The sequence below is a fragment of the Heterocephalus glaber genome, unplaced genomic scaffold (genome assembly GCF_053883595.1).
Source record: "Heterocephalus glaber isolate CG9 unplaced genomic scaffold, H.glaber_assembly_v1.0 deba00001509, whole genome shotgun sequence".
NCBI lineage: Eukaryota > Metazoa > Chordata > Mammalia > Rodentia > Bathyergidae > Heterocephalus > Heterocephalus glaber.
In genome coordinates this window covers 12,252,767-12,313,714 of record NW_028258325.1, presented here as the reverse complement: position 1 = coordinate 12,313,714, position 60,948 = coordinate 12,252,767, and the positions used below count along the sequence as shown (strand labels likewise).

Here is a 60,948-nt window from a genome sequence, read left to right as displayed (position 1 = left end):
TCCCCATAGGAGTCCATCTCCTTCATTCGTTCCTCGGTAAAGGAAGTGATTGCCTCAACCAATGGCAACCTGACCATGAGCCTCCTCAAACTGCTCGACTGTTTCTTCAAGCCCTTTCTGCCTATAGAGGTATTGGCCTGAATGGTGGGGCTGCAGCCCTCTTGCCCCTGATTTCCTTCCTGGGCCACCTGAGGACCCTGAATCCCAGGTCTAGCTTCCTGGAACAGGACTCAGATTGGCTCAGTGTAGGCCATGTGTTTCTCCATTGTGCTGTAGAGAAACAAAGCCATGACATGTCCCACCCTACTTCCTTAGGCCATCCAGTGCTGTCCCCAGGTTAGCCTAACGCTGTTCCCTCTGTCCCTAGGGCCTCAGGAAGATGTTTCCTGAAAAGCTGAGTCGAATCCCAGAGCTGATAGAGCCCTGGTTCATTTTCTCCCTGGTCTGGAGTGTGGGTGCCACAGGAGACAGCAACAGTCGCCTCAACTTCAGCCACTGGCTCAGGACCGAGATGATGAAGGAAAATGTGAGAGGCAGCACCCCCAGGCCAGGTCACCCCGGTCCAAGAGAAGGCAAATCTGCTGGGCCTCATGAGCTGTGTTCCCTCCTGGCCCCTACAGATGACTCTGCACTTCCCAGGAGAGGGACTGGTGTTTGATTACAGGCTGGAGGACACTGGGATCAGCAGCACTGAGGATGATGACGAAGAAGAGGAGGAGGGCAAGCAGGTGGCCATAGGCCTGCCCAGGGACCAGGGTGGGAAGGGCCGCACTAGGCAGTGTTATTCTCCTCAAGGAATAAGCACCATAGAGAGAGAGCCACATTAGCAGGTCTTAGGCAAGGAGTTATTCGTATCACCTCAGGGGCCCTCACAGCCCTGCTGTATGGTTTTAGTGGTGCCTGTTTTCCAGACAGGAAATTAAGGTTCAGAATAGTCTCACCCAGCTAGTCAGTGGCAAAGCTGGACTTGAACTGGGGCTGGGAGAAGCAAAGTGCCTTCTTTCCCAACATTCCAGACCTCCTCTGTGTCCATGCAGAGCCCCAGGATGGCTGCCTCAGTTCTACTTAAAAGCCCTCATTTTCCCAGGGACTGAGCTCCCTACGGACCCAGGGGGAAGCTCTGTGGTCTACCTCAGTGTCTCCATTCCTACTATCAGCCAGCAAGGGCTCCAAGTGCCCCTCTGTCTTCCAAGGACCCCAGCCCAGGAAGAGGGGAACAGAGGGCCTATAGAGACCTGCAAGCCTTTGTGCAGAGTCCTGCCAGGGGCTTACAGGGCACATTGAGGTCTACTGGTCAGAGCAGGCCCCCTTGGGACATGTTGGTCCCATCAAGAGTTCAGCCAGCTGGGTCAGGATTGTGGGTGAAGGGATTCATGCAGGCAAGAGGGTGGGGAGACCCAGCCAGATAGACGCTCAGCATCCAGCTGATACAAATGCCCTGGGCTCCGGCCCCCAAACTCCTTTAGTTTGAAACTAAACAGCAAGCACTTTGGGAATCTGGGTGGTCTGGTTCCCGGAGCATCTCCTCCTTGCAGAGGCCCCGGCTCTGACAGTCTCTAGGGTGCCCCTCCCACCCGCGCAGCTGTGTTCAGAGCCCCCATTCCTGGTGGTTTGTGCTGGGAGTCTCCCACCCTGTGCAGAGAGCAGAAACAAGTATTCCTGTTTCTTTCAGAAGTAGCACCTCACTGGGGTCTCGTGCCAAGGCCCAGCAGTGCAGTTCCTTGGCCTCCCACTGCCCAGTGCAGGGAACAGGGTAGGAAGGGGTTCCAGGCCCATCCTGAGCCATGTCTGGTTCCAGGTTGCCTGGGTGAAGTGGATGGACTCCTCAGCTTCGTTCACCCTGGTTCCAGATACCAACTACTGCAACATCATCGTGCCCACCATGGACACGGTGCAGATGTCCTACCTGCTAGGCATGCTGCTCACCAACCACAAGCCCGTGAGCATCCCCACCACTCCCTGCCTCAGCCCACCCCAAGGCCCAGGTTGGGGGATGGCTAGTCTCCCGTGGCAAGGCAGCAGCCCCTCTGTGCACCAGCTGTGTGTGCTGTGCACTCGGCCTGCCCCAGCCCTGCTCTCCCAGGTGCTGTGTATTGGGCCAGCAGGCACAGGGAAGACACTTACCATCTCTGACAAGCTCCTCAAGAACCTGCCGCTGGAGTACATCAGCCACTTCCTCACCTTCTCAGCCCGCACTTCAGCCAGCCAGACCCAGGACCTCATCGATAGCAAGCTGGAAAAGAGGCAGGGCACCAACCATTCCTTCCTCAGCCCAGGGTCCTCCAGCCTGGCTGAACCGCTGCTGTCTCAGGTCCCCATTAGATTATACTCCTGGGTTTACCAGAAGCCTCTCAGGAAGAGGCCAGGGCCTCCCAAGGGGCCCTAAGTTCCCTTAAAGACTGCTCCACAGCCTTCCCCCCATCAAGCGTCCTCTGGAGCCCTCAGTGGGTGCTTATCCTGGTCTGGGCACCTAAGCAGATGCCTGTCCCAAGGATGCTTATTGTCTACCTGCCTGGAAGGCAAGACTCCATTAAGAGAGGTCAGATGCAGGTCAGCCAGTCCATAACGTCCCAGGATACCCAGAACAAGACAGAGGGCTGCTTATGAGATCCAACAGTGTGGAGGAGGCTGGAATTTTGTGGCAGCCACCTTGCTGTCTCTGGATTCTTAGAGGAGTTGATGCCCATGGGTGCTGGGCTCATACACACTCCCCACCGACAGGTGGAAAGGCATGTTTAGACCACTGCTTGGTCGCAACTTCATCTTCTTCATCGATGACCTGAACATGCCAGCCCTGGAAACATATGGTGCACAGCCACCCATTGAGCTGCTGCGCCAGTGGATGGACCACGGTGACTAGTATGACCGCAAGATCATTGGTATGTGCCAGGCTGGGCCAGCAGGGAAGGGATGAGCCAGGGGTGTGGTAGGCGTGGACTGAAGGTCCCACACTACTTTTAGGGACCAGTAAAAATGCTTCAGTTTCTCTGTCCTTTGCTGGGATGGACTCGGGCAGCAAGAAACACATCTTCTCCACCATCCTGGGCTCTTGGATAGGTGAGTACAGTGCAGGCAAGGGAGGCCATGGGCAAAGGCAGAAGCCCAGGCCACACCGGGGACAGCTGGGTGGCTGCTTTGAGGGTGGATTTCCTGTTCTGAGGCAGGGCAAGTCCTCCTCTGGGCCTTCTGGACAATGGGATCCACCCTATCCAACACCAGTACTCCCCACTCCACTGGTCCATGTCATCACCATATGAACACGTCCTGGTTTCTCCCATCTGGGTAATAAACTTTTTTCCCATCAGTCTTGTATACAACCATTGTGATAAATTCTCGACTGTTTGCAAAGTCATCCTTGTCTGTTATGTGTCTACTAAGCAAAACCCAAACTGCAGCGCCCCCTTGTGGACACTGCACCTCCAGTTTGTACTGGGGGTTGTTGGCCAGGCTATAGGCATCTTTCACAGGTCCTTGCTTAGCATCCCAAGTACTGTGAATACATGTCGATTCTTTAAAAAGACCTGGATTCCAGCTCAAATAAATCACATCATAATACTGGCAGAGATCATCCCAGGAAATCCAAAATATTCCATTATCTATTTTCTGAGCTGTCCAGGGATCAAAGTTTAAATATTTTTGCAACTCTGGTGTCCAGTTTTTTATATCATTTTCATTGTATCTCCCCTTCCAACATAAATGGCTCCAAGGATTTTTCAACTGGATAAATCACAGCCCCTTGAACTCTCTAATATCCAACACAGCGTAGGTGTGTGTGGGGACCAGGCCCCACTTCTCTCCTTCAGCTTTGGTCATCATTCCGGTTGACGCAGTGATGAGGACATCCCCTTTGTGAAACTGAAAGTTTGGCTATCCGAATGCATAGCAATCCTTTCTGGTATCCACCCAGTCAATGCATACAGATCAATATTCGAGTTGGATCCTGTGAAATCATAGCCTCCCATCACTTTCATGTATGCCTTTTCTGTAAGAGACACCCATAATTCACTTTTACTGTTGGAATAAGAACACAGCAGTTCTCCCTTATGATCAACAGGCAACTGGTCATCAATTATCACCTTTCTTGGGACACCATTGAGGTGAAGTTTTACCATATACTTTCCACACAGATTGTACTCTGGTTCACCATCCTTATTCTGAGGATAAATTATGCTGGTAATCAACTTTTTATTAAACCGTCTCTCATAAGCTGCACTGATAGCCAATGATGCCACAAAGGAACAATCTGATACGATTGTCTGCTTTATGCTAAAACTGGACACAGTATATATCATTGTAGGATTGTTGGTGAGGTCTTCTGGTCGTACCCACTTGGAAAACGTAGCTTTTTGTTTAGGTGATAATGGTAGCTTGCCCCATCTATCACAGAAAGGCATTGGATAAGCAAAACGTTCCCTCAGATCAACACTCATGAAAGGAACATATTCTATACCATTTATTTTTGAAGTTGTCCTGAGCACCTCTATCTCTTCTGCTGTGTACCTCTGTCCTTGTGCATCACATGACTGTGGACTTATAAATGGCTGAGGCTTTTCAGGGAAAGAATTAGCTCCTAGTGGAAAATGTGTTTTCACTGGAGGTGGCTTTGGTTTAATATTTGTTGACTTGACTTTGTAGAATGGTTTCGTCAAAGGTTCACTCAATGCTTCTGCTCTATCTAGTGCCTGCCGAGCCACCTGTTTCAGTTTATTTTGCAGGGTTTTATCAGCAGTTTCAGAAGTTTTCAGAGATCCACAGCTTCTGTATACAATTCTATAGCTTCATCAGCATTGTTTTTCATCCTCATCAAAAGCTTGTGTAACAAGAAAATGAGCACGCTCTAAGTCTAATTGATGTTTTGATTTCAAAGGACCAGCATTTTTTGACTGAACTGCAGAATGTAGAGCTTGAACTCTTTCAAGGTACTCATTTATTTTTTCTTGAATATGTTCTAGGCTTGATCCTGCCATCTCAGCATAAATTAAGGCCTGTGCTGCTTCCTGTAATCACAGTACTTGGGAGGCTGAGGCAGGAGGATCCTTCTAAGTTCAAAGCCAGCCTGGGCTACATAATGAGTTCAAGGCCAGCTTGGAACTACATAGCAAGTCCCTATCTTGTAGTAAAACACCGCCTCGGAGTAGCGGCCTTCGTGGTCGCGCTGCACCGCGAGCCGGGAGAAACGCAGGGCGTCCCGCTCCAGCGCCGTGGCGTCCACGGCCGCGAGGCCCCACGCTGGGGCCGGAAGACGGGTTTTGACGCACGAGCGCCCAGCGTGGCCGGGGAGCGCCGAGCGCGGAGCAGGAAAGTTCACTGTCGTCGCTGGAGGGGACACGGCCGGCCTCCCTGGCTCCGAACCGCCGCGACGCCGCGCATCTTCCGCCCGGCCCGGCCCGCCTCACAGCCCGCGGGGCCGCCCACTACGCCCCCCCCCCCCGCCACCTGGCCGCACTGCGCAGGCGTAGCCGGCTCCCCGGAACTCCCCCTCCCCGGCGCCCGAGCGCCCCCGGCCCGGCTCGCGGGAGTGCGCGGGCGGTGGACGGGGTCGGGCCCACGGTGCGCGAGCAGCTTATCGCCGAGCACGTGACGGCACCCTCGCGCGGGATTGAGCGGGCGTGGGCGGCTCCGCCGCGGGACTGGAGAGGTGGCAGTGCCGGGCGGCTGCCAGAAATTTAATTTTTAATAAGAATAATAAGAATACCTTTTCTTTCTCTCTCTCTCTCTCCTTCTTCCTTCCTTTATCTTGTGGTGCTATGGATGGAAGCCAAGGCCTTCACACTGAGCTACATTTATTTCATATCTGTATTACTTTACTCTAGCAGTAAGGATCCTTTCAAATCTAGAATTTGGGGTAGAAATAATAGGTATGAATCACCTTAGTTACTTGGTAAGGGGGAGTGGACTGCTGCTCCTACACTCCATTGGGCAGGATGTTGTGTTGAAACCTAGGTGTTTTTCCTAGACTGCTGGGATTCGGTGGGGTTGCTGCAGCAGAGCCTGGGGTGGGACCAATGGTCAGGTGAGCTGGGGATGACCTGGTGGTCACTTGGCGGTCTGTAGCCAGTGATATACAAGATGACGATAATTCTTCTAGGTGGTGACTGTCTTGGGAGAACATTTCAGAAATAACTCCAGCTCAGAATGCTCCAGAAAGCAGGCAGAACAAGGAGCAGTCGGGGATGGGAGATCAAGGATGGAGTTTATACCTCCCAGAACCAGCAGGAGGTCAGGAAAACTTTTCGGGAGTGGGAACTTCCTTGTCCTGTAAGCTTAGAATCATCTTCAAGAGAAAAGCAGGGACGGGGAGGTTCTCTGAGGAAGCAGCCGCTTTATCCCAGAAAAGCTGAACACTATTTGGACAGATGGCACCGATGATCAGGTTGAGTTGAGTTTAAGCTGGGTCGAGCATTTATTTATTTACTCATAAAGTAACCAAATTATATGAAAAATCAAAAAGCTACATTTTCTCTGTGCATCTGAGCAATTAATGCAAGTAAAATTTGTAACCCATATATTTAATCTCTCCACTCTCACTTTGCTAAAATGCATTTAGGAATCTCTTGAGAGATGGTCTTATGAATGTTCTCTCCAGGAACATTTGGAAGTTTTGAGGTGTTATAGAAGCTGGTGAAATTCTTTCAAAAGCTATGGATTCTGTTACTAGAAGCTTGCACAAATGCAAAAGCCTGGATGGATTCCACTTCTTGGAACACATCTTCCCTGATGAAGATCAACCCCAGTTCTAGTTTTAAGAACAAAACTAGTTCACGCTGCTTTATTTCTATATGACCATCTGCGCATGTCTTAAGGCAGTGACCAAAGACTACATACAGCCATGCTGACTTTTTTCAGTAGCTTCATCACAAATTGTCTCTATGAATCACCCCCAGCTCCTCAGACAATAAAATCTTAGGATCTGCTCTTCTCCAAAGACCTAGATCAATTTCAATATTTGTTGAATAAATAAACATACTAAGATCCTCAGATACTTATCTTAGAAACTGTTGTCAGATTCTTCTGTACTTATGTTGATGTTTGTTTGTTTGTTTTGTGGTACCAGGGATCGAACTCAGGACCTTGAGCTTGTGGGGCAGGCAGTGGCACCACTTAGCTAAATCCCTGGCTGTATTTAGGTTGATGTTTTAAAAATCCCATCAGCAGGACTTTGTGTTCAACTTGACATGATATTGACATTTTCTTGCTTTCTAATTGACATGGCAGTCTGTTACTATCTTTTGGATCCCTCTCCTGGCCATGTGCCACCTGTATCAGACCATAAATAATACTGAAACTGTGCCTGGCTTGGGGATAGAGGGCTGGAAGGGACAGATGGGCCCAGCAGGGAATCACAAGCATTTAGAACACAGAGATGGCATGAAAACTTCCTGAAGTCACCCAGAATTGAGTACCTGTATTAGCCAGGCCTATCCAGAGAAACAGAGCTAATAGAGCATGTGTGTATATGTGTGTGTGTGTGTGTGTGTGTGTGCAGTCAGCTCTCTAAATCCTTGGATTCTGCATTCATGGATTCAATCAACTAAGAATCAAAAAGGTAGTTAGGTCCTACAATAGTTGTGTGTGTGTGTGTGTGTGTGTGTGTGTGCAGTCAGCTCTCTAAATCCTTGGATTCTGCATTCATGGATTCAATCAACTAAGAATCAAAAAGGTAGTTAGGTCCTACAATAGTTTGTGTGTGTGCGTGTGTGTGTGTGTGTGTGTGTGTGTGTGGGCAGTCAGCTCTCTAAATCCTTGGATTCTACATTCATGGATTCAACTAAGAATCAAAAAGGTAGTTAGGTCCTACAATTGTGTGTGTGTGTGTGTGTGTTTGTACCAAATACGGACAGATTATTTTCTTTGTCATGAGTCCATAAACAATACAGCATAGCAATTGTTTACACAGCATTTACATTGTTTTAGGTATTATAAGTCATCTTGAGATGATTTAAACTATATGGGAAGATGATGTACATAGTGTTACACGCAAACACTATGCTATTTTATATAGGAGATTTGATCATCCATGGCTTTGGTATTGGGGAAGGTCCTAGGAACAATTCACTGAAGACACCAAGGAGAGAAAGAAATAGAGGGAAAGGGATGGAAGGAGGATGAGAGAGAGAGGGAAACAGAGAGAGAGGCTAATTTTTAGGGACTGGCTCACATAATTGTGGAGTCTGGCAAGTCTAAAATTTGCAGGGTGGGCCAGCAGGCTGGAGACCTAGGAAAGGGTTACAGTTCAAGTCCAAAGACAGTGTGCCAGCAGAATTCACTCTCCTTCCAGGGAGGGCAATCTTTTTTCCATTAAGGATTTCAACTGATTGGATGTGGCCCACTCAGATTATGGAAGGTAAGACTAAAATGTTAATCTCATCAAAAAACATCTTCAGAAGAACATCCAGATTAATGTCTAACCAAATGTCTGGGTGCTCTGGCCTTACCCAGCTGATATATAAAATTAGCCATCACAGCACTTATTAGTAAACTCAACATGAAACATCTGGGTTTCTCCAACAGTCAGAGCAACATTTTCATCCCACTAAGCATTCACGTGCCAGTATGCATCCTTAGTATTTCGTGCCTTGTGCCTACCCCCCTTACTGTCTCTGCCTGGAATGCCCTCTCCTTGCCACTGGAAAAAGTCTACTCATCTTTCACAGTTCAGATCAAATGTTAGCTCCATGATACTTTAATACCATGGATCCCATCCGGAAGATTTCATTCCTTCTTTTATGCCTATACTATTTTAGCCTTTATCACATGGCATTGCAATTACTTGCACACTGAAGAATAGATTAGCAGCATGGTTTTAAGTATAGCTTCTGCTTCTAGACTTCCTAGATTTAGTTCCTTTTCTCAGCAAGCTTCCCAGCTTTGCTGTACCTTAGTGTTGTCAGCTGTCAAGTGAAGGTAAAATAGTACCAGCCACCTGAGTCTGCAGTGAAGAGCTAAGAAGGTAACATGTGTAAAACTCTTAGAACAGTGTCCAGTACATAGCTACTTAAAAAGGTAGTTATTTTCATTTTTAGTGTTATTGTTGCTACCTGATTCTTGTGTCATATGGAAAGATGAAGATATCATCACATTCCTCTTTTCATCTCCCTACTGTATAGAATAGGCCAAAAGTCCATTGATATGTATTTACGGAGTATACAAGATATGATTGAAAAATACAGTGAACATTAATTTTTTAAAAAATTACAGTAAAAGACATTGTGATTAATCTCTCTCAAAATACTCTTTCACTTCTAATACTCTTATCCCATCATTCTTGTCACTTTCTGAAGCAGTTCTGGAAGTCTTCTTTCAAGAGTGTCTTTAGTTGCACAAACGTGGCTGCCTCAGTGTCCTGAATCAATCTTTCATGGTTATGTTGACTTTGGGATAGAGGCGGAGTCCTGTGGTGCCAAATCTGAAGCATAAGATAGATGAGGACACACTGTAATGTTGTGTCTCTCCCTTTTATTGGGTGGCACTCAGCAGCAATATTCCCCATATTTTCTTTTATCACATCTCATAAAGACACTCATGAAAGAGGACTTCCAGAACTGCCTCAGAAAGTTCCAAGAATGATGGGTAAGTGTGTTGGAAACAAGGGGAGTATTTTGTAGGGGAACTAATGACAATGTGTCTTTCACTAAAGTAATTTGTAAAGAATTTAACCATTCACCATACATTTCAATCACACCTTGTATATAGTCCCTTGTATTTGTAGAGTGTTTTGCTCTGAACGTCATCACCCATTTAAACCACACAACAAACTTGCAAAGTTGTAGCTATCCCCATTTTACGGAGGAAACCGAGAAGTAGTCATGAAGTGAACTGTCCACTGTCACACACAGCAGGCAAGCGAATCTCCAACTCCAACGTCATGAGAGCGAAGTGCAGGTGTGCTGGGGATTGGGGGGAGGTTTTTCCTCTCTGGCCCAGCCACCCCTTGGGTCCTCCCACATTGTTCTCCTTACCGCAAGAACATAAAGTAGGAAGGCTGCAAAGAAGTGAGGACCCCATTCACCGTATAGAACTGATTCAGGAACGGGTGTGGGAGGTGATTAATACAAGATGTCCTCGGCCGTAACTGTGGCCTCCTCTATTTTGGTCTTGATCTCTGGGAGGGGAATCTGACTGATGGCCACCACAACCAAGTTTGCAGCGTGGGCCGAAGCGCTTGCCACGCAGATCCAAAATGACTCTTCGTAGTGCTCTTCTACCACAACAAACTGGAAGAATCTCTCCTGGAAGTTGGCAATTCGTTCTGTCAGGTCATGAAATTTCACTGCGGCCATGAAGCTGGCGATGGCTAATGCCACGACTCCACCTGAAACCCAAAAGATCCCCTTGATTCACCGCTCCTTTCTGCAGCTGTAAGGACTCTGTGAGGTGACATTTCTGTGTCACGTGTACTCACTTTGGGTTTAAAGAATTATTAGGGCAGCACAAATTTTAATTTGTTTTTTAAAGTAGCAGGTAGCCCACAGCGTGGGGGCAAGAGTTGGGGTTGTGTGGGGAAAAAAGAATAAGCTTTGTATCAGATTGACTGATCCTTCTAGACTTTTTCCCCTTAGTGCCATCTGTTATGATTTATATCTAGATGTCCCCCCAAAACCTCATGTGCTCATAGGTGGGGCTTTTGGGAGATGGTTGGATCATGGGTGTGTGATACTCATCACTGGATTAGTCCACTGGTGGACTTTAGCTGGGTGTGATGTTGGGAGGTGAAATCTGGTGAGAAGAGGTAAGTCACTGCGGGCATGGCCAAGAAGGGTGTATATGTATATATGTCCCTCCTCCTCCCTTGATCCCTCACTCCTTCTTCTGCCCTGCCATGAGCTGTTTCTCTCCTGCCATGCCCTTTGCCATGCCGCCCTGCCTTGAAAGCCAGCTGACTATGGACTGAAACCTCTACAAACTGTTGAGTCCAGATAAACCTTTCCTCCTTTAAGTTGTGGGTATTGAGTATTGTGTCTTAGCGACAAAGTAAGTAACTAAGACACCATCTTTTCTAGGAGATCCACATTTAGGAAAGTGCAGTCTCTAAGTATCCTAGGATTTCTATGTGGGCTGGCTGGGGGGAGGTAAGAAAATCATGCTTTGCAGACTGAGATTACACCCTGGGCCAAACCATTGCTTTCCTCTTTTATTTTGTTCTTTCCATAATTAAGAATATCAGGAGGAGGGCCAGTGATTTAGATTATGGGACCACGTCTACCTCACAAGCCCAAGGTCCTGAGTTCAGTTCCTGGTACCAAAACCCCCCAAAAAACAAAAACCCAAGAATATCAGGAGGACTTAAGAGGAGGAAAACCACAGGAGGAAAGTCTGGAATTCCAAACTTCACTTATTTCCCTATCATTTATTTGAAACTTTGACCTTCTTAGGAATGGGTTTCTCTCTTTGTCTCCTGATGTATCCTTCTCTTCCCTATTTTGATTAAACTAATATTAAAAACACATTTATTAGGCTTTTTTGCTTCTGTTTTATTTCAAGTAGCATTATGTCCTAAATATTATGCTTGTTTTTAGACTATTACATCCTCACTGAAGAATATTTGGACACTAGAGAGCATGGAAAATACAAATTTACCTTCATCCTAAAAGCCAGGTATAAACAGTTTGAACACATTAGTACAGTATATTTTTTACATTTTTTCTCTTTAATAAAATTAGTATTATGTTGCTCTTACTTTGATTTTTCCCTTCACTCGAACATTTTTGCATGTTAAATATTCTGAAGCCATTGGCAACTCAGTGGCACTTTATTTCTCCCTTCTCTATGGGGAGCTTCAATGAAGCAGCCTTTTACAGGTAGCTTTCTTCTGTCCTTTGAGGAGCCCTCGCCCCAATTCCAGCTGTAGCAGAAGCTCTACCTCCTCACTTCTCTCCCATCCCCAGATCTCTGTCTCCTGTTTTCCCTGTCACCCTGACGTCCCTTCACTGTCTTTAGCCATTCATATTCTCTAACAATATGGTCGTTCAGCTTTTAGTAAAGAGGACACTGGGGCTCGCCAAGGAGATCTTAGATCCTGGGAAGTGAAGGTCAAGGGAGACATTTTAGTACCTTTGTATTTTTTCCTCAACTAGTTTGAGTTTAGCCTGGTGTTGGTGTGGACAAGAATTTCTCTCCTTAGGAGATTTCTTACCTGCCAGGATGTTCCATAAACAGATGCCCCCAGGGCCATTGACTGCCCGATAAGGAACCTGGACCATGTTGAGAATGGCAAAGCCCATGCTGACCAGAGCCAGGGCCAAGGCCAGGAGTAGGAGAAGCAGAATTGTCACATGAAGGCCGGTGTTGAGCTCCTTCACCAGGTGTGGGAAGACTGGGGAGAGAGGACATAACCCATAGTTCAGTGTCAGAGTTCAGTTCATTTTCATAGAAAACCCAAGCTCACTTCCCAGGAAGGCTTTGGTAGAGGAGGGTGAGGGCAAGGGAAACACTGGGTTTTCCCAAATCAAGACACTTTCTGAGATGAACTCATGGCCTCTAGAGTTGCCACTTGTCAGGTGACCAGCAACCTCCTTCTCCTTGGAGTGGACACAAGACCAAAATGTGCCCCAGCTTGCAACTTAAAGTGCATTGATCTTACAGCTCTGGGGTCTAATGTGAACTGATGCACACATACCCCAGACACTGGCTTGGCAGGATTGACATTATTGTCCCCAAGTATGAAGGACACTTAATTCTCATGCTGCATAATACTTTATGAACAAATTAGTTTTCCATAGGATGTGGCAGAATAATTTTGTGAAATATTCATTGGTATTTCTTTTATCTATATTTGCTATTAGCACCAGCTAAGAAGACAAAATAATATACTAGAGTACTCCTTGTATTTCCTGAGAGAGTCAGTTCTCAAAAATGGCAGTGTGGGTGGACATTGCTATTACTTTTACTCTCTGACTTGGGAAAGTCACATGGATTCTCAAAGCTTCAGTTTCTTCAACAATACAGTGGAGTAGTCATGGCTGCATATGAGTGGAAGGTAGTCAGCTTTTGCTGAGCACAGTCATGGGCCATGCTCTGTCATCCATCATCTCATTCAATCCTCAGGATAAAGACATGAGGGAGATCTTATAAGTTCCTTTTGTTCAATGGCTTGGAGATATTAAGTCCCTTATCTTTGGGGAAGGCAACTCCAAACTCTAGATAGGATTATAATCTTATGTATTATCTTGCATAAAGAATTTCAGGCCAGGGCCGGGGATTTAGCTCAGTGCAAGGACCTGAGTTTGATCCCTGGTACCAAAAAAAAAAAAAAAAAAAAATTTCAGTAATTATAAATGGAGAATTTAAAGTAACAGAAGTCAAAGAACTCCCAAGCATACACACTCCTCTGCAGCTACTCCAGGGTTTCTGCTGAGTGTCTGCTGGTGAAGTCTGGGGCCATCTGGTGGGTCCTGACCTCATCCCTGCACTGGACACCAGGGACCAGCCCCTCATGGGTTCCTATCCCTCCCTTGGCCCAAGACTCAGAGTATCCCTGGTTCTACTCTCACCCTATCCCTCCCTATCTCCTAGCCTCACCCACCTATCTTTTCTTGTTCAGTGAGGGGTGGTATCTTCCAAGCCTCAGAAGTAAAGCTTTTGTCCTTCTCCCGAAAGGTGTCCTTTCCAGGCACTCTGCATTTACGTCCTTAGTTCTGATTAAACTTCTTTCCACTTCTGTATTTCCATTTATTGTTATCTCTAAATGGTTATCTCACCAGCCTTGGAAACTGTACCTGGGAAGATGAGCTCCTTCCCCGGAGTTTGTCTTTCTGAGGCATCTCTATTCCCATCTCTGCTGGATTTCTCCCCCTTCTTTTCAAACCCTCAGCCTATTATTATTCCAAACACAGTAGCATACACCTAATTACCTAATTTTTTGTTATCCCCCCCTTTTTTGTACGGAGAATCGAACTCAGGGCCTCACGTTTTCCGGGCAGGTGTTGCAACACTGAGCTACATCCCCAGCCCTGTTATTCCCTTCCTTGGTCGTGCAATTCTTTGAACACACGACTAGCACAATAACCTCACCAAATTCCCTAAATAGAAAATAATCACCTATGGGATTAGCAAAGTCCAAAATGTTTAATATATGTTGATGATGGTCTAGGGAAAGAGCATTCTCAAATCTTATGGGTATATTAATTCCCACAACCTTGTCAGAGTGCAATTTGGCAACATCTTATCAAAGCAATTTCACTTCTAGGAATGCATTTTCCAAATACATTCTTACATGTATTCAAGGGTGTATATATTGGATGTTTATTACAATAGCAAAAGATTGGAGAAAAACCAACATGTAACTCAACAGAGGTAGAGTTAATAAACAAAGGTACAACCACGTTACATGATGAATCTTTTAAAAAGAACTTATCATGTACCCATGATGATGAGAACCCATACCCAGATTTGATTTAATAAAATATTGAGAAATACATTAGAATGCTGGGGGACAGGGAAAGAAAGAGTAATTTGGGCTTATAGAATGATGTGGAGAGGGAAATACAGTACCTAACTCAGGCTCCAAGAGTAGGAAGGATATGAAGTGTGTTTTAAAAACTCTTCATTGGCAAAGGGTAAATTTCATCTACCTTCCCCCAGCCCCATTCATGTGCCATGAGCTGGGCTCAGGATCTCCTGATGAACTGAGATCTCATTTTTTTATACACATCACTATTAAGAAATTCAAGTCTTTCCTCGGGAGTTTCAATGCACTGATTCTTTCCATTTGTTTTTGAGGGTGACTCTCCATTTGTCACACAGAACTGCCCCGAGAATGCTGTTGCCCACCGGCCTTTCATGTTTGTACCCTTACCAAGAGTTTTAGGCGCCTCTGACTTAACAATGAAAGTTAAGTTTCTAGATGGAAATGACCACCATAAACACAGACGATCCACAGCCACAAATGATCACAGCTGCCTATATTGGGTGCAGACTGTATGCCAGGCATTTAATACATGTTCTTTCTTTCAATGCTCATGGCTACCCTTGCTCACTTTTTTGTTGGTACCAGGGATCGAACTCAGGACCTTGTGCTTGCCAGGCAGTCATGGTGCCACTGAGCTACATCCCCAGCCCTACCCTCTCTCACTTTTACAGATGAGGAAACTGAAGCTCAGAGAAGTTACACTGCCTACCCAAGGTCACACAGCCAGTAAGTGCTGTCTGCCCTGCTATAAGGCTTATAATAGAAAACTCAGAAAACTTAGATAAATAAAGGCTTAAAATTTTAATCGTAGTGTAGCTTGAATTCTGGAGGTGTTATTTTGAATTTGAATAAATAATCTTATTTCATATGCATTAGAGCCACTTCCCTTGAATCCCAGAATTGGTGAACTATTCTACCAGCATCTAAAACTTAGATGATCTATTTGTTCTTGATTCCAGAGAAGATTGGCAATCCTCTTGCCCCAGGATGGCATTGGAAGTCAAACCCAGGACCTGGCCACTGGAGGGATATTTGTGGGATAGAAGTAGGGAAGGAATTAGAACTAAAAACTGCAACACACCTTCATGTCAGGTGCTTTTACAGAACTTATTTTACAGAATTGATTTCTTTGATTTTCAATTTCTTTGTCAGTGAAAGGGGCATAATAAAGATTTTTCATCTAGCATAGTCAAAGCCACAGGTGACAGCTTGAGAGATGAACATTCCTTATGCCTAGTCTGCATCCAGTTCTCCTTCCGGCGGGCAGGCACTTGTCTGCTTTGTTCATCCCTATTTTCCTAATGGCACCTGGCCTGTAAATTCTCAACAATAGATGAATGTGTAGACACTGCTAATTTAATGTTTGTCTACTCCTATTTCCAGCCACCCAAACAGACAGGTTAATTTGCTTTTATTTTGAAAGGTCTAGGCAGGAAGAGGGACCTTAACTCTTTGTGATGAATAGCACTTTGGTTTTCCCTGTGATTGATGTGGGAACTGATTCCTTTGGGCAGATCTTTGGGAGGCCTCTGTGAAGAAGAGAAAAGACACTGTTTGTAAATGAGGCCCAATAAAAATTCCCCACTCCACAGTTTACAAAGCACTTCTACATCCTTATCTCTGCTGAGATCACACCGCCCTGAAAACAGGAATGTTTTTCTACAGATCAACTGTATGTGGCAGATCTTGGTGAATCCTGACTCCAAGTTAGAGGTGGGGGACTCTGAATACCTCATAGCTGCTGTGCTGGGATTAAAGGCTGTAAATCTAATGGAAACTAGATTGCCACTGGGGAACATAATAATACACACAGTGACCCCTAATTGCTGTGGTGTAATGCCATCTAAGCACAGGAGGAACATGGGCCCTAGGGACCCTGTGAGAACTTCCAAAGAAGATCCCTTCCAAGGTCCTGTGCACGAGGTGGGACCACCCCAAGGCTGCAGGAAACAAAACGTTCTCAGAAAACTGTCCTACTCAGGGCTAGAAATAAGACATCCTTGATGTGTGTCCCACAGTTCTGATGCTTCAAGGACTGGAGCATGGTAGAGGAGCCCAGGGGAGTGGGTGGCCTGAGACAGGGAGGGAAGGGAGATTCATGGAGTTCCTCCAAAGCGGGAGCAGAAGGTGCTCATTTACCATGAAGTTTCTGTGAGCTGAGGATGCCAGGGGTCTTACCTTTAGGGTACCACCGGCACATGACTGCCCCAATACCCCCACGCCCAGCCAAGCTTCCCCAAGTGTCTCAGTGACATCCTTTGCAGCCAGGGAATTCAGTTTAGAATCAAGCACTGCATATGTGGTCATGGTCTCCTTTTGACATTTTCTTAAATTTTTTTTTGCTTATATGTGGTGTTTTCATACTTTAGGTCATGTTTTGAGTGGAGCTATTTTTCTAATATTCAGGATCCAATTTAATTGGTGGGTAAATATAAATATGCTCGGGGGTTTTCTTTCTTTCTTTTTTTTTTTTTTGGTACCAGGGATCAAACTCCAGTCCTTGCGCTTGTGCAGCAGGCAGCAAAACCACTGAGCTAAATCCCCGGGCCCTGGGGTTTTTCTTGAATAAACATAATAAACATGTATTTTCTTCCTGTATGTAAATGATGGCAATTTGTCTTACTTTTGTCAACGGTTCCAGCTTTCTGTCTTTATACATTTAATAGGATAGGTGCCCTGGCCAGATTTCTAAACACTGAGATACAGAAATCAGGTAACAGATAAAATTCCTGATCCTCTTGCATCAGCATCGTGTCGATGAATTCTAGTTTTGAGGGACACTGTTCTCACTAGTGATCGAAGATTCTAAAAGCTTGGAGAAAAAAAAAATAAAGGCTTGGAGAATATAGGGTTGTTTTTTTCCCCTTCCAGGAAGACCCTTCCTAAGGGCAGCTCGGATTCCTGCCTCTGCCTTTGCTGACTGCTCTGTTTACATCCCAATGCTCTGAACCAGACTGAACGCAGGCCAAGGCCGACGCCACTCACGTTCCGGAGAAGAGTCCACCAGGTACCGTGCCCAGGTCTGCGCTAGGAAGCACCCGCAGGAACTGCAACCCCCGTAGGCTGAGCCCAGCGCCTAGGGGCAGGGCTCCTTTGCTTTTCTCAGACCATGAAACTTTTGGTGACACAGACGTGGAAGCAGTTACGGGCCCTTCTGAAGATTCATTTCTGCAAGCGGTCTACACCTGAGTGTTCTTGTGGTTGCGAATACCACAGTCACACGGCATGATCCTGGCGTCTGGCATTTGGTTCTGTAGTTTCCTGGCTGAGGGACCTTAGGCAAATTACATAACCTCTCAAGCCTCAGTGTACTGCTCTGCAAATGGGAAAATTAATCCTTCCTTCTTTGTAAGTTTGTTGTAAGGCTTAAGAGACAAGCTGTGTGCGGCCATTAGTGGAATGCCTAACACATGTAAGCCCTTAATACTTTAATAGGCATTATTAGTAGCGGTAAACTGCAAAACTATACAGATCCCTATTTCTGATGTTTCCAGATGCCTCTATTTAAAAAAAGAAGGAAGTCTTTGTTTTTAAAAAAAGTTTTAGTGCTAGCTATGGACTTTGACATTATGCCTTAGATTGTGGCAGCTGTGAATCCCATATTTAGACATAAGCACTCTTACAATACAAAAGCAATCAGTGTCGAAGTCAGCTCCCACGCCCCCAGTGTACTCACTTGTGAATTGGGACCGGCGGCTCCCGAGCCCGCACTGCCGCACCTTGCACCCTCGGAAGAGCCCGTAGTAAATGTCCCCGATGAACTTGACTAGCTCTGGGTCCGTGGCATTGACCAGGTCCACTCCAGTCTGACAGAGGATTTTCCCACTCAGCCAGTGGGGCACAGCCAGGGCAATGATGAGGAGGAGGAAGGAGGAGAGACTGAGGAGAGAGGCCAGCCCAAACCACGCCTTTTTGAACCATCCAGGCATGCTAGTGGGCACAGGTCATCCTCAGGGCCTCCGGGAAATAGCGGGGGTGGTTGGCATCTCCCGGACACTCAGCAATGCCCTGCTCCACGGCACCTCTTCTAAACACGACATTTCAGGACTTGGAGACCATCTTTTCGTCCTCCCTCAGCGCCTGCCTCCACAGCCCATGTTTACTACACCCACATCCGGAAGCCTTTGCAGGGACGATCTTTGCCAAGCTCGGTGTAGCAGAGTGAGGGAGTAACCCTATCCCTCCCACTAGACTAGAGTTTCAGCATCGGGTTTAATTGTCCCTCTGCTCAAGTATTTAAACAACCCCATGTAGGCCTCATAATGCAGGGAGTTATGAACAATAGAAACCAGGTAGACCCGAGGATAAAGCAGTGTTAACCAGTTTCAAGAAATGCACATGATGGAAGGTAAAGGAAAATGCAATGATGCACTTGCTCATTGCCAACAACAGACAGCACTGAGTGCCGGACTCTTTGATGCGTGCCTTGGCATTTCTTTCTCTAAATGTCACAGCTTTTAGAGTCCCTAGAACTGTTAAGGCTGTGAAATAACCCCAATTCTTAAGACTTCAATTGAAATTCATAATAGGGGCTTTATGGATTTGTCACTGAGTGGATCTGCTGAGGGTAAAATTACAGCATGAATCTCATGGATACTTAACATTCTCCTACCTCATCCTGACCTTCCATGTCATCTGAAATGAAACACAGCCTGTCAATAAACAGTAGTCATCATACTGGGGTATTTATCTTTTCTAAAAGGGAAGATTTATCTTTTCCTTTTAGTTGGTGGACACTAGGAGTGAATTATTTCCTACTTTCTAACTTATTTATGCTGTGGCTTTTAAAATTTTGACTTTTGTTGTATTGCCAAATATCAATCTAATGTCACATAAAAGTGGTGACAGCCACTCTGCTGGTACCTTTGGGGGGCAAAGTTTTGCAAAAATGTCACAATAAAATTTTTTATTTGATCACTGGAGTCTGGAGGGAGGTCTGGAAGTTGGCATTGTTCACTAGTAGGACCCCAGGAATCTCCCCTGGAGAGAGCTGAGGGGCCAAGGACATGTTATTGAAATGGCAGTTTCCTTCCTTATGGTGGGGACTCACTTCAGTGGCCTGAAAACAAAGACAATAAAGATCAATGTCTCTGAAGCTTGTGTGGAGCTTTACCTGGTGCAGAGGGCTTTTACCACACGCCCCATCTTGCGTGATGTTACAGCAACCCTTTGTGGTCGACAGGAGGCGCTGTTCCAGTCATTTTTCTCAGGGGCGAAATGGAAGTCAGCGCTGGGGCTGGAATTCAGGCTTTGAAATAGTACAACAGCTGCTTTTCATCACAATGACCTTGAAATAGTAAATGTTATTTGGATAATAAGTCATGTGATACATATAAAAGGCTTAGAAGACTGAGTAGGCACATTAATAAACCATTAACAACGTGAGCTAACGTTCTTATTTTAACATTAAACATGCTGTTACAAGGCAGGATGTGTGTAATAGTTTAGAGTCACATTTCTGCCCTAAATGAGAGACCTGTGTCAACTTTTGGTGTTTTAGGGGTTAAGGAATTATTTTCAGAAACAGTCCGTGGGACAAGCCCTTGTCAGGCTGATTGGAGGTGTATTTAGGTGGAACACAAAGTATTGAGGACCTGGGTTGAAATACCTGCTCTTTGGGACAAGTGCCTGAGATTCTCATGCCTCGGATTTCTTTTTTCTTTTCTCTCTTTAGTCCAAGGACTTCACACTGGCTACGTCTCTAGTCTTTTTATTCTTTTGTTTTGAGACAGGGTCTTGCTAAGTAGTTAAATTGCCCAGGCTGGGCTAAACTCCTGCTCAGCTTTCCAGAGTGCTGGGATTACAGGCATGTGCCACCACATCCAGCTTCATGCCTTAGTTTTCTAATCTATCATGGGATGTTTGTCTGGAGTAAAGTGAATCAGCATACAGAGTTCCCTTAGCACAGGGCCAGCCATGTGGAAGGCACTAAATAAATGGGGCTGTCTTCCCTATCCAGTCTGCTAGCAATTCTATTTCTGATAATGGAGCTTCTGACACCTTCCATGTCATCTGAAATGAGCCAGAAAAGTATATTAGAAAGTAGGAGTCACACTGCTGAGGTATTTGTTTCTTCCAAAAGTGAAGATCTGAGAATAAAGTTACTATAATCCAGCACAGCCAATGTATCTAAAAGTATAGCTGGGTTTAGCATAATTGTTTTATGTGCGTTATATATTTGTTGGCCTGTTAGTATGGCTGTTAATCTGTTTGTGATAATTAACTTAATGAAGACATAAATAAATAAATAAATCTGATGCTGGTAAAAATGATAAAAACAAAAACGGGGGTGGAGGAGAAGGGGAAAAGAATTGAGATATTTTATTACATGTGCCAATTCCCCAAAATGAATGTAATCAGTATGTACTGCAAACAGTATATTATGCAGCAATAAAATTTTTTAAAAATTAAAGTTATAAAAATTATAAAACATTAAAGAAAATATACTAATGATTTGAAAATCTAAGAAAAAAAATAAAAGTGAGCTCTATCTTTTCCAGCAGGTCTAATAAAACGTGCTGCTGGCTGCATTCTGTTCTCTAAGGACATATGTCTGTGTGTCTTATCTGGCATAAGTATCTATGGCTGGGTAGGAGGCTCCGTGTGTGGGTGGGAGGTGCAGAGAGGTTTAAACAGGGTCCCGTTAGCAAGAAGATTATAAAGTATCAGGGCGCTGGTTCTCAACCAAAGGTGATTTTGCCCATCAGGGGAAATCTGGCGATATTTATAGATATTTTTGCTTGTTCCAACTGGGGGCGGGGCGAGGCCGGGTACTGGCATCTAGTGTGTAGAGGCCCAGAATGCTGCGAATATCCTACCCTGCATAGCACAGCACCGCCACCATCACCTGGGCCCAAGTGTCATAGTACTGCAGTTGAGAAACCTCCTGCTGCATCTGTGGCTGGGGATGAATGTCATCATTTGGTTTGGCCTCGGAAGTGGATTTTGGATCTTCTTGGCAAGTGAGGGCTTACTTACCCTGTGGTCACAAAAGTCCAATGACAACAGGACTAAACTTGTGTCCTCACCAGGCCAAAGCCCGTGGTGTCATACATACTGATATTTTTTAGAAGTCATAATAATTCTCCGTGGCACATTTTGTTTTAAGGGCATTAGTTTATCACGTGTAAACATTTAAAATATAGTACGCTATAAATTTTATATCAGTGTCTGGCAATACTTTAAAATATATCCCCAAACAGATGTTTAATTCTGCCCCACCTGGTAAAATGGAAGAGGCCTGGAACTCTAAACCTCTAAGAAGCGCAGTGAATTCTGAGTTAGAAAAGTGATAAAATCCGTAACATTAATGATGATCAATTGGGGTTGAGCTCGCATGACTTAGGCAAACACTGCTGTCAGTACCCTAGTGTCACCTTTTACCATCTTTCCCAAAACCGTAGGGGTTCACTATTAGTCCTGTTTTATCAGCAAGGAAACTGAGGCACGGAGCAGTTAAGGAAGTTGCCTAGGACACACAGGGAATAAACACTGGGTTCAGGGAGCATCAGCAGTCTTATTTACAGGAAAAAGACCTATATTGGATGGTTCGCCCAGCGCACGGACCACCCGCACTTGCGCACGCGCGCTCTGCTCACTTAGGGCACCGCCCCCACGCCCAGGGCGATCGGCCCCATTGGCCGTGGGGCGGGAGGGGCGGGGCGCCGCAGAACCACGCCCCCCGGGCCGCATTACCTGCTCAGCGCGGCGCGGGGTGCGAAGGCCGCAGTGGCCTCTGACCTTGGAGCGGCGGGAGACCGGCGGGACTTGCAGCATGGCGGCGGCGGCGGCGGCGGCGGCGGCTGGCGAGGCGCGCCGGGTGCTGGTGTACGGCGGCAGGGGCGCGCTGGGCTCGCGATGCGTGCAGGCCTTCCGGGCCCGCAACTGGGTAATGTGGCGGGGCTGCGGGATCTCCGGCTGGAAGTCGGGCGTGGAGATCGGGGCCCGGGGCTCCCGGTGCAGCCGCGGGGGCGACCTGAAGGGGGCAGGGTGGACTTGTGCACGCCGGGGCGTGGGTGCTCTGCGGGGAGACTGGCCGCCGAGGGGCTCCCTAGCTTCCTCCAGGCCCCCAAGTTCGGCTGGACTCCAGGGGAAGGAAGAGCAGCCCGGGCGACCGAACTGGTGGCGAGGACTAGAAGGAAACCTCGAGAATGAGGCTGCCTGTTTCAGCTTAGTAGTCTCATAACTAAATTGATTACCCAAAGCCTTCCAGCCTCACTTTCCCCATCAGTAAAATAGGGATTAAACGGGATAATCGGTGTCGCTGAAGGCACATTAATTACACGACACAGGCAGCAGACCCTGCTCAAGTGCTACCTGTCATTGGTGTTGCTTTTACTCCTCCTTTCTATGGCCCATTGGACCTGACAGTTCGAAGGCTCAGGCCCGTGGCAGCTGACAGGCTCATTGCAAAGAATATTTCCCCTGCTTTGCACAGTCAGGTGCCCCCTCGCAGAGGGCAGCAGGTAGGAGCAGATCTGATTGGAGCCCTGGAACCTTTGATCCCAGCCCCCCAGCTATTCAGAGGCTCAGCGCGTGGGTCTTCTCTGTCGCTGTCATTTAGTTTAAAGTCCATCTTGGAGTCGGAGGCACCTTCCTGGGAATTTAGGTAGGAGCAGCAGCAGCAGCAGTAGCCCGGGTAGGAGATCAGAAAGAGAGTCCCAAACCCAAAGCTCATCCCTCTCTGCGATAGGGCAAGAATCCTCTACATTTGGTCTTCCATTGTGGAATCCAGTCAGCCACCTGTACAGCCCCACAGCTAAGAAGGTTTTTTATTTTTTTTATATTTGTGGTACTGAGAATTGATCCCAGTCTTTGCGCTGAGCTACATCTTTTTTATTTTTCTTTGTTTTCAGACAGGGTCTTGCTAAGTTCCTAAGTTGTCCAGGCTAGGCTTGAACATTCAGTCTTCCTGCCTCAGTCTCCTGGAGTGCTGAGATTGCAGGCATGAGCCACCTTACCCAGCTGGGCTTTACATTTTCAAAAAAAATCAGGAGTCCTGTTTTGTGTGTGTGTGTGTGTGTGTTGTGGTACTGGCGATCCAACTCAGGATATTGAGCATGCTAGGCAAGGTTCGACTACTAGGGTACAGTCCAAACCTTTCAAAAAATACTCTGTGACATGGAAATTTCAGGAAATTTGTATTTCCTCAACTGAAGATGTACTGGATTACAGCTGTGATTTTTCATGTCCCTATGCTCTGTAGCTATGCTCTCCTGCTATGATAGCAGAGTTGAGTACTTGACCTTATGGCCAGCAAAGCCTTAAACAATATTTCTTGGCTTTTGCAGAAGATTTGCTGACTCCTGATGTCTCTGGAAGTAGAAAGTTTGCCCTTGTGAGTGGAGCACAGAGGAGGAAGGGAGGTGTTTGGAGGCTGGATGGGCTGGGATGAGGTGCAGGTGGGGCAGGCTGGCCAGAGTCACGTCCTTGAAAGGTGTGTGAAAGGTCAGCTGCCTCTTCCTTTATCTAGCGGGTTTTCATTTGCAGGTTGTGCATCCCTAGACCCAAAATCCAAAATGCTCCCAATCCAAAACTTTCTGAGGGTTCCCTTGATGCCCCAACTGGAAGATTTCATACCGTGAAAGTTTGTTGCATGCACAAAGGATATTAATATTATTAAAATGGTGTATAAAATTCCCTTCGGGCCGTGGGCATTCATATGTGAAGCAAGCGAATTTCTACTTTAGGTTTGGGTCTGAGGAGAGTAAGAAGAAGGAAAAACACAGTCAGCCACATCTCATCTCGGAACATCTCATATATATGCAAATATTCCAAAACAGAAAAAACGTGCAAAATCTTCACTTTGGGTCCCTTTTACCAAAAGTGCCTTTTGGGTAAAGGATACTCAAGCTTGAGCCCCTGAACTGCAAAACTCCCCCCCCCCCCCCAATTTTGGATGTGGCTCTTTTAAGGATTAGCATCTTACTGTCTCTGGACCAAAACATTTCTCTCCTTCACTGCAGTGGGTTGCCAGCATCGATGTGGTGGAGAACGAAGAGGCCAGTGCTAGCGTTGTTGTTAAGATGACAGACTCATTTACTGAACAGGCTGACCAGGTAATTCCAGAAAGATCACCCAACCGTTGTAGCAGGGGAGCCCAGGGATGGCTTTCCACTGGTGATACCTGCTTTTTATTTTCTAATTATTGTTTCTCTAATTATGAAGGTCATTTGCGCTCATGGAGGGAAATTTGGAAAAAAATATATTGTTTAGGAGTAATGACAAGAAAAAACTACAGGTTTAGCACAGAAGCAGTTTTCCCCTGAATATTTTGATCCAAGGTTGGTTGAGTCCTTGGCATGCCGCACACAGGTATGGATGGCTGACTGTGTTTTTCCTCCTGATGTTTACTAGACTTAATTGGCACCATTGGCCTTCATGAGTTTGGCCTCCTTAGTTGCCAGGCACTATTCTGAAGTGCTTTATTGACATTAATGGACCAAGTCTCCACAACATCCTCAAAACAAACTTTCTAATATTTTCCTTTTAATATTAAGGAGACTGAGGCACAGAAAGACCCTGGCATTTGCCCAAGGTCAAACAGGTAAGAGGTAGCATAGTTGGGATTTGAACCTGGCCAGTGACGTTTGATGGCAGTCCTCCTACTGGCTATGCAAAGGGAACAAGGTAGTAAAAGCTAGAATTAAATGGAAGGGCAGTCTGGGCATGGAGAGCCGCATCCCTTCCAGGTGGGGGTCTCTATTCTCCAGTTCCTGTTAACTGTAGGCTCTGATGTCCACGTGGTTATAGAATGCACTGTAAGACTAAGATTGACAATTGTCTTAGTTATTATAAGTTTAGGTTTAAAAATTTCTATTCTTACTCCCTCCCACTGTCCCTAGAAAGACAACATGATACTGTTTTGGGTTTTAAAGCTCCACAAGAGGAAATTCAATCCTGACACCTGTAAAGTGGGCCCCCTGGGGAGGAAATTCAACTAGAGACAGGAGATAAAAAGTGAAAAAGGTATTAAATCCCTAGAAGATTCTTGGTCAGAAATCAAAATTTAAGGGAAGGGAATTTAAAATAGTCTTACTGGGGCTGGGGATTTAGCTCAGTGGTTCCGGAGCCTGCCTTGCAAGTGCAAGGTCCCGAGTTTGATCCCCAGTACCAAACAAACAAACAGAAAAATAAAATAGTCTTATTTAAATTTTATTGTAAAAGTAAAACAGTTGTAAAAGGAAGAGTCAAATAGGTGCATGGTTGCTGCTGGTGCCATGCTTCCCTAAAAAGTAGAATTATTGGGTTAAGCCTGATTCTGTGCATGTCCAGATATGGCATCAGGGATCTGGGCTCTGGACACCAGGACATGACTTCAGAAAGAGGGGCAACTTGAGTCATAGGAGGAAGGTCAACAGAAGAGACATCAGGGCTAGGTAGAAGCCAAGGGAGATGGGGCATCTTCTTAAAAGGCGCACTGGGTATGGTGTGTGGGAGAAGGAAGATTGGTTTCCATTGGTACAGGATGCTTAATGTGCAGTGGGAGAAGTCACCGCAGGCAGTTCGGAGAAATAGTCATGGATGCTGCCCTGTCTCACAGTGGTTCTTTTAGTAAATTATAACAAGAGGATATGACTATATTTTCAGTGCTTTAAATTTTCAAACAGAGATCATTAAAATGAACCCTCATGGACTCTATCAGAATGTTGTCATTGACTCTCTTATTTTCTTATAATTTTTCTTTTGCATTTTCTTTTGAGTTGCAGTTAATGAGGTTTTAGTTTTTTTTCCATTCAGCTGGTTTTAGGCAGTCTATACTTGGGTTTAGAAACAGTGCTTTGTGAATTTATAGAAAGTTACTACAGAATTGCAAGTCCCAGATGTATATACAGAAGCTAATCCAACTTCCTATCTTGGTGCAGATCTCTCTGGGTGTCCTGCACCGGGCAGTGATCAGGACCTTGTGGGTTTGACTCGTGGCCCAAAAGAGGCAGCTCTGTCAGTCACAGTTGGATTGTTGCAACACAGTGGAGATGGAGAAGAGTTGAAGATCCTTCAGGGCCGTCTGACAGCCCAGAAATTAAGAAAATGTGGGGTGAAGGCTAAAAACACTAGGGAAGGGGTCAAACCACACTTGCTTTTTATGTCTTCCTTCAGAATGTTTCCATACATTAGTCACTGATTAAAAAAAAGTATTCGAAGGAATTTAAAAAGAAAGGGGGTAGTTTGCCCATGCCAGTGAAAAAGGCAAGAAAACCCCCCCCAAATTTCCTATTAACACATCAGAAAGAATGGAAATAAATACAGGCATGGATATAAAATGTTCCAGTCGATATAGTACTGTTCTCAGCTGCTGGAAATTCTTTAGCAACAACAAAGTTGTAGAGAACATGGCAGTTGATGAACCTTATGTGAAATGATTCCCGCTTAGGGCAAAACCCCTTACAGGACCCGAGTGAAACACATCAGAGTAGAAGTTTAGTGCAGAGTTGCTGCCAGCTGCCACTTAGTATGAGGGACCAGGGATGACATCCACTAGGGCCGGCCCGGAAAGGCTATAGTTTGAGCTGTGAGGACCGTCTGTGGTTCCCACAAGGGCAGCAAGTGTGAAGCCTGTGGCACTTGGCTGCTGTGACTCCCACACAGCATGGTGCCACAGACTCTGCTGACAAGGGCTGTTTGGTCCCTCACTGCTGTCTTACGTGACTGCAGGACAGTGCCATCTGCTGCTCACTTCACTAGTGTCTTGTCCAAAGGTAGTTGCTGGAAAGAAGGGGCACATCGTGCAGCAAGAGAGACAGCTCCGTTTCTTTCAGGCTGCCGGAAATCTGTGGACATTCTCCCAGCCCGACTCAACACCTGTCTTCAGCAGTATGTGCACAATTCAGGCCATAAAGATAGCAAACTGATTTCACTTCCTGAGCATTCATCTGGCCAGTCACAAGCTTTGCCAGAGCCTTGTCCACCTGGTGAATCACAGTTGTTTCAGATGATGTCTCAACAAGGGAGGAGGCAGATAAGGTTTTGTAAGCAACATGGCACAGCTCAAGGCTTTCTTTTACAAAGCCTGGAATTGGTTCGTGCCCAGAGAATGGTTATAGAAACACACTCTGAAGAGCCAGGATATCCTGTACTGCTGGGTGATGCCAGTCTGTATCTTGGTGGACAGGTCTGTCAGATGCCACCGAAGTCGTGTGTCAGAAATGAGAGAGATGACCCCTTGTAAATAACTAATGATTCCTGAGTGGGACTGCTTTTGGAAAGCATGGTAGACATCTAAGAAATCAGTTTGTTGTTTGGTCATTAGTTGCCTGGGAAACAGGTACATTAGCAAGCAGACCAAGTAGTTGGCAAAGCATGGAATGAAAATGATACTTAGGAGAAAACGCTTGGTGATGTCTTGAGGGAACTGTCTCAGATGCTCTTCTCTCAGTATGACAGCTGATGAAATTGATAATATCCTTCCACATATTTATCGTTATTCTTCTAGCCTTTTTGGCATTCACACATAATATGTGTAGTCCTTTCATGAAGATTGTGTGCAGGATGTAGGAGTAGGGGAAATGATGAACCAAAAATGATAACATTTCCCATTAATCACTTTTGTCTGGGTGAGAGATAAAGCTCCTTACATCTGCCTTTGGAGGAAGGTGAGGCTTTGCAGACCCTGGACAGTGCCATCTTCACAGCAAGGGAGGGGAAAGACAAGGGCAAGGGTTTTGGTTTTGGGGACAGAGTAGGATTGATCCTCTTCTCAGATTATGATTCTGTGATTTGCAAAGAAGGTTTGGAGAGGAATAAACTCGAATGTTAGCTGTGGGTCATGCAGCTCTAGATGACTTTTTTTTTTTTTTTTTTGGTACCAGGGGTCGAACTCGGGTCCTTTCGCTTTCGAGGCAGGCAGCAGAACCACTGAGCTAAATCCCCGGCCCTCTAGATGACTTTCTAAAAATCTTTTCTTCCTTTTCTTTATTAATTTTTATTTTAGGAGGTGCTTATGTCTCCACCTTTTAGAATATTCTTAAGGAGCTTCTAATTTGCTATATGAAAATCACATCAAAATGTAGTTGGGCTTTATTGTCCAAAATGCTCATCAGAGATCAGTCTTCCCTGTAATTTTCTGTGTTAGTTGACAGGTACTGTAAACTGGCTTCAAAGAAGAGGAAAGGGAGCTGAGGTATCTGGCAGGATGCCAGCCTGTTTCAGTTTTCATTTATGCATCTTTTTATTCCTTACGTTCAAGGTGACTGCTGAGGTTGGAAAGCTCTTGGGTGAAGAGAAGGTGGACGCAATTCTTTGTGTAGCTGGAGGATGGGCTGGGGGCAATGCCAGATCCAAGTGTGAGTCCTTTTCCTTGTTAATCATTCATTCTGCTCTGCTCTTTGCCCAGTTGACATGGATCAAGTATGCCAGGTGCCAAGCAAGCTGTCTTGCTGAATGTCTCCCAGAATTTTTATAACAATTCTGCATCTCAGTCTGCTTTGAGCTGATGTAACAGAATACTGAGACTAAGTAATGTATAAGGAGCACAGATTTATTTCTTAGACAGTTTTGGAGGCTGGTAAGTCCAGCGTGGAGGTATGGGGCTCTGGGGCAGTGTTCTTGCTGCATAATCCCATGACGAAGGGCAGAAGGGCAGAAGGGCAAGAGAGCCTGAGAGAGATGGGGCAGGAGAGGGCTGAACTTACCCTTTTATCAATAATCTACTCCTGCAATAATGGAGTTAGTCCATTCCCGAGGGCAGAAGCCCCATGACACGATCACCTTTTGAACATCCCATTTCTGAATGCTGCTACACGGCAATTAAACTTCGGATGCATGAACGTGGGGGACACATGGAGACCATAGCACACTGTGAGGTAGTGATTGACATCTCTTTCACAGATGAGGAAAAATCTTCCTACAGAGGGGGTGAGGGGCAGGGAACATTGAGTTTGAAGTTCAAACTAGAGGCAGAATGGAAGCAGCAGTGTTTCTGTGCTAACTTTACAGGGCTTATTGTATTCAGGAAATAGGGTATGTGCATGTGCTGGAGAGATTATTCTAAGTTTGAAAGAATTCAGAAATGAGCTTTTATGAAACCTGATTACATTTTTCGATTTTCTATAAAGAACATTTTCAATCATACAGAAAAGTTGAAAGAACAATCCAGTGAACACTCCAATAACCTCTATTTAAAGTCAGTAGTTGTTAGCATTCACCACACTTGCACACTGTGGCTTTCTTCTGCTTGTGCACTTAGTGTGATTTTGTTACCCATGTGAAAGTGAGCTGACACTTTACCTTTTTTCAGCATGAATCTGCAAAGAAAAAGCCTGTTCTGCTGTATTATCATTGTACATAAGAAAGTTAACAGTAATTCTAGAAATTTAATAATGTCAAATTGCATTGTATCGTTTTTAGACATAATCGAGAACTACCTGCCCCCCCAGACTTTCTGGCAAGTCTAAGGCAGATTCCATATAGAATATTCTGAGTTCTAAACTCATCTGACTGCTTCTGTAAGGGATCATTTGACATGTTCCTCTATCCCTGGTAGTTCCTGTGAACAGGAAGTTAGGTTCAGATCTTCATTCAGGTTAAACGTTTTAGAGGTGATAATTCTTTCTGAGCGATGTCACATTCTCATATTACGTCACATTGGAAGGCCAACATGATAGATGCCGAATTTGATGCTTGGTTAAGGTGGTAACTGCCAGACTTTTCTACTGTAGGGGGTCATTTTCCTGTTTGTGATGAGTAAGTGAGTGTTGTGTGGAATGGCACTTGGGTACTATGTGTGAATATCCTGTTCTAATCCTTTTCACCTAAAGGTTTTAAGCATCCCTCCATAATCCCTACCTGAAGCAGTTATCCTGTCAGCAGATTGGAAGATAGTAGTTTTGTAATTTCATCATTCTTTTCACATTTATTAACTAATGTCATTTAAAGAGTAGTTAAAATTCTGTGAGCCACATTTAAATGTCAGATCGGTATTTTGTGGGGTGATCACATTGGTAAAATAGCTTGATTACCTTTTGTGTATTTTGGGAGGAAGAAGTGATAAACGTGGATTATCAGTTTTTTTCCTAGTCCTTTTTAGCAAGGAAGTGCAGGACCTTGGATCACATTTACTGACCACTCCTGCCATATCAGGAGGGGTTTCTTTCTGGATCATGGGGCTTCACGTGTCCTGTAAGTTGCCTGGTTGGTAGTGTGACATATGTTACCACTTGTTCCTCCCGTCTCTCTGGTAAAAACTAGTGTTTGTTATTTCAGCTCTTTTAAAGGATTTTTAAAGCTGGCATTAATGTTTCAGCCGTAAAAAATATAGCTCTGTAAAAGCCCTCTTTATGGCCATGTGGTAATAGTTTCTTGAATTTTTATCATGGATAAAAGCTGACATAGGCATATAGATTCTGATTATAAATCTGATGCCCTTCAAAAGGTAAATAGCCTTTGAATTAATGCCAGTCCAGCAAATCTGTTAACTCTGGATTTATTTGCTAAAATTTATTGGCTGAAATTTTACCAGTTTACAGGTGAGACAGCTGAGACGTGGTGATCACACAGGCTGAGCTTGAACCTGTGTCTCTGGCCACTGAGCCTGAGCATTTTGCACTGGACCTTGTAGACGGATGGGGACTGGAAGAGGCTGGGAGGGCTTCCCCAGTGTGGGTTGCATGTGCCGAGCGCTTTTCAGCTTCTTTGGGAATGTTGAGCCCACATATTCTTCTTTCTGTTCAGCTCTTTTCAAAGCCTGTGACATGATGTGGAAACAAAGCATGTGGACGTCCACCATCTCCAGCCACCTGGCCACCAAACACCTTAAAGAAGGGGGCCTCTTGACCTTGGCCGGTGCGAAGGCTGCCCTGGACGGGACTCCTGGTAAGCCTTCATTTCCGTGTTTAGATAGGAATGTTTACCTTACTTGTTGGGCTGCTGGACCCTTCCTGGGGTAGGAATATTAAAAGTTTGTTGTCCTCTCAGGAGCTTACAGTTCGATGGATTTTGCTTCCTTTTATGTCTGAATCTTTTTAAGAGGATGAGTCCAGATTTTTTTCATTTGCATTTGTCTTCATGTCCATGGTGGCTGAGGAATACTGCAGTCTGGCACCCTTATCTGTTTTGTCAGTGATCCACTCAGGGATGAATGGTGTTGCAGATACTCATTAGTTAATAAACACATTAGTATCATTGCATTGTGATCACATGTCCTGGAAGTAGCTTGGCAGCTGGAAATAGTGAAGGCTTTAGAAAAAGGGCAGCTGGGGGTGCATTCTTCACCCTGATCTCTGACCACATTTCTGCTGTCATTTCCTTACTTGTAAAGCTGTGACAGTAATTTCTTTTTTGGGGTGGTACCGGGGATCAAACTCAGGACCTTGAACTTGCAAGGCAGGCACTGGAACCACTGAGCTAAATCCCTGGCCCCTGTGACAGTAATTTCTAACGAAGAGTGGCATAAAACTGTAGAGCTGTTGATATGTAGATGGTGCCCAGCACGTAGTAGGCAACAGTGCATGGTAGATCTTATTAGATTTACTGTTTTTATTTCATATATATTCTTATTTAATTCTGATACCGGCATCCTTATTTTTTCAGCTTGTAGGTTGGAAAGCTAAAATTAGAGTTCAGTAAATTGTCTACAATAAATAAGTTGCAAACTTACTTTGAACCAAAACTCTGATGATTTCCAAATTGTGTGCTGTTTCCATTCCATCATTAGGACCCCAATTTCCCTGTGGTTTTTGTTCTCTATATTTGTTTGCTGGGCCTGCCACAGACCGGGTGGCTTAAACAAAGGAAATTTATTTTCTCACAGTTGTAGAGTCTGAGGTGAAGATGTTGGCAGGGTCAGTTTTCCCCAAGGCCTCTCTCCTGGCTCATGTCCCTGGGCCTCACTCTATTGTCTCTCTGTACAGGTCTGTGTCCTAATTTCTTACAGGGACCCCTGTGAGACTGGAGTAGGGTCCCACCCTAATGACTTCATTTTATTAAAGACCCTGTCTCCAAATAGAGTCACATTCTCAGGTACTGGAGGTCAGGACCTCAACATAGGAATTTTAGGGAGATGCACTTCAGCCCATAACACTCCTTTTGGGATAGGGCTAAAGGAATTTAAATAGGGGACAGAGAGGGGCAAAAGTGCCTGCCTGTGCTACCGAAGTTAGAATTTTCTTCCACTTTTGGGATTTAAATGGTAGAGATCTTGGACACCTTCTCAATTTTAATGTAACTCACTGAACTGTGAAGTGCTTATTAGCAATTTCTTGGCACTTGTTTTCTTATTATATTTCTCAGAGCATATGAGCTTATAAGTCCATGGCTCTTGGGATAATTAAAGCTGTGTAAATGTTAGATGTGCTTTTGGTTGAGATCTGATTTATATTAAAGGTGACATAGGTCAGAGGCATTAGAAAATAAGTAGAGAAATGAGTGACAGTTTGACATTTCAAAAGCAAAATCTTAGGACTGCCTTTTTTCTAAAGGATAAAACTTCTACTTTCCTTTGATTTATAAGTACAGATGGCCTCAACTTACAGTGATTCAGCTTAACAGTTTTTTGACTTTACAATGATGAGAGAGCATATGTATTCTGCGTTTCATTTTTAGAACAGTATTCAGTAAATTACACGAGTTAGTGCATGAGTATAAATAGGCTTTGTGTTAGATGGTTTTGCCCAAGTGTAGGCTAAAGTAAGTGTTGCGGGCATGTCTAAGGTAGGCTCGGCTAAACTGTTCACAGATCAGTAGGTTAGTGCATTCAGTTGTTCAGTAGATTAGTGCACTTAATGCATTTTTGACCCTTCTATATTTCAGCTTACCATGGAATTATCGGATGCTACCTCATCGTAAGTTGAGGGGCATCTGTATACTTTGGGTACGTTTCTGGGTAGCAGTTGAGACTGCAGGCTCTAGAAGCCCCCAGGCCTGACACTTATTGTTACATATTTGGCAAATTACTTAACCACTCTGAGCCTCGGTTTTGTTAAGATGGGGATGAATAATAGTATCTCCTTTATGTGGTGGTTGTGACTTGACTTGTACATATCTTAATGGATCTAAATGGTTCTGGAAGTTGTTACAGAGAATTAGTAGCAAATGTGAACTGTTAGTATATGCTTCAGGCTTACTTTTGCCTCTCAACTCCTCTTTTGGATAATAAGCTTGTTCATCTTGAAACTCTTAGGTTAGATGCTGTTAAATTAATTTGAGTCTGGCCGGGGATTTAGCTCAGTGGTTTTGCCGCCTGCTGCACAAGCGCAAGGACCGGAGTTCGATCCCCGGTACCAAAAAAAAAAAAAAAATTAATTTGAGTCATGAGATCTTTTAACTTTGGTTCACATTCCCCTAAAATGTGGGGAAATCTATACTTTGAAAGTAAATGATGAATCAGGCTGAGTAGTCAGTTCCTCAAACCCAAGATTGTCCAGAAATGAAACATTTTCACTGGGGAAAATACTGAGTAAACATCCCCTGCCCATTTCAAAGGCCACATTTGTGGAATGTCTACTGGAGAACAAACTATATCAAAATGTTGAGGATCTGTTGATTAGCCATTAATGATCTGTGCTGTGAATGGAAATCATTCTTCAGGAATCACACTGATCATTTTATAATTTAGAAGAAGGTATTTATTTTCTTAGTGATGGGGACTGTTTTCGTATCTTTGAAGTGATCTCTTACCCACATTGTGTACCCAGCGAAGGTGGTGTTCTGTAGAATTAAGCTGGTAGGGTGGCTGGTTGCTTGTTTCTTTCCTTTTGCAGATTCCCTCCTCTTTTGTTGTTTGTGTGGAATGAAAAGAGAGCTCTGAGACTTTGCTGAGTTTGTTGTATTTTTATACCAGGTTGGCTTCCTGCCCTCTGATTAGACAAATAAGTCAAGGATGGTGAAATACTCTTTTTGGGCTCCTAAATAACTTTTGGAGTCCTTGACCCTCCTGGAGTTCGAAGTTGTTGTAGTGAGTTAGCCATTGGTTTCTGGGCAGGGCTGTGATTCCACTCCTGGACTTGGGGTGCCTCCTCAGCCATTACCCTTGACACGGGGGTGCTGGAGGCTTAAAGAGGCTGGCGGTCTCTGGAAGGAAGAGTGGCTTTCCCAAGGAGGAGAGAGGTTTACTATAATTAATCTTTTTTGTTGCTGTGGTAGCAGCATCCAGTGAGCAGCTGCATTTGGGTGCAGTGGGGAACATAGAGGAGTGACAGCCCATTCAGCCATGTGCTGGCAGGGCGGACAGACCCACCCTGATGAAAAGCATCCCTCACTTCAGTCAACAAATGCTGAATAGCGGGAGGAAAGGAACATGTACAGGCGGCACGTATGCATGTGCCAAAGTTTGTGCAAATGTACACCTTGAATATTTACAATTTACTGTACACCAATCATACCTCAGGAAATTTGTTTTTAAAAAGTACAGTGGTTGTAGGCATCTGGCTCCCACGTGCTAGGTTTATGGGATCAAGCTCTCTGCAGCTTTGATGTCATTTCATCACCAGAGGTGCCTATAAAGTAGGTACAGTTGTCTCTTGGTTACATATGAGAAAACCAAAGTTCAGTGATTTTAGGGAACTTGTCTCTGACCCTTGGCTAGGAAGCAGTGGAGTGTCATCAGGAGGCTACCGATGATTGCTCAGACGCTGCAGTGAGTGCCTACCGGGGCAGTCGGGGTGCAGGTGGTGCGTGTGCAGGGACTGTTCTAAGTCTAGGGTCTAAGGTCTAGGCAAGATGCCCCCAGGGAGCAGAGGGGAGCAGTGCTCCACCTCTGAGGAGGTTCTGTGGAGGAAGCTGTCTTAGTTGCTGTCTCACCACTGGGTCACAGCACACTCACATCTTACAGGAGGAGATGGCTTACAGTTTAGTACATAGTTGCTGGCTCTAAGCTGGACCAGCATGGCAGAGGGGCAGGGAAGAAGAGGGTGCAGAGGGAACCGGTGGTGAGGACAGGAAGCAGAGAGAGTGGAGCCAGGAAAGAGAGCTGCCTTTCCAGGCCACAGCCCCAGTGCCCCAGCTTCAGCCAGGCTGCACCTCCTAACAGCAAGCCAGCTCTGTTGTTCCATAATCCAGTCACTTCCAGAGCCCCACCTGTGAACGCGTGAGGCTCCTGTAGGACATCTAGATCAAAACCGTAAGAGGAGCTGATATAATGGGGTCCAGGAATTTGACAAATAGAACTTACAGAAAAAGGTGAGAAGACAATGTATTGGGTTTTTTTGGTACCGGGGATTGAACTCGGGACCTTGTGCTTGCCAAGCAGGCACAAGCTATTGTTTTTATTTAAATAGTTATTATTTCAAAGTTAGTTTGTGTGAAGTACTAAGAAACCAAGGAATCACTAGGTAGAATTTCAGTTATTTATTTATTTTTCTGGTACCGGGGATCAAACTCGGGACCTCATGCTTGCGAAGCAGGCACGGCAGAACCACTGAGCTAAATCCCCAGCCCTAATTTCAAAGTTTTAATGAAACAAAGTTCTCAGTCTGTTCTTTTCTATTATTTTTTTTTTCTGGTACTCCGTACTCCGTACTCCGTACTCTGGTACCCAGAGCCTTTGCACTGAATTACAGCCCAGGCTTTCTCATTTTATTTTGAGGCAGGGTCTTGCTAAATTGTCCTGTCTGGGCTTGAACTTGCAATTTTCCCAGAATGCTGGAATTGTAGGGGTGTGCCACCAGGCCTGGCTTCCTAGTCTGGTTTTTTAATTTAACATTTGTCTTTGGTGGGCTCACTCCTTGATTAAGTCCCATTTTCCACTCTCACCTATTGCTCTTTCCTCCAGCATTTATTTTATTTTATCTTTTTTTGGTACTGGGGATCAAACTCGGGACCTTGCGTTTGCGAGGCCAGCTAGGCTGGAACCACTGAGGTAAATCCCTGGCCCCCTCCAGCATTTATTGAATGCCACTTTTGGATTGGGGCTGGATTAGTAGACAGAAGTTAAAATCCCTGCCCCTGTGGAACTGACATTCTTCTGAGAAGGAAAGAGCCTCTTAGCATTTGCAAGATGTTTTCATGCCACATTCTGAATTGTTTTCAGGGAACCCTGTGACTCTGGCCTTGGTATTGCATTTAGCAGAGGTGGGGGCTTGGAGGGCTGCTGACTCCTGAGTTGCAGTGGTGCGGAATCACTACTGTCTTCAGCCCCGGCCTTGAACTTACATCCTGGGCCCTTTCCCATGTGCTGTGTGACTCCTTGGAGCCAGGGAGCTCACTAGCATTTCTTTGTATTCCTACACTGAATTCACAGGTACACAGGCCCCAGTGGCAGGTGGGATGGTACCTGGGAATCCTGGCAACTTCTTTCCAGGCTCTGACTTCTGTGTGTGTGTATGGTGCTGGGTATTGAGCCCACGGCCTTCACCTTGGGTAACATCCCTGGCCTTTTTTATTTATTATTTAAAATGTTTTTTGTTTTATTCTGAGTCAGGGTCTTGCTAAGTTTTTAAGTTGCCCAGGCTGAGCTTACGCTTGTGATCCTGGCTTTGTAGGCAGCAGAACCATGGTAGGTGGGCACAACGGTAGCAAGAAATACTCCTTGTTTAACAACTAAGTTCCCTTCCTGTGACTAAGTCATTAAATGATTTGGTTACTAAGTGAAGAATTGTATATGGCATGTACATGATAAGATTCAGAAGAAAGAAATGGTCAAAGGAAGCTCCAACTTGATGACTTTGCTTTTACTATAACTCTTGCATACAGTACTGTAGTAAGAGAACATAAAACTACAGTATAATCAGCCAGAGTTACAGTACTGTATAAACAAGGCACACCGCACCCCCAAAAAGACATTGAGGCTCTATTAACAAAATGTACAGAACTGTACAAAAAGAGACTGGTCGTGAGTCAGAGCAGTACATCTGGGTCAAAAGTCACTAAATAAGTAGGTCGTTAAATGAGGACTATGTAATATCGAGGCTAGGATTGTAACAGTGTGTCAGAGAAAGCATGGCCGCCACTTCCTCTAGCTGATAAGACAGGAAATGCTCCCAGCAGGCAGCACATACCTACTTGATACTGAGAGGACTATGCAGGAATGACGGTGGTGGGCTGGAGTGGTGGGCTGGGAGCGTGGGAAAACACCTTTCCCTTTCTTCTGCAGCCACCAGCACAGCATCTCCCAGCAGGGGACAGAGCCAGGTGCCTTCTGAAGAAGGCCATGGCCCCTGCCCCATCTGACCAATCAACAGCCCCTATGCCATGTGCTCCTTCCTGGTTCCCAAGGCTCTTTGTGAGATGCCATCTCCTTGGGTCTTTATTGTGGCCTTGTAAATAAATTGAGATGTGAGTTACCTTTTACAGTTCCTGTTCTACATGGGATTACAGGCCCAGAGAATCTGTGATTGTTGTAGTCCTTGGTAAAGCGGGAGTGAGAGGCCCAGTTCTCCGAATTTCAAGCCCAGGACTCTTCCTGTTGCTCCTTATTGCCAGCCTGGCATCATCGGTGAGGCGGCCAAGCCAGCTGTTGGGAAAACTGTAAGGGGCGACAGAGGCTCAGAGGCCTGGAGGTTCTTGCTGTCACTTTGTTGCTGTTACTGTAGTAGCCAGTGGTAACCGGGCTGTTTCCTCCTGTCTCACAGGGATGATTGGCTACGGCATGGCCAAGAGTGCTGTCCACCAGCTCTGCCAGAGCCTCGCGGGGAAGAACAGTGGCCTGCCTCCTGGGGCCGCCGCCATCGCCTTGCTCCCGTAGGTGCTTGGGGTCTCCCGCCTCTGCCTGCCACTGCCGAGAGCTGGCGTGTGTCTGAGAGTCACTTTCCACCAGGAACTTGTGGGTGCATCACCTGCAAATCTAAAATTCACCAGAGTCCCTTAAGATACTTGCCTTAATCTATTCCTGCTGCTATAATAAAATACCTTAGATGGACTAAGTAGATTAGAAGGAAGAGAAATTTATTGCCCGTGGTTCTGGAGAATGGAAAATCCCAAGTTCAAGGCACCAGAAGATTTGGTGTCTGGTGAGAGCTGTTTCCTCATAGACGATGCCTTCTGTGTGATTCCACACCGTGAAGGGCAGAAGGCTCCCTTGAGCCTCTTCGCTAAGGGCTAAGCCCACCCACGTGGGTGGAGCCCTCCTGACCTGGGCCTCCCAAAAGGCCCCACCTCTTAACATCACAGAATCCTGGAACCTCCCAGATTATGTTTGCAGCGTGATCTGGCTGGGTGACACATTCCACGCCTAGTGATGCTTCTTGTCTGGAATGGTTGATTGGCTTGTGGGACGGATTTGCCTTTTTTGCCTCTTTTGTTTTTCTTTCTTTCCTCTCTCTCTCTTTACTTCCCTTAAAAATAGTCTACACATTTTATTTTACCATATGTATTTCTGTTTTCCATGTTGTTATCAGGTCAGAGGGTGTGTGCGTCTGTGTGCGTGTGTATTGGGGCCAGGCCTGGGTGGCAGTGTGGGGTTGGGTATGTGGGAGAATACGGAGACTCTGGGGCCCATTCCTGTGTGTGATCAGGATGTCCCCGCCAGCTGGCCCAGGCAGAGGCAGCCGTCTGAGAGGAGGCGCGTTCCTTCTCTGGGAAGAGCACCTGGATCTACTGGCTTGCCTCTTGCCTCTGGTCCTGTGAAGGGACCCTGGGACTCCTCAGAGACTATGCAGACTGACTTTCCAGTTCCCTTTCAGCTGTGAGGCTCTGATTCTGTGAGCTGTCCCCACAGCTATTTCAGATGACCCCTAAGGCCTGGAAGTGTGTGAGATTCAGCATATCTGAATTCTACATTCTCTTGCTGACAAACCTTAAGGTTTCATGGACAGCAGCCATGTATTTCAAAGTTTGGCATTTTAATATTCTCATATTTAAAGGGATATTATTCGACTTAAATCCTTGGAAATGAGCCTGGTGCATTTTAGGGCGTGCTTGAAGACTTTCAGTGTTACCGAACAAGCAATTCAATAGAGGCTGTGTTTAAGATAGAGGCAAAAAACAGCTCTTGTCATTTTGTGCTTATCTCTATAAAGGCTGAGTCACAAAGGGCCTGATTGAATTCTGCTCAGATGTGATTCTTGTTGATGTAGACAGCTTCCTGGTCTCTCTGTGGTTATCCTTCTGTCTGATCGCTCATGTAAATGTCGTGCTTGGTGCCTGAAGTGCACAGTGGTAATGCTGGATGTTTGCATTTTCCTGGCGGAGGGGCCCGTACACAAATGACATGCTCACCTCTGTTTATTGCAGGGTTACCCTGGATACCCCGATGAACAGGAAATCAATGCCTGAAGCTGACTTCAGCTCCTGGACACCCTTAGAATTCCTAGTTGAGTGAGTATCATAGCACTCTCAGTGCCTAAGCAGCTTCCAGCCTCCATTCTCTGCCATTTATGGTGCACCGGGACAAGCCTGTGTTCTCAATAACGCAAGGGTGGGCTTGTGAGGTTTCTGGGTCTTGGAAGATTTAAGGCACATCAATCTGAATCTCAGAGTGGCTGGACTTGGAGATGAGCAATAGAGCAGAAGGATTGAAAGTGCCAACAGGAGCCCTGGCTCCCCTGCTCACTGTCCTGTCAAACTGAGCATGTTATTTAATTACGCTAGGCCTCAGTTTTACTCTCTGTATACCGAGGTCCATAAGAATAGCTAGGAGGCCCTGCGGCATGTGGCCTTTGGTTCTGAAGTCCTCTTCACCTGCTTGTGAATCTGGTGGCATTTGAAAGCTCACAGGAGAAAGCTGCTGTGCTGTTTTGTGTTGGCTCCCTCGCGGTTTCTCAGACCTCTCCTTAGGAAGTCTATTCCTGAGCACCCAGTGAGTACAGGTGCTGTTCTTGATCCAGGGTCCTGGGGATCACGACGCTGCAGTCCCTGCCCTCCTGCAGCAGATGGAGGAGGAAGATGGAGGAGACGATCTTCCCCAGAAGTGCCAGTGTACTAGCTGTTTTGATAGCTGTACAGAGTTGGGGATGTTCTTTAGGTCTACTGTTATCATCTCATTTAAATTAAATTGGGGGAAATTTGGGACTTGTATTTTAAGTTTGAAACAAGTGCCTGTATACCGCTTGTCACATGTTAAGCACCATTCTAAGCATTTCTTAATATTTGATGCTCATAGCAAACTCTCCTTATAGAACCTGGGGACTTGGAGACCTTGTGTGGGGGGAAGATGAGTAAACTGCCTCGGGTCACACAGGAGAGCTGGGATCTGACCCAGGCAGTGTGGCTGCAGGTCTGTGCCATTACAGGCATCTGTTGTTCTAGAAGTGATGCTCACCCATTTTCGGTATTTGAAACTTAACAGAGAAGTTGGCGTGCAGTGTACTTTGGAATGTCTATGAAACTACTGATGAGGAAAGGAGAACTAATTTAAAATAAACATGACAATCACAGAGGCCCCTACACCTCCAAACTGATCTCTCAGAGCCACCCAGCCAAGCTCTGCCCTGCCTTGGAGATGGGCTGCTTCATGATGCATTTACATATTTCAGGGAGTTTTAGCAATGCCTTGACTTCCCAGCCATGCACTTCCCTTGGCTTGTGCAGCCTCGGAGAAGGGGCTCAACTGATATGTGACCACCAAACCTAGCCTTGAAGTCACAGATTGGCCCTCCAGAGTATCCCAACATCCCTGAGAGTGCTCCAGGCAAAAAGGGCCTGAATTCTCAGTGGTAAATTGTCAAAATTTGGGTGGTGAACTCAAATATTTAGCTTTTAAAAAATTATCATCTCCTTGTAACTGTTCCTTGTGAATTCCCGATGCTCTTTTCAGTTTTTATCTTTCTTTTTTTTCTTTTCTTTCTTTCTTTTTTTTTTGGTACCGGGGATCGAGCTCAGGTCCTTGTGCTTGCATAGCAGGCGGTGAAACCACTGAGCTAAATCCCCGGCCCCAGTTTTTATCTTTCTGAAGAGGATCTTCCAGCTATTCTAAGCAGGCCTTTTTGCCGCTATCCACACAGAGTTGCTTGTTACATACTCCCACTACTGTATTTAACACATTTTATTATAATAGTTTGTTTTCTTGTATTTCTTTTTCCACTGTTTGGCACAGCCATGGGTGCCCCATAAGTGTATTTAAAAAAATAAATTTCCTCTCTTTCTCTTTTTTAAATTTCTGAGAAGTTATAATTTACAGTTGGCCTTCTGAGGGTTCTGAATATCCTTGGATTCAACCGACCTTGATTGAAAATAATTGGAAAAAAAATTGCTTGTGTCCTGACCACGTATGTGCTTGTCATTATTCCTTAAGCAATACAGTCTCACAACTGTTTGCATAGCGCTTACATCATGGTAGGCCTTATTTACAATCTAGAGATGATTTGAAGTACATGGGAAAGTATGTATAGGTTATATGCAAGCACTGCACCATTTTGTACCAGGGACTGGAGCACCCTTAGATTTTGGTATCTTGCGGGTCCTGGAACCAAGCCCCTGCAATACTGAGGGCCATCCCTTTTGTGTATCCATCTCCTAGAATTAATGAAGTCCTTTTTAATCACTTAAAATCATATTACTGTGTTATGAAGAATCCTGACCAGGGAGAAAAATATAAAAATGCAAGCTAAAAGGGGGAAAAAGTTGAAAAGGGGAGTAAAAATGATCCAGATATGATGCGTGCCAGTTCCCCAAGATGAGTGTAATTATTATATAAATGTATCTAAATGGAAGTTAATAGCACATCAGCCACTCAAAAATGAGAATGGTAAGGTACTTCCGGAACTCTGGGGACTCGGTTCTGTGCCATGATGCCTTGCGCAGCTGCATCACTGACCCCTGGGCACTGATGGGAATGTGGGCAGACTTGCTTTGGAAATGTAAAGCATCTCTTCTTTGTTCCAGAACCTTCCACGACTGGATCACAGGGAAAAACCGACCCAGCTCAGGAAGCCTGATCCAGGTGGTAACCACAGAAGGCAAGACGGAGCTCACCCCGGCTTATTTTTAACTTCATCTCCAAGCCTAGGAGGAGCCTGCCAAAGGGGTTGCTAACCTGTCTCCACCCTCCCATGTCTGGCCCTGTGTGTCCTGTAGTCCTGTTTGTGGTTTAAAGTAGCGAGTCCTGTTTTCTGTCTCCTCTGTGCATCTGTTTTGGACAGTGTAATGTGTTTATGTGAACTAGCAGGTGTGATTAGAGGCCTGCATTTCCAGTAGCACCATCAAAACCGCATGGGGAGGTCTCCAAACAGCCTTTCCGCTTTGATGCTGTGTTGGATCGCTCTGGAGACTCATCTGCCCCCGACAGCGGCTGTGATCTTCACTAGTGCAGTGATTTGTCGGTATCTGGGGCATTTTGAGGGCCAAGTTACCCTCAAATGCTGTGTTTGTGTCATAGATGTAGTTTTAGTGGCCTTGAATTAAACTGCCTTAAAACTCTTTTTGTGGTGTGAGCAAAATCCTGTGGACTGTGCCGTGGTGTCTTTTTTTGTGCAGTTGCCAACTGTAACCCGGCCAGGAGCTACCTGTACAAGAGAACTACTCGTGAGTCTTGGTGGAGTGTTTTTTTTTTCTCTAAATAAATTCACTTCACTTATTGTGTTGTCTTCTTTAACCAAACCCCGTCTTGCATACGGTAGTTTTAAATGCGTGCAACATAATCATGGGCTGCTGGAGGGCTGTTCATCTAGTGTTTCCAAAGTGTGTGTGGAGTAAACTCTGAAATGAGTGTTTTCCACAAGTAACACAGGCCTGAGCCTGTCCTGGGCACATCAGACTGAGAGTAGGGAGACGGCTGTGTGTGTCTACGAGCTGCTCTCCGTGTGACTAGCTTGGGCCCTTCTGCTTGAGAACCTGTGATGTAATCTAACCTGGTCCTTTTACAGATCAGAAAGCCGAGGCCTGGAGAGACAGTTACCCTTACTGGTGTCAGTAAGTGACAGGACTAATCCCAGAACCCGGTCACCAGACCCCTGCTCTTTATAAAGGCTTCTATTATATTTATGTGCTTTCTTTCTCCCCTGCCCCCTCCCTGTTTCTGTTTTCCTCTTTTTTTTGGAGAGGTAAAATTCACATAAAAGTAAGCATTTGGAGATTAGCCGTCCAGAGATTGGCATTTACACATTCTCAGTGTTGTATAACTGCCATGTATTTCATTGCTCCAAATATTTTCATTGCTGCAAAATAAAATCCAGTGCCCTTTCAGCAGTTCCTCTCTATCCTCCCACCCCACTTCACTGGCTTTTGGCAACCACCAATCTGCATTCTGTTTCTAAGAAGTTATTTCTTTGGGTACGCCATATAAATGAAATCATGCAATAGATGACCTTTTATGTCTGGCTCCTTTCCCTTAGTCTAATGTTCTTAACGTTCCTCCATGTTGTAGCATGCGTGGGTACTTTTTTCCTTTTGTAACTGGAGGATCTTCCATTACATGTATAAACTAATTTTGTTTACTCATTGAGCTGTTGCTAGACCTTGGGCTGTTTTCCCTTTTCACTGTTTGTTGTGAACATTCATGTACCAGTATTTACATGGCAGGTTTTGGTTCCTTCAGATAAATACCCAGGGGTGACCTTGCTTGGTCTTATGGTAATTCCTGTAACTTTTTGATGGGTTTTTAAGAATTATTGTCACTATACTTGAGGGCAGTTGTATCCAGGTCTTACAGTAAAGGAGATGGGCTCCCCCACGAAGAAAGGACTGATCATTCAGTCTTCCAGCTGGAGTGCAACACAGCTGGAACTGGGACACAAACCTAGCTGTTGGTATCACCTGCACAAGCTACCTAATCCCTCACATGTTCAGCACCCTGTCTCATCCTAAGAATATCTAGGATGGATGGTTTTCATTTTTCAAATGAAGAAACAGGTCTACAGTTTAAAGGACTTGCTGAGGATGCACAATTTCAGGAGAAGTGGTACTTCACATTTGATTTAGTAACAAAACCTAATAACTGATTTTTGTGGTGTCTCTATTGACAAAACTGAACCTCATGTTAACTATGCAGGACAAGTGCTTCCAGTTCACTTACCACAGAGCAAAGGGTGGCTTTGGGCAGAGAGGAAATAAACATACGTGGCAATAAGGATGAAAGAGAACATGAGTTCTCTAAAATGAACAGATTAGGAAGGACACAAACATATTAACAGAGGACACTGTGTTAGTCTCTTTTGTACTATTCTAATGAAATACCCGAGGCTGGATAACATAATAAAGAAAAGAGGATTTTTTTGCTCACAGTTCTGGAGGTTGACAGGCTTTCACCTGGTGATGGGGGTTAAGTTTCAACACGTGAACCCTTGGAGGACACAAGTTATATCCAAACCATAAGAGTTACTGAGGAGGAACAACCAGTAAGGCAAAAGAGTAAGAATGCAGTGGAAGTAAAGTGAAGAAAGTGTAACAAGCAGATAGCAAGCGGCAATGTTGAATGTTGCCAAGAAGTGAGATAATGAAGACCAAAGCCTGACCCCTGGATTCTGCCATGACTAGGTCATTGTGGTCCTGGCAAGCAGCTTCAGTAGAGTAGTGGGAATAAGAAGATTAAGGTGGGCTTTAGAGAGCAATTGTAGCACAGACAATTTTAACTTTGTTTAGATTCGTTGTGAAGTCCTTTGAACTATTCTTGAACGCAATCTAGAGAAATCCACCATGCTTTGGATCAATTTTGCCCTCATAGATTGTTATTGCTGAAGTCTCTTAGGGAGTTTACCTGATTTGTGTCACTCGAGGCCTGGCTTACTGAGGTTTCCCTCAACCCAAGCTTGCGTGAAGAGTGCTTGTCCCTAGGTGGTCATTCCAGCTGTGTTCTGGATCATGGCTCCTGCTCGCTCTGCCAATGGTCTCTCTCCTGCTGGGAGGTCAGCCTGCACATTCCTAGAAGCTGAGAGTGTGCACAGCTTCTGGAATAGAGTTGCATGTCACAGGGCTGCAGAGTACATACAAAGGAGCCCATGATGTATGGTCTGTTCCATTGAACAATTACCGACGTTTTCTTTGGAGCTTTTGGCTTGAATGCGCTCTCCAGCCCCATCAGGGTAATGTAATGGGGGGCTCAGAGGAAGATTGCCTGGATTTAAATGTAGTTCTTCCACCTATTTACTGTACAACCTTGAGGACAATAATGTTAATGATCTCCAAGGATTAAACAAATGCAAAGAGACTGGCACATAGAAGTGCTCAGGAAATATTGGGTATTACTCTTATTACTCATCTCTAATTTTACATCAAAACATGATAGGAAAATAATAAGGTTCATCCATGCTGTAGCATGTATGGATACTTCCTTTTTATTGCAAAATAATATTCCATTGTATGGATCTCTCACATTTGTCCATTTGTCAATTTATGAGACATTTGAATTCTTTTTTTTAGCCATTATGAATTATGCTCCTGTGAACATTCATGTACAAATTTGGACATATGTGTTTGTTTTCATTTCCCTTAGGTATATGCCTATGAGTAAAATTGTTGGATTGTTCTCATAGTAACTCTGCATTTAACCATTTTAGCAATTGTGTGCTGTTTTCCAAAGTAGTGATGCCTGTTTTCTTTCCCACCAACAGTGTATGGTAGGTCCAGGTTTTCTGTGCTCCAGGCCTGCACTGGTTCCTGTCTGTCTTTTATTACTGCCATCCTAGTGGGTATGAAGTGCTACCTCCTTGTGGTTCTGCTCTGTATTTCCCTCAGAATGGTCACACTGAGCATCTTTTCATGTGCGTATTGGCTATTTGCATAGCTCTTGGGTGAAATGTCTATTCATTGCCTTTGCCTATTTTTTAATGGTGTTTTTTGTTACTGAATTCTAATATTACTTGTATTCTAGTATAAGAATCAAATATGTGATTTGCAAAATTTTTCTTCAGTCTTGTGGCTCATCTTTTCACTTTATCAGTGGTGCCCTTAGAAGCATAAAGTTTTCGATTCTGATGATTCAATGTTAATATGTAAGCTTTCGCGTCCAACTGTTTGCACAGGAATCTGGACTAAGACCTTGGATGAGGTAGGTACTAGTCTCATTCTACTAGTGAGGAAACTGAGGGTCATGTGAGAATAATTTTCCAAACCCCTTAGCTAGTGCAGAAGGAAGCTAGATTTTCACCGAAGTCTTTGTGATTCCTTAGCCCTGCTCTGAGCTACCCTTTGTGGACAAGTTGGGGATACACTAAATGTGGCTTGAGATTGCACACTGACACCTTGGTCCCTCAGGTATGAGTGATGATAGGGGTGTGCATGGGCCATCTGCTTTGAGTGTGGTGTTTTACACATATCCTTCCTGGCTCCTTTTCCTCATACATCTCAAGATAGCCACATCTTCGACCTCTAAGGCAAGGAAAGTTTTTGCAGGAGAATCTTTTCCTCTGTCATGATCCTCGCTTGCTCTTTCCCTTAGGAAGAGGAGGAGGGACTCCTCTGATTGGAGAGACTGAGAATGGGGAGTGATGGCAGCATGTTGACCAGGGTCAAGTCCACTGCATGGGCTTTAGGCCATGTGAGTCCCTCACTGTCTTGCCTTTTCCTTGCAGAACTAATTTATTGACCTATCCTTTGTCTTTTTGTCTATTTTGCATTGGATAGGAACTTGAAGAGGAGTGAAGATTAGATTCTCTTTAGTCCTTGAAACATTATTTTTCATTTTGCATCTCCACACCCTCCAGACTCAGTGGGTGTTGAATGAGTGGACAAAGGGACAGGCTCAGTAACTTCCTATTAAGAGGTGGTGGTGCCAGGGTGCACAACTCCCTTCCTGCTTCTCTGTGTGATATTCAGGACAGGGAAATGGCTCCTAAACCAATCTTAGTCCCACCGTTTGCCACTCTGGGCTACCTCCAATCTCTCCTGTTGCTTCTTCCATGCCACAAATTGGTGGATTCAGGTCATTTCCTTACCTGGCTCTGTAGAATAATAGCTGTGGCACCATGAGCAATGGGTTACTCATTAGCATCCATTTTTTGCCCTTCCCAGTTCTGTATCTCAGGGAACTACATTTCCCAGGCTTCCTTGCCAGCTGGCTTCCTGTAGGTCCTGGCAGTGAGGCCCCTGGGGGAATGTAGGAGGGCAGGGAGAGGAGAGGAGCACAGTATCACAGTGACACCTCTGGCTATGGTGGTGTCTTCCATAGACCAAGCTCCCACTGGCCAATTCCTCTCTCTACAGAGCAGCTTCCTGTGGGCCTGCCCACTTTTCCCTCTGACTTTCAGCCCCCGGTAGCAATGGCTTCCCAATGTGGCCAACCTTTGGGTGGCCTCATTGTCCCATTTGGATCCTGGGTTTTTCTGTCTTGAATATGAGCCACTTCTGTACTGAATGATCTCTGTTGTAATAGTTTCTGTTTCCTGACTGGTCTCTGACCACAGTCTCCTGGACAGAAAAATAAGAATGTGAGAGTCGACCTTATGGAGTGGCAGTGGCTAGATCATGAGATAATGCATGATTATTATTTGTAATTGTTACTGTCCTTCAGGGGGAGTGGTGGGCCTGTACTGGGAAATAGTGATATTTTTGCTGCTGCACAAATTTGTCTCCAAATCATTGGTCCTTGTTTTGCATTTTCTGCTTCTTACTCTGAGAAGGAGGTAGCAATGTGGCCACTCACCTTTCTGCGGTAATCTGGGGACTAGGGAGAAGCCTTTCCAGTGTGGCCATAGTCTGTGGCAAGTCATACTCAGCTGAGGATATGGGGATTATGATAATGCCTTGTATGAGTGTTTTCATATCACAAATATTTACAATCCTAGGAGATGGGAACAGGCCACCATTGGAAAGGGAATTGGGAAGATGAGGTTTTGGATCTCTCTGCCCTTGAAAGAAAACTGATGCTGGCTCCAAGTCTTTCCCCACAGAAGGAAAGGAGGCCAAGGGAAGCACATTAGGTAGTGAACCCTACACAGCCCAAGGCTGGAGCTCTATACTAATTTCTATGCAGGCGGTTATAGGTAGAAATCTGCTATATTTCTAGAATGTTCTTAGGGTTGAGAGAGACTCTATGGTCTGAGGATAGTCCTAGGTTAAGCAAGACACTTTCTTGAGTTTCTTAATAAACTTAAGCCTCCACTTAGTTTCCTAAGTTTCTCAGTTGTGTTGGTTATTTTCTGGGAGAAGTTCCTACTAACATTTTCACAAATTATTAGCTTTGGTTAGAGTAATTTGGACTGGAAATCTGAATAAGAGAAAAATTATAATGTTTCATCTCATTGATTGTCTGAGAACTATAAATTGAAACAGTGAGATAGTAGTAACAATAAATACTAAACTAGCTAGCAGTGATTTTTAATGGATATGATAACACATCTTTTCAAACCCTGCTGAGGGCCAAAGAGTATACTTTTGGGGGAAGTAATTTGGTGGTCTCCATTAATAATCTTAAAACTTTATACTATTTGATCTACTAACTCTGTATCTTAAATGCCATGTAATAATCACAAACCAGAGCAAAATGGCTAACAAATGTAATCCTGCATCAATTACTGAAATCTTGGAAACAAACTGGAAAATCAGCAACAGAGTCTTGCTAAATAATCACCATATTAGCATTTATTATACTGTAGGCTTTATGACATAAGCATAGACCAATCCTTAAAAATCTAATGAAGGAATTTCTATTATTTTGTCCATTTTATAGTTGAGAAGAGTGAGGCATAGAGAAAGTTACTAGCTAGGTGTAAGACAGGAAATAGCAAAAGCCAGGATTTGGATAGGCATTCAGTCAATAGAGTCGCACTCTTAGCTTCTTATAACTGTGCCAGACAACAATACAATTAATTAGCATAGTTGTGCTAATAATAAATTTAATGCTATTATTAAAAATCACATTTGGAAGTAATTATTACCGATATGACAAAATCCTTATGGTGTAATGTCAAATGGCATACATGAATGTGTAGGCTACTCAAGAGACTAATAATTTGGTGCTGCTTTAAACAGATACTGATAATATTGTGGAGAAATGGATTTGCAACTAATAAAAATTTCATGCAGAATGTTTAAAAAATAATTTATTTCCAGGGGCAGAAGCAGTCCCAGCATCTTGAAAACACGTTTGTGACACCACTTCTTCACATTGTCTGTTCTGTGAGTAGTTTTTCTATCTGATCTTCCAAATGGGGTCTCCCGGGAGGCCTGTGAAAGGCTCACAGGCTGAGCCAGCGCTTCAGCCGCTGGTGATTGCAAATGTGTCAAAGGAAATTCAGATGAGAGGTTTGAAAAATGTCCACTTGGTGGAGCTGTGAGCTTAGGTGGAAGTGGGATTGGTTTAGCTACAAGTTATTCCAGGGATGCTTCAGGCACTCTTTCTTTTTTTTTTTTTCTTAAATTCTTTTGTTGGTACATTTTAGGTATACAATATGTTTACATTTCTCATTGGGAGTTTGTACCTGTACATGGGGAATCTTGGTTCTTATTTTTTCCCCATTCCCTGTGCTCCCTTCACCGTCTCCACCCTTCCCTATTTACAAGGACTTTGTTTCCATTTTTTCCTTTTCTCATAATTTTTCCTTTCCCTTCTTCCCTTTCCCCTTCCCCTCCGACTTCCCCTACCCCTTTGGACCTTTTCTTCCTATTTCAAATTATCAATTATTCGTTTTAATCATTTTAATCCTTATTTACACTTTCAGTTTCTCACAGTAGAGAAACTACTCAGTATTTACACATGTGTGTCCTATTATTTCACTTAAGAGTATGGCCTCAGTATGCATCCATTTAGCTATAAATGTCTCTAGTTTCTCATTCTTTGTGGCTGAGTAGTACTCCATTTTATAAAACCCCCCACATTTTCTTTATCCAGTTTCCAGGTGATGGGCACTTGGGCTGTTTACAAGCTTTAGCTATTACAAATTGTGCCACTATAAACCTGGGTGCACATATATCACTGTGGTATGATTCTTTTAATTCTTTGGGGAAGATCCCCAGCAGGGGAATAGCTGGATCAAATGGGACCTCCAACCCTAGTTCTTTGAGGTATCTCCATACTGATTTCCACAGTGGTTGCACCAGTCTGCACTCCCACCAACAATGGAGAAGGATTCCTTTCTCCCCACACCCCTGCCAGCATTTGTTATTGGTTGATTTCTTGATAGCAGCCATTCTTTGTGGGGTGAGGTGGAATCTCAGTGTTGTTTTCATCTGGATCTCTCGAATGACCAGTGATGTGGAACATTTTTTCATATGCTTATTTGCTGCTTTTACTTCTTGTTCTGAGAAATGCCTGTTCATTTCAGATGCCCATTTTTGAATTGGGTCTTTAAATTTGGGGGGTCTGATTTTTTCAGTTCTTTATACATTCTAGATAGTAGACCTTTGGCTTCAGACACTCTTAAAAGTTGATGCCCAGATGACTCCCCACCCCCTTCCTAACCCAAGTCATCATTGCTTTGTCTTTCACCCCCAGGACTGCACAGTTCAGAGAGCCCTGAATGTCAGGATTCCAGAGATGCTGCCTCAGTCGTCATCTTCCTCTGACTAGTTAGTCATTAAAGGGGTCATCTAGGCAGCTGAATAAAAATGGATACCAGGGTCTGGGGATTTAGCTCAGTGGTTTCACCACCTGCTGCTCAGGAGCAAGGACCCGAGTTCGATCCCCGGTACCAAAAAAAAAAAGGATACCAGGGCTGCGGGTGTAACTCCCCAGCACGTGCTTAGCATGCACAAGGCTATGGGTTCAGTCTCTAGCACCAAAAACAAAACAAACTTCCAAAAGCAAAACAAAAAGCAACCAAACCAAAAGACCTCCCCCAAACCCCCCCAAATTCACGGGAATCTCCCCAATTTTGATTCAGTAGTTTTGAGACCATGCATTTGTTACCTGTGGCTGCAAAATAAATCACTCCCAAGCTTAGCTGCTTAAAATGACACTATCTTTCACACTTCCAGTAGCTCAAGAGTTTGTGAGTAGCTTATTTGGGGGTGTTTCAGTCTATTTTCTGTTGCTCTAGCTGAATGTCATACTCTGGGCAATTCATAAATAACAGGCTTATTCACAGTTCTGGTGCCTGCAAAGCCCAAGAGCACGTGCTGGCATCTGCTCAGCATCTAGGAGGACGTTCCTGCTGGTGATGAGGCCATCATGTGGTGAAGGAAGAGCAAAACTCTGGTTCTGCTTCTTATACAGCCACTGATACCATCATGGGGGTCCCACCCTTATGACTTCATCTAATGCTAATTACCTCCCAAAGGCCCTGCCTCCAAACACCAGTAACATGAATTTGGGGATGTGGTTTCCAACACAGGAACTCTGGTGGGGGTGCACATTCAAACCACAGCAGTGTTGTTACAGTCTAGATCTAAAATGTCTGCTGAAAGTCTCGTGTGTTCAGAGGTGGGACCTGGTCAAAAGAGGCTGGTCAAGGGCTGGGGATTTAGCTTAGTAGTTCCAGTGCCTGCCTTGCAAGCGCAAGGTCCCAAGTTCGATCCCCAGTACCAAAAACAAAAACAAACAACAAACAAACAAAAAAAGAATCTAGTCACTGGGGGTGTGACATGGGAGGATGTTTGTTTTATTCCTGGCTCCTTCCTTTGCTGTCTGCTTCCTGGCTGCCATTAGGTGAGCAGTTTCCTCCACCTTGGCCAACTGCCGTGATGTTCCTACCTTGGAGCCAGCTGGTCATGGACTGAATCTCCTGAAGCCATGAGCCAAGTCAAACAACTCCTTTAAATTGTAGGTGTCAGGTGTTTGTCTCAGTGACAGGTAAGTGACTAATACAAGGGGCTTCCGCCTCAGGGTCCCTCCTAAGGTTGCCCTCAGTTGTGAGTTGGGGCTGCATTCATTTGAAATCTTGACAGGCTGGAGGACTCACTTCTGAGGGTGCTGGCAGCTTGGAAGAGGATGGGACAGGAAGGTTGTGCTGGACTGGCTCAGAAACATTCAGACAGGTGCTGTCTAGACATGGCAGACTTAAAGACCCATTCTTTGCTGGCTGTACTTCTGTTGGATCCTCTGACCACAGCAACCCTGAACACAGTCTCTTCCAGCAGATGTCATCTTCAGCCCCTAGGCTTTCTTGGTCCTCATATCTGCTAGGTCCTTTGCCTTTCAGGCCTCTCTCCTGAGCAGTGTCCCTTTCAAGATGGCTGGAGTCTGGGGCCTCCCCACGTGGACTGCGTCTGCCTTGTGGAAAAGCATAGTGTCCTAGTGAGGGGCACCCTGCATCTCTGTCCTGGGACATGGACTCTGCCTCCTCAGTCTCCCCACTGTCATAGACTGGAGGTGGGCTTCGTGGAATCTGACTGACTTCCCAGGCTCCTGGTGAGCCTTGCACCAGTGACATTGCACTTTGTTCGGGAGTGTGGGGACTTGGTACCTATTGTGTTCCCATCCTTGGGCATCAGCATCAACAGAAAATGTGCCCTTTCAACTTTAAAGCCTCCCTAACATCGGATGCTGGTTCCTAGGAGCATCTTGACCCTTTCCCTTCGAGTATCCCAGAGGTAAGTTGGACACAGCACCAGCATGTCAGGGCTTGGTATCCAGCCTACAGGCCGATCCTCCTCCCTTCCCTTCCCTTCCCTTCCCTTCCCTTCCCTTCCCTTCCTCCCCTCCCACCGCCTCTTTTCCCTTCTCTTCCTTTCCCCCCACTGAGATGCACCCCCAGCTCTCATTTCATGGCTTTGAGGCAGGGCCTTGCTGAGTTGCAGTCTGGCCTCTGAGCAGCTGGGATTATAGGTGCGCACCACCACACCAGACCCTTTTTGGTCTTGGGTGGAGGCACTTGGGTGAGAAATCATAGGCTCCCCTTGGCCACCTGTGTTCTCCTTCCCTGCTCCATCTGGCCCCTCACCGAGCCCTGCCGACCCTTTCCCCTGTGCTCCTTGACCACATCTTTCTTGGCTGTGCCCTATTACCATCCTTCAGCCTGTTCTCTGTCTGCTGTGGTTGGGTTGTCAAATGTCCCCTAAAGGCTGCCTCTCATCAGCTCCTTGAATTCTTGTGAGATGATTCTTATAAAGGGAGCAATCCTTGCCCTGTGTACTCTCCTTCTGTCTGCTCCTCTGCGATTGTTTGCTTTCCTTGTGGTCCTACCACATGGGCCACCATCTGTCACCTTCAGCAGAAGCCCAACTAATGGGACTGCCTGATTCTGGCCTTTGAGCCTCCAAAACTGTGAGCTAAACAAACCTTTCTTTACAAGTAGCCTGTGTCAGGTATTTTTTTTTGATGACAGGAAGCTGAGCAACGCAATCCCTGACTTAGCTAACTCCTCCTACACCTGGGTAGCCATCAACTCCAGGAATCTTGAGCTAATGAAATGCCAACCCTTTGGCAAATGGTTAAGCTGGGTTAGGTGCCCTCTGCCCCAATCATTCCCTGGCTGCCCATTTCTTGCATCCAGCTTTGCATCCTCTGCTCACATCTGAGCTCAGCCACTTCTGGGGCCTTGAGCAGGTGTAAGCAGATTGTCCTGTCCACCTCACCTTCCACCGCTGGGGTCGCCTGACATCGAGTCGAGGGTGTCTGCAGAAGGGTGCTGGCTACCAGCACATGCACCAACCAGGGAAGTGGTGAGTTAGTCTCCAGGGAGTCACTCTTGGCCACCGGGTGGTAGCTGGTGGGTCATTGCTTCCCTCTCTGTGTTTCCTGCAGTCAAAACAGCATGTTCCTCGTGGCTGTGCAGTGTCCTCTCCCCGTGGGACGAGTCCCTAGCTGCCCTGAGCCGATACAGCTTGATACAGCCCCATGCCTTGACTCCCCCAGTCCCCAGCCCTGTTCCCTAGGCTCACAAACAAGTGCCTGCAATCTGATACTTTGGGTTTTGCTTTTTTTTTGAGGGGGATTCCAGCTACTTTTGTCTCTACCACAGCCTTTGTCAAATTAAAAGTGTTACACTTCTGTCTCTGTTTCAGTCTCTTCCACTCAACTACAAGGCCTTGAAGGCAGAGATTTTGCCTTAATAGTTACCTAGATAGTAATAAATGCTTGTTCAGTGAATGGCTAGAAAGTACACAATGTGTTTGCAAATAGCAGCTAATGGGCATCAGAGCATATGAACGTGGTAAGGTGTTTCTCATGTTTTATCTCCTTTAACTCTACAACAACCTAGCAGGGAGGTGCTATTATTATCCCCGTTTTACATATAAGGATCAAGCTGAGAAAGGTTAGGTGACTTTCCCAGAGTCACATAGCTAGAGGAAAAAGATGGATCAGGGTTTTGGAGTTCAGTATGTCCAGTTCCTAGATTGGCATCTTGTTCTCTCACTTACCAGGGAACCATGGCTGCCTGTTATTATACAGGCAAAGAGCACTGGTGGAGAGCAGAGAGAGGAGGTTGACTGGGTAGGGAGGGGCCGCATCATGAAGGATCTTTGTTCAGCGACTTATTTTGCAGGCTATGGGCACCTTAGAAGGCTGAAAACGTTCTCATGTGAACACTTACAAGTTTCCTTGCATTTTAAAACATACAAACAGTTTGATGTATTTCCATGAGGGGGCAGGCATGGGCAACAGCTGAGCACACTGTGCTGGGAAACCATCGTGAGAAACTTGGTTCAGTTTTCTTTTCCGGATGGGGCCTCTGGTCAGCACTGAGAGCAGATCCAGGATCGATAGTCTCCTCCAGCATTGGAGGCCAGCTGCGGTTCACGTTGCTGCCTTTCCTTCGAGCTCTGCCCTCTTGTCTCTTCCCCTCCAGCCCTTTTCTCTCTCATTCTTGTTTACTTTCTTTACTGAAGTGAAAACAGGTTAAGTAAAGTAGTAGATGCTGCCAACATATCACCAAGCACATGCCTCCAAATCATCATCTTCGCAACATCTGCAAAGTCCAATCCACAGGAAATAAACACACCACACAAACAAATAACAGTTGCAGTCACCACAACAGTATACAGAGCCTGAGTGTCCTCCAGCCACAAGGAGAAGGTCTTGTCCCTGTCCTCATGCGTTGGGAGTCTCCGTATGGGACCCATACTTAGAAAATGATGATTGATTTCAATTTAGGCTAAGCTAACATTTATCGAGTGCCCACTGTGTGTCAGGTTTGGTGCTGTGGGATTGAACATATGTTATCTCACTGCATCTTCACATTCATAACTTGAGTTAAGTAGGATTTTCTGTTTTTACAAATGGGGCCATCGGGTCTCAGTGAGGTTGAGATCATACTACTGGCAAGTTGTGGAGCGATTATTTAAACAAGAGGTTTGGGCTTCTGCTCTAGTGTTCCTCCCATGGAACCGCACTGGATTGGTTGATTTCTCATCAACCCTTGAGGTGAGTATGATTCAGAATGACCAATAATTGGAGGAGGATTGTTAAGCAGTATTTTGGGGGAGAGGATTTGAGATAGGGTCTCGCTACGTCGCTCAGGCTGGCCTTGAACTCACTATGTGGCCCAGGCTGGCCTCAAACTTGTGGCGATCCTCCTACCTCAGCATCCTGAATGCTGGGATTACAGGCAATTGTCACCATGCCCAGCTAGCTTTTTTCTTTAATGTCAGCTAAGCCCAATGCATAAAAGATGCAGAAGGAGAGCTGACACATGGTGTGTGTGGGGCGGCTGTTTGTCTACACTTCAGCTTTCTGATCCAAGGCTGAGGAAAACGCTCTGGGGGTCATGCAACCCTGTGACTGTGACATCCTGCTCAGCCACAGATTGTCCTGGATGGTGCCGGTGGCCAGTAGAGGGCTGAGGTCCAATTTATATTTTTTCTATGGCACTCCTTGTACAGAGGAGAAGCCTAAGGACCAAGACTATCAAAGTGACCACAGCCAAGGAGTGGAAGAGCCTGTGTGGAACTCTGGTCTCCCAGCCTGAGGGGCTCGATGTCCCCTTACCCCAAGCCTTGTACGTGTTATGCCATCAGGGAGGGTTATAGGAGTAGGAGGTGCGACACGGGTGAATGGTTTTTATTAATGATCACATATTTCTTTTGATGTGTGTTAGGAAATCATCATAGCCACTTCAAAACCATGATTCCATGGATATTGTTAGGAGGAATTGAAGTAGACAGTAAGGAAAAAGTGGATAGGTTTCAATATTACATAAAGAATACATTATATGACATATGTTAGATTCCTGTCACGCTGTAACAAATGAGCACAAACAATGGCTCGGAGCAATACACATTTATCACCTTCCAGTTATGGATGTCAGAAGTGCTCAAGTCAGCGTGCTGGCTGGCCTTCGCTCCTTCTGGAGGTTCTAGGGGAGAATTCGAATCCTTTTCCAGCTTCTAGAAGCCGCCTGCCTTTCTTGGATTATCTGTCCTCTGCTTCTGCTGTCATGCTTCCTTTTGTCTGACATTGACCCTCTTTTTTCCCTGTTATGAAGAACCTTATAACTGTAATAGGGCTACCTGCATAATCCAGGATAATCTCCCCATTTCAGATCCTAACTTAATCTCATCTGCAAAGTTCCTTTTGTGATGTAAGGTCACAGATTCACAGATTCCAGGGGGGATCAGGACTCGATCACTTTTGGGGGGTGAGGAAGGGAGGCATTTTTCTATCCTATAGTAGACATGGTGTGAATCTATGAGAAAAGTCTGGGAGGCCGTATTTGAATTTATGAAGATTGGAAACACTGACTTACATTCTGGCTGCTTCCTCAATGGCTGTGCTTTGGATTTGATACCAGCTTTCTTGGGCCTGTGCAGCTTTGGGATTAGGCAGAAACTGAAACTGAATATTTGGGAGCATAGTTATCCATTCATGAGTAGATTATGGCCTGAGAAAGCTCATTTGAGAACTGGTAGCCCTGGAGTTAACCTTGAGGGTTGTAGAGAATTACGGGGAAGGGAAAGGTAGCACTCAGCTCTGCTGAGGTGGGGTGGGGCTGAGGAGCCCTGTCTGATAGCTCATCTGGAGTGGCTTTCATTCTGCCATGTGGCTTTTCCTTTGTCTCATGCTTGGAAAAATGTATAACGTCTGTGAGTGTGCATGTGTGTGCAGGAGCTTGAAGAAAAATCATCCGGTCCCACAGGCTGAGATTTCTCCCTCTCCCCAGTTAAGCAAAAGGCTGATTTCCATATCTGAGGGATAGATTGTGGTACCCAGGCTGAGAAGCAAGGTGCAGACACAAGGGACTGTGAGTAGAGCAGCTGTCTCTGGGGAGACGTGGGCTTTCCTTGCATGTTATCTCAGTGATGCTCCTGAGGACTTCTGAGATCCGGAGAGGTTGTACAATGACCTTACAAAGGTCATGTGGGATTTTTGCCATGGCTGTGGGACTCCAAGACCAGTCTTGGAATTGGTTGTCATGGACAAACATGCTTGGATATTGCTTTCTGGGGACAGGGTAGTCTCAAAGCTCAGCTGGACTTCATGTTGCATCCACTAGGTCCTACTGTCAATGTGAATGAGTGTCCCCCAAGGGCTCAGAAGGTGGAGAGAGCTGTGCTTTGAGGAGAGGCGCCAACAAGCCGGTGCTGAAGTGTTAAGGACAGGTTGCTATTGCATATGCTACTGCAGTAGGGAAAAGAACTTGACTTTGATCTGTGCAGATGTGGCTGGGCATTTTAAGGGGAGAACGAGGGAGAAGGGAGGGGATGGGGATCAGGTGAGTCAGAGAAGTAACAAAACCTACAGAGTGTGGGATAAGGGCATCAATTCATGCGATGCTCATCTGATTTTGGTAGGTGGCCTGTACTGTATTGGAGTCAGGCTCCTGCCCGGCCACAGCGACTGGGCAACAGGGATTCTGTACTCCCGTGCTGCTGGCACAGCATGCTTCTGGCATCCTTGAGTTTTCTCAGGGAAGCATTTTATGGAGGACTATGGTCATCCTAGGAATGTGGCCTTGAGCTTTTGGACATTATGTTAGTATCTGTTCAAGTCCTTATAGGCCACGACTTATGCCTCATCCAGCAAGAGATCAGAGAAGCCTGGCTGGAATTTGATCAGGGACAGAATCTTGGTCAGAGGCATCCTCAGGGTATCAGCTGTTCCTATGCTATTCCCAGAGAGAGCTCCTTAGCTCTTTAGAACACCACTGTCTTGGGTTGGGAACAAGTGTCCATAAAAATAGGTTTCACCAATAAGGAAAACATTGAAAATCAATCAATTATCTATCTATCTATCTATCTATCTATCTACTATTTATCCTCTATGTATTGATCTATTGCTATGTAGCACCCATGTTTCAAGTTTACATATCATCTGTCATCTACCCATCCATCTATCCATCCACCCACCCACCCACCCACTCACCCGTTCACCCATCCCTCACTCCCTTCCTTGGGGAACCTCTGAGAACCTCTAATATGTGCACTGGGAATCTGTAGGAGGAGGAATTCCCTGGGGACCTTTATCTGGAGAGACTGCCTGGCACTGAGCAAGGCCTCTGGTGTGAATGAATGTACAAATGAATGGATGTTATGGATGAAAGACTGCAGGAGTCTAGGAAGGGAGGGAGGATTTTCCTGATGTACACATAGCCCAGGACTATGGTAATGACCAAATCAAAAAGCATAAACATTTACTATGCTAATAGCTGCCATTTATTAAATACTCATTGTGTGCCAGGTATGACACTAGACACTTCCTTTTATTATCTTTTTAGCTAAAATGGAATGGAGAAATATAACAAGCTATTTGGGAGGGCTTTTGTAGGCTTGCTCTGTAGAGCTAATCATTACAGAGCAATTGTGATAGCCTGACAAAGATTCAACCTAACCTGAGATCATAATATGAAGAACTAAAGACCTGTTGGGCATCCAAGCCACTTGAAATACTAGCAATTAATGGCAGAGTTATGCATAATTAGATAACACCAGTGTGCAGCTCTTTCTAAAATGAAGCTTTTACACTGGATGTCAATCCTTCCCTTCGTTGGGGAACCACCAATGTATTCCTCCTTGTTAAGTGAAAGCAAGCAGCCAGGTTAAATTCTAATTAAATGTTACCATTGTTATTTGAAAAATAACAGCTTAGTGTTGGTGTCAAATTGACTTTTATCAGTGGATGGAATTAGAACACTTAGTCATTTTAGGCTGTCTGATACATGTGCACAGTGCTGCTTGAAAAGCCTTCCTTGACTATACAAGTGGATCTGGAACAAAGAGAATTAATATGGTGAGGATGTAAATGAGGGTGTCACAGCACAAGGAAAGGATTATGTTGTTTCTGTTTTGCTTTGAGCCTCTCCCAAGGCTTTGTGAGCAGGCCAGGCATTTTCCTGGGCTGCGAATCTGAATGTGAATCGTGTGCTAGGTGATATTTCAGTGCCATTGGAACTGTGAAGTCCCTGGACTGGCTGGCTCTGTAGGAAAGTGAGCACCTTTCCCAAGGGATCGAAGGGAAGCTTGGAGTTTTAATAGGATCTGCGCTGAGGATGATCCAGTGATCTTGTTAGGATGGGAAGGAAACCTGAGGCAAAGTCTCATGTAAATGCACCTGTGCTGGAGGGGGTGGAGATAAGCATGATGGTGGGCTCTGGGAATCAGAGAGAGTCATTCTGATTGTGGATTGATCTTCCTCTGGGTCCACCACTGGGCCTGGTGATACAAGGTAGCCATGGCCTTTAGATTCTTAGATTCCAGAACTTCAGGCAAGACTTAAAATTGCAACATAAAGTGGACATCTGCATCTACACCTCAGGTCTTTCAGTTTGTATCTAGGTAATCTAGGGCAAGTGGCTTCATCCCTCTGATTCTCAGCTTCCTCCTCTGTAAAACGGGGGCACTAACATCTCCCTCACAGGCTTATTACGAAGGTGAAGAGAGGTGCTGTATTAAAAGGTTTAGCATAGTGCCTCGAATACTGAGCCCTCTGTAACCTGCTGGCTTCTTCCCTCCCGAGACCACCGTTCTTAAAGGATGACTTAGACAGGCCCAGCAAAGAGAGTGCTCCAACTAAAGTGAGTTCATGCTCCATCTAGGCAAAATGAGGAGGTAACACAAGCAAGGGATTTTGTCTCTTCTCACTGGGGTTGACTTTAAGCTCATTAGTTAAACGTCATTCGGTGTTGGGAATGATCTTCTCAGGACAATGTCATTGTCCTCTCATTCATATCAATTTTAGTTTTCCAATGAATACTGATGCCATCTACTGTATTTATCCCACAGACAGCCTGTGACTACACAGGTGGCATGAATGAGGGGTGGGTGGTCCGGACAGAAGCAGGAAGAGCCAGAGCTCTGGAGTCCACATACTTACTGGCCACATGCCTAGGAAAGGTGTTTTAGTCTTTCTGTGCCTCAGTTTTTACATCTATAATAGATGGAGACTGTTTTCTACCTCATAGGATTGTTGTAATGATTAATTAAATGCAATAATATATTAAAAACATAACCATACATTTTAGAAATGTAACTATATATTTTTATATTTCATATTGCATACAGAGACAGCAAAATCTATCTATATATGTAATATCCTAATATATCTATCTTAGTCTATTCATGCTACTATAACAAAATACCTGTGACTAGGTAATTTTTGAACAGTAAAAATTATTTCTTATGGTTGCGGAGGCTTGGAAATCTAAGATCCAGGTGCTAACAGACTCAATATCTGGTGAGGGCAGCTCTTGCTTCCAGGGTAACTCCTTGTTGCAACCCTAGCAGGGCAGAAGGCAGAAGGGCAGAAAGGGCTTAACTAGTTTCCTCCAGCCTTTGTATAAGGTTACTATTCCATTAATGAGGACAGAATCCTGCCTAAAGACTCCACCTCTTAGCACTGTTGCATTAGAATTAATTTCCCACAAGAGTTTTATTTGGGGACACACACATGTTCAGGTCAGAGCAATACCTTAAAGACTATTAGCTTGTTGTGTACCGGACCGTGTCTTATTTGGAAAGAATGTGGTGTCATAATATCATGCTTAAGCCGG

General features: G+C 45.1%; 3 protein-coding genes and 2 pseudogenes across 3 annotated transcripts; 2 read left to right on the top strand and 3 right to left on the bottom strand.

Moving 5' to 3' along the window:
* The first annotated feature begins 249 nt into the window (after nt 1-249).
* LOC110349651 (dynein axonemal heavy chain 1-like) lies at nt 250-2,645 on the top strand. Its single transcript, XM_087187402.1, has 2 exons — nt 250-728; nt 1,799-2,645. Exons 1-2 carry the CDS (start codon nt 591-593, stop codon nt 2,384-2,386), a joined length of 726 nt encoding a protein of 241 aa, XP_087043528.1. The 5' UTR covers nt 250-590; the 3' UTR covers nt 2,387-2,645.
* Nucleotides 2,646-2,709: 64 nt separating this feature from the next.
* LOC101713327 (calpain-7 pseudogene) lies at nt 2,710-5,370 on the bottom strand (annotated as a pseudogene).
* Nucleotides 5,371-6,379: 1,009 nt separating this feature from the next.
* Clrn2 (clarin 2) lies at nt 6,380-22,179 on the bottom strand. Its single transcript, XM_004847236.4, has 4 exons — nt 22,103-22,179; nt 18,084-19,694; nt 12,134-12,313; nt 6,380-10,312 (listed from the first exon to the last, which is right to left on the bottom strand). The coding sequence occupies exons 2-4, from the start codon at nt 18,334-18,336 to the stop codon at nt 10,047-10,049; spliced, it is 699 nt and encodes a 232-aa protein (XP_004847293.1). The 5' UTR covers nt 18,337-19,694; nt 22,103-22,179; the 3' UTR covers nt 6,380-10,046.
* On the top strand, nt 22,163-42,788 carry Qdpr (quinoid dihydropteridine reductase). Its single transcript, XM_004847507.3, has 7 exons — nt 22,163-22,295; nt 24,373-24,465; nt 28,593-28,689; nt 31,076-31,216; nt 37,909-38,017; nt 39,509-39,592; nt 42,098-42,788. Exons 1-7 carry the CDS (start codon nt 22,182-22,184, stop codon nt 42,201-42,203), a joined length of 744 nt encoding a protein of 247 aa, XP_004847564.1. The 5' UTR covers nt 22,163-22,181; the 3' UTR covers nt 42,204-42,788.
* LOC106009575 (LETM1 domain-containing protein 1 pseudogene) lies at nt 27,088-27,805 on the bottom strand (annotated as a pseudogene).
* Nucleotides 42,789-60,948: the final 18,160 nt, after the last annotated feature.

Coding starts and splice junctions, on each gene's coding strand:
- Clrn2 (XM_004847236.4), bottom strand. CDS start 18,336: ATGCCTGGATGGTTCAAAAAGGCGTGGTTTGGGCTGGCCTCTCTCCTC. Junction 12,314..18,083: donor CCGCCGGTCCCAATTCACAA/GTGAGTACACTG, acceptor CTCTCTCCCCAG/TCTTCCCACACCTGGTGAAG. Junction 10,313..12,133: donor TTTATGGAACATCCTGGCAG/GTAAGAAATCTC, acceptor TTTGGGTTTCAG/GTGGAGTCGTGGCATTAGCC.
- LOC110349651 (XM_087187402.1), top strand. CDS start 591: ATGAGCTGTGTTCCCTCCTGGCCCCTACAGATGACTCTGCACTTCCCA. Junction 729..1,798: donor AAGAGGAGGAGGGCAAGCAG/GTGGCCATAGGC, acceptor GTCTGGTTCCAG/GTTGCCTGGGTGAAGTGGAT.
- Qdpr (XM_004847507.3), top strand. CDS start 22,182: ATGGCGGCGGCGGCGGCGGCGGCGGCGGCTGGCGAGGCGCGCCGGGTG. Junction 31,217..37,908: donor TGCCCTGGACGGGACTCCTG/GTAAGCCTTCAT, acceptor CCTGTCTCACAG/GGATGATTGGCTACGGCATG. Junction 38,018..39,508: donor GCCGCCATCGCCTTGCTCCC/GTAGGTGCTTGG, acceptor TGTTTATTGCAG/GGTTACCCTGGATACCCCGA.